This window comes from Sylvia atricapilla, chromosome Z, assembly GCF_009819655.1.
Source record: "Sylvia atricapilla isolate bSylAtr1 chromosome Z, bSylAtr1.pri, whole genome shotgun sequence".
Lineage (NCBI taxonomy): Eukaryota > Metazoa > Chordata > Aves > Passeriformes > Sylviidae > Sylvia > Sylvia atricapilla.
In genome coordinates this window covers 21,255,121-21,327,209 of record NC_089174.1, presented here as the reverse complement: position 1 = coordinate 21,327,209, position 72,089 = coordinate 21,255,121, and the positions used below count along the sequence as shown (strand labels likewise).

Genomic DNA, 72,089 nt, shown 5'->3' with positions numbered 1-72,089 from the left:
AACCACAAAGGAAAGCTGCACATACTGTCCTGGTTTGGAGTAAATTAGGGAAGAACCTCCAAAAGGAGTCCCCTAAACCAAACCTCCACCACCCCTTCCTCCCCCAGCCCTGGGTTCGGGAAGGAAAATACCTCGGAGAAAGTGGAAAAACCGGTTTATTGACAAAAATACACTCCCCAACACCGAATAGTGGGAAAAGACGGGTTACTGTGATGAGGAGGGTGTTGACGCATCTGTTGCAAGCCCCGGGACTTTTTCAACTTCTCAGGTCAGGTCAGGTCCGGAGCCCGTTCAAACCTTGGGGGGAGGGAGAGAAAGGAAGGAGGGGAAAAAAAAACCCAAAACAAACAGAAGCAGCGGGGGCGGGGGGGGGAAAGAAAAAACGGCGGCAGGGGCAGCCGGAGAGCAGAGCGAAGCAAAGCGAAGCGAAGAAGGCAAAAGCAGCCGAGCTAGCTGAAGCAAGAGCTGAAACAGCCAAGCAAGGAAAAAGAGAGGCAGGAACTGCAGGCTTCCACCCAAGAGGGCGGGATTCAGCTGCGAGATATAACAACATATCCAAGATATGGAATGGATATATGGGATAGGAGGCAGCTCAACCCAGAACATTCCACCCCTTACCCCATATATCCATCCAATTAAAACTTTCATCTCACTTACTCAGACCTTTAACACTTACACATTTCCGTCCATCTTACTTGCTCAGACCTTTGACACTTACACATTTCCTTCTGTTTCATGTCTAACTGATCTAACACGCAGACAATGGTAGTAACATTCAGCACATATCAATCTTACCCCATATTCAGATCTCCCTGAGGTACACATCGCATTGTTCCATCTTTCTGCATTATCCACCATGTACAACCCAGTCCTCGAGCAGAGACAACTCCACGGATGGGTTTGCCCGTACTCGAGTCAGAGTTGATCCATACTGTCTTTCCCAACAAACCTCTAACATGGGCCACTGGGACTTTATCTCCATCTACTACATTAAGGTGCTGGGACTGAGCAGGACCCGCTCGGTTGGTGGAACCTCGGGTGTTAACTAACCAGGTGGCTTTTGCTAAATGCTGCTCCCAGTTTTTTAAGGACCCTCCACCCAACGCCTTCAGGGTGGTTTTTAACAGCCCATTGTACCTCTCCACTTTACTCACGGCTGGTGCATGGTAGGGGATATGATATACCCATTTAATGCCATGTTCCCTAGCCCAGGTTTTAATAAGATTATTTTTGAAATGAGTCCCATTGTCTGACTCAATTCTCTCGGGAGTGCCGTGCCTCCAAAGGACCTGCTTTTCAAGGCCCAGGATGGTGTTGCGGGCTGTAGCATGAGACACAGGATAGGTTTCCAACCATCCTGTGGTGGCATCTACCATGGTCAGCACATGACGCTTGCCTTGGCGGGTTTGAGGCAGTGTGATGTAATCAATCTGCCAGGCCTCCCCATACTTGTATTTAGACCACCGTCCTCCATACCAGAGAGGTTTCATCCTCTTGGCTTGCTTAATGGCAGCGCATATTTCACAGTCACTGATAACTTGAGAAATGCTGTCCATGGTTAAATCCACCCTTCGGTCTCGTGCCCACTTATAGGTGGCATCTCTACCTTGGTGACCTGAGGCATCGTGCTAGAAATAACTCTCCCTTGTGCTCCCAGTCAAGATCTATCTTCAACTCCCCTATCTTTGCAGCTTGATCTACCCGCTGATTATTTTGCTGCTCCTCATTAGCTCTACTCTTGGGGACATGGGCGTCTACATGGCAAATCTTCACAGGTAGGGTTTCTAACCGGGCAGCGATATCTTTCCACTCTTCAGCAGCCCAAATTGGTTTACCTCTATGCTGCCAGTTCGCCTCTTTCCATTTCTTCAGCCATCCCCACAGAGCATTGGCTAGCATCCAAGAATCAGTGTATAGATAGAGCCTTGGCCACTTCTCTCTCTTTGCAATATCTAGGGCCAGTTGAATTGCTTTAAGTTCAGCAAATTTACTGGATCCACCCTCTCCCTCAACGACCCCTATGACCTGTCGTGTGGGGCTCCATAGAGTTGCCTTCCACCTCCGACCCATCCCTATGACACAGCAGGAACCGTCGGTGAATAAAGGGTAACATATTTCCTCTGCTGGCAACTGGTCGTATGGCGGAGCTTCCTCAACCCGGGTCACTGTTTCTTGTTCTTCATCTGCAACACTGAAACTTTCACCTTCGGGCCAGTTTGTAATTACTTCCAAAATTCCAGGGCGATTCAATTTCCCAACTTGAGCGTGTTGTACAATGAGGGCAATCCACTTGCTCCAGGTAGCACTGGTGGCATGGTGGGTGGAGGGAACCTTTCCTCTAAACATCCACCCTAGCACTGGTAGTCGGGGTACCAGGAGGAGTTGTGCTTCCATACCTATAACCTCTGAGGCAGCCCGAACCCCTTCATAGGCTGCTAGAATTTCCTTTTCTGTTGGAATATAGCTGGCTTCCGACCCTCGGTAACTTCGACTCCAAAATCCCAGTGGTCGGCCTCGAGTCTCCCCAGGCACCTTCTGCCAAAGGCTCCAGGACAGACCATGGCTCCCAGCTGCAGAATAGAGCACGTTCTTCACGTCCGGTCCCGTCCTGACTGGGCCAAGGGCTACCGCGTGAGCAATCTCCTGTTTAATCTGAGTAAAAGTGTGTTGCTGCTCAGGGCCCCACTGGAAGATGTTTTTCTTGCGAGTTACCAGGTGGAGAGGGCTTACAATCTGACTATATTCTGGAATATGCATCCTCCAAAAACCTATGACACCTAGGAAAGCTTGTGTCTCCTTCTTGTTAGTTGGTGGAGACATGGCTGTGATCTTATTGATGACATCAGTGGGAATCTGACGCTGTCCATCTTCCCACTTAATTCCCAGGAACTGAATTTCTCTAGCAGGTCCTTTAACTTTGCTCTTCTTGATGGCAAAACCAGCTTTCAGGAGAATCTGGATAATCTTCTCTCCTTTTTCAAACACTTCAGCTGCAGTGTTCCCCCACACAATGATGTCATCAATGTACTGCAGATGTTCTGGAGCCTCACCTTCTTCCAATACAGTTTGGATCAATCCATGACAAATGGTAGGACTGTGCTTCCACCTCTGGAGCAGTCAGTTCCAGGTGTACTGCACGCCCCTCCAGGTGAAAGCAAACTGAGGCCTGCATTCTGCAACCAGAGGAATGGAGAAAAAGGCATTGGCGATGTCAATAGTGGCATACCACCTTGCTGCCTTGGGCTCCAGCTCATACTGGAGTTCCAGCATGTCCGGCACGGCAGCACTCAGCGGTGGAGTCACTTCATTCAATGCCCTGTAGTCCACAGTCAACCTCCATTCTCCATCCGACTTGCGCACAGGCCAGATGGGGCTGTTAAAGGGTGAGTGGGTTTTACAGACCACCCCTTGGCTCTCCAACTCCCGAATCATTTTGTGGATGGGAATCACTGCATCTCGAACTGTTCTATACTGCCGCCGATGCACTATAGAAGTGGCAACTGGCACCTGCTGATCTTCCACCTTCAACAATCCCACAGCAGATGGGTCATCCGATAGTCCAGACAGGGTGTTCAGTTGCTTAACACCCTCTGTTTCTACAGATGCTATTCCAAATGCCCATCTGAATCCCTTTGGGTCTTTGAAATACCCATTCCGAAGAAAATCTATGCCCAGAATACACGGGGCCTCTGGGCCGGTCACAATCAGGTGTCTCTGCCAGTCCTTTCCAGTCAGGCTCACCTCAGCCTCCAACAAAGTCAACTCTTGTACTCCCCCTGTCACCCCGGCAATGGAAATTGGTTCTGCCCCCACATGTTCCAATGGCACCAAAGTACATTGCAATCCAGTGTCCACCAAAGCCTCATGTCTCTGTGGCGCCGATGTGCCAGGCCATCGAATCCACACAGTCCAAAACACATGATTCTCCCCAACCTCTACCTGGCTAGAGGCAGGGCCCCTCTAAGCCTGATTATCTTTCTTTCTTTGGACATATGTCCTAGAGGTTCCCTCCAGGGGATCAGACATATCATCATCGTCCTGGCTGCAGACAACTGGTGCTGCTCTCTGTTTAGTAGGACTTCCTCTTTGAATCCTACCTTCTTTCAATTTACGGACTCGTTGTGCCAGAGCAGCAGTGGGTTTTCCGTCCCACCTCCTCATGTCCTCCCCAGCTTCACGCAAGAAGACCCACAACTCGGTTCTCGGAGTGCGCCTTCTCTCCCCAACAGAGGTACGCCCGCGTTGAACACCAGGGTCTCTAATTTGAATGGCCGAAATTTGGAGGAAGTCCTCCCTAATCTCTTCCCTGAGTTTTTTGTGATTTTCCTCTAATTTATCTTCCAATTTCTGCAGTCGTGTTTCCACAGCTGCAATCCTGGCGTGAGTTGGGCTATGTACTGAATCAGCATATGCTCGAAGCTTCCTTGCCATATCAAGCACGATTTCGTGTGTCTCCTCCCGCTTCATTATTGCTAGAGCAGAAGCGTATTCAGATGGTCCAAGTCGTACAAGTTTTTGCCACATCACGGGTGTACATGGTACCAAATCTGGGTTCTTAGTGTTTAGGTCATCTGAGAAGATAATCTCTGCCACTGCCATTTCTCTCAAGCGTTGAATCCCTTGTTCTATGGTCTTCCACTGGGTCTGCTGCATGTAGAGATCGTCTGCACACAGGTATCTTTGTGCCACACTTCCCAGGACTCGTTCCCAGAGACTGCAAGGGGTAGCCACCCTCATCATTCCTTGGTCAATAACTGGATCATGTGACAGGGAGCCCAAATGCCTTGCTTCAGTGCCATCCAGAATTGTAGCTTCGCCTGCAGCATCCCGGAGACGGACTAACCAACTAATTATAGACTCATCTCTTTGTCGAGTGTAATCCTTTCTCAAACCTCGGAGGTCCTTCAGGGAAAAAGCATCAATAGTGGGTCCTGATCTTGTGCCAGCTGGTTGGACATTTGATCTTAGGCCAGTTGATCCGGCTCCCAATCAGGTGTCAGTTAGTTCGGCTTCTGATTTTACGTCAGTTTGTCCAGCTTCTGATTGGGTGTCCTCGGGAGGCCTTGAGGGCCCTTCACCTTCATCATCATCATCATCCTCTACTGGTTGATCAGTCTTTCATGCTCTCTTTGCCCCTGCGACTGCCAGTGTCTTAGACTCCCTGTCTGGTTTAGCTGTTGGCCTGGAGCCCAGGATATTAGCTGCAGCCTGAGTGACTGGGGTGGTAACTAGCTTATCTCCCTGTTCCCTTTCTTCTATCTGCTGTCCATCAGTATCTAGCAGAGTACGGTAAACATATGCCAGGGCCCAGCTCACTGCAACAATCCTTTTCTCCTTAGTATTACCACAGCACTTCTCTTTCAAATACTTTGCCACCTCAGCTGGGTTCTGAATTTGTTCAGATGGGAAGTCCCAGACTATAGGATCAGAAAATTCCTTTAAAATTTGGCCCATATCTTCCCATTTCCCCACTCCACTCAAGATTTCTCTTTGTTGGCTTTACCCCTAAATCAGGAGTCTCATTAGCTCTTTTAGAAATCTCAGCTTTCATTTTATATAAACTGCAGACAGTATAGAAAAGACTTACTAGATTAAATGCCAGAAAGATGGTCTCTTTAACACTCAGGGGAAACTGAACATTTTCTAATAGAGATGTAAAAAATTCAAAGGAGAAGAGGGAAGACAGAGGCTGAAAAAACTCTTCCCCTGCTTCTCCCCTAACAAACTGAATGCACCACCACAACAACGAACTATACACTTCTGGAACAGATTTAAGCATCTTAACAGCCCTTCTATAAAGCATCACAAGCAAGCCCAGCCCAATGAATATTCTGGTTAGTGCCCCACGGCCCCAAAAGCTACGTATTAGTAGCAATACCAGAGCTTTTTCTATGTAAGGGAATAACCCTAGGTACCACAGAGGTATTAAAACCTCAAAAATCCCTGGGGACCAGAAATATTGGCAGGCTTTCACCCCTGTCCTGGGTTGTAGTTTAGGATGTATTCTATCACCATCTTCAGTTAATGGCCCATCATGGCCTTTTGCATGACTCAGAGATAACTCCCTCTGGGAGTTATCTCTCTCTTTAATGGGCCATCAAGGCCCTCTTCCGTGACTCATCATCCCATTGTGAGATGCTCCGCCCATGGGGAAGAGCCAAGCATTCTCACCTGGATATAAGCTGGGATTTGGGACAGTAGAAGCAGCCCTCACCCACTGGATTCCCAGAGGACCGGAGCTACCAGACCTTTCTACAAGATTTCTGTTTCAGGAAGACCACCTCGTCCGGACTGTTTCCATCACCCTGATCAGGTTGTATTCTGACTCTGTCAGTGGTTTTTCTTTTTGTATTTATTTTATTTTATTTTATTCTATTTTATTTTCCTTTTCTTCTCATTAAATTTTATTTCTGACTTAGAGCCTCTCACTTGGTTTGCTTTCAAAACCACAACAACCCCGAATGACATTATGAATCCAGAAAAAAACATCCCAATACACCCACAAAACAACTAGAACCACCAATATTATTATTAAGGTTTTTCCACTTTCTCTGGCCCTTTCCCGGCCAACGCACCAAGAAATGGAGTAAATTAGGGAAGAACCTCCAAAAGGAGTCCCCTAAACCAAACCTCCACCACCCCTTCCTCCCCCCAGCCCTGGGTTCGGGAAGGAAAATACCTCGGAGAAAGTGGAAAAACTGGTTTATTGACAAAAATACACTCCCCAACACCGAATAGTGGGAAAAGACGGGTTACTGTGATGAGGAGGGTGTTGACGCATCTGTTGCAAGCCCCGGGACTTCTCCAGCTTCTCAGGTCAGGTCAGGTCTGGAGCCCGTTCAAACCTTGGCGGGGGGGGGGGAGAGAAAGGAAGGAGGGGAAAAATAACAACAAAAAAAAACCCAAACAGAAGCAGCGGGGGTGGGTGGGGGCGGGGGGGGGGAAGAAAAAACGGCGGCAGGGGCAGCCGGAGAGCAGAGCGAAGCAAAGCGAAGCGAAGAAGGCAAAAGCAGCCGAGCTAGCTGAAGCAAGAGCTGAAACAGCCAAGCAAGGAAAAAGAGAGGCAGGAACTGCAGGCTTCCACCCAAGAGGGCGGGATTCAGCTGCGAGACATAACAACATATCCAGGATATGGAATGGATATATGGGATAGGAGGCAGCTCAACCCAGAACAACATACAGAGCAAATTAAGGACACTAACAAGAATTCCAGGCAGGAACACTGGGGCAATTCTTCCTTGGCCATTCTTCACTCCTATACCGATAGCATAGTGCTCTCTGAAAGCACCACTTCCACAGCACTGGTTTACCACAACAGCTCTGTCACCCAGGACTGGGCTTACCTGCAAGGCTGTTGAGTGTCCCATCCTATTACTCACCTCTCTGCAGCCTGCAGGCTTTGCTTGTTGTTCATTCAATCAGAGTGGTATGTTGCTGAGGTCAGACTTATTATTGCACTGCACTCTGCAATGCAGGCACCCCCTGTAGCAGTTCCCACCACTTGCAACTCTCAGCACATACACATCTGCTTCTATGATTAGCAAAAAGAAACAGCAGAATTATCCCATGGCGAGATCTCCACAACAGGTTTGAAATGCTGCTGTCAGCCAAGGTATGTGGAGCATGAACTGAGGCCTATGCTGTACACTACAGACAGCCTCTGTTGTCATGTTGTAATTTACATCAGTTACCTCTGCCAGTTACAGCTTTATTTTTTCATCTGCCCAGATGTCCTTCATTTGAACAAAAATTACACCCCTAACAACAACATAGCAATATGTCAAAATGAGGGCCTCCTCTGTCTTATGAACTTCATAATGAGTTCCATCTCCACTGGTGAGGATGCACCAGCCTGGAAAACCATCACCTCCCAGGCAGAAATGCTAGTAGAAATGACCATGGTCTATCTATCCAGTTTAGCCTATCCTGTCTGAGTATTAAAAGCTGCTAGACAAGATGTCAGGCCTCATATGCTATCAGCTTCCGCTTAAAAGGAGCACTGAATTTCATTCTGGTGATTCTTGCCTATTATATCTAGTAGCACACACTTTTCTCTTCAGTGTTTTTAGCTAGAATTTGTTAAATTCCAGAGTTTTCAAATTTGGCACTTGCTAGGAACTCTGTAGATGTAAATCAGATTTTCCACTGCTTCTAGGACAACACAACATCTGAGGATCTCACCTTTTAGGCTGACCATATTTGCTCTTCTAGGTCCATCTGAACAAAAGCAGATAGTTTTTCTTTCCAGTTTGGAACTCTGTCCTCTCCAAACTGTTTCTGAAACAACTCCTGGGATGAACAAGACTATTTCAAATGGGTAAGATAAGACTTTTCTGCAATTGCCAAGTTAAGATGTGTTATCCAATGAAATACAAGGCCTGATGTTTGCTACCTGAGAACAATACCTATTTTAAATGTCAGTTCATATCTTTACTATAAATCACTTGAAAAACTGCAATTTCTTGGTTTTGTTCCTGTATAAATGTCAAAGTGTAGTTGTGAACAGAAGTTCTCTAGGACCTAACAGTCTGAATGACTAAATGTTTGACAGAGAAAACACATCAGTTATAGCAGAACTGGACAGAACAGCAGATTTGATAAAAGTCCTGGATCAGACTTTTTGATATGCCTGTCTGAAGGGCAGCAGAAGTGACACAAATGGCCTTTTGCCATCGTCTCTGTTGAGGGTTAGGTTTGTCCCTTTTTCACTCTAAAGAAATTTTTCCCCATAAGTTACCAAGGAGACCAAGTGTTGGATACTTAAGAGTACGAAATCTACCATCATCTGCTCGCCCTGGAATTCTGAGCTTCTGTGCTGCCCTGCTGGAGCTGAGCTGGGCCAGCCCTGCCCCACTGTCACAGCTTCTTTGGCACTGCTCCTTCTGCTATGGTGTCCCCCTGCCCCAGGACATCCTGCCATCCCAGCTACCAGCCTGGGACTTTTCCACTGTTTCAGCTTGGTGCTCTGAGGATCCTACAAAGACACCGAGACCAAACTGCCCTGGGTGTTTGTAAAGCAAAGCCCTCGAGGTTCTTAGTGTTATGTCTGATATGATATGATTTGTGCTTAATGTGATATATACGGTATAAAGTTATCATATGGTATAAGTATATGGTATCAAGTCATTCACACTTAAGAATTAAAAGTTTTCAGGAATTGTGCCACCTCTGCCAGTAACAGGGGAAGAGGCCTATTTGCAATAGAAAGAAGCGTGGCACCAAGAGGAGATGAGACTTCCGGAGGAGATAAGCCCCACAAGGACCTGGTGATCAGCACCTGGTATGTATCTTGTCTCCATCATCAAGGGCGTGCATACCAATACCAGGTTCTCATAAATCAAATCAAGCCCTCATTCCTTCCTGGGAAATCTTTCAGCAGACTGGCAGCAGTGAGGAAAAGAAGCTGCAAGAGGAATGCAGCAAGAATGAATATGCAAGAGGAACAAGAGAGACAAAGAGAATGAGGCAACCCCTGTCCAGCTGAAAACCTGTATAAAACTGGACCTTCTGAAGACAGTAATTGTGAACAGAGCGGGGTTTGGTGCGATAGAGGCTGGATCCAAAGTTCACCCAGTACTGACCCCAGGCTTGGCGCTGATCTTTGCTTGTGGCTTTCTTGGACTTTCATATTTCAATTTTTCAATAAATTTCTTTATTCATAAAATTGGCTAATCATTTATTACACTGGTACTGTTGTTGTTATTAATACTGTAGTTGTTGGTTTTTTTGCTTTGTTATACATACTATTAAAGAACTGCTATTTCTATCCCCAAATCTTTTGCCTAAAAGCCTCTAACTGCAAATTTATAATTGGAAAAACCAGGGGGGGTGTTTTATATTCTCCATTCCAAGGGAAACTCCAGCTTTCCCTGGCAGATACCTGTCTTCCCAAACCAAGACAATCTCACGCTGTATCTTCCCCACAGCTTTATCCCAGATCTCACCTAAAAAGCATGAGGGCTTACGATACCAAAAGCATGTGTGTTTGTATCTTAATGCAGTCTTGGACCTTAGAACATTTGCTGTTTTAGAAGGTCACAGAAATGATGAAACAAAACAAAATAAAAAGGTTCCGTTTTGGTCTCACATTTATTTTAATCTTCACAAAATTCACGGTTCAGAAGAGACATACAGGAAGCCTAACCAGGATTATTGGGGTGATTGTTGTTTTATGGCACTATTTGGAACAATTTTATCAGGAAGGCTGAACACCAAATTTTATTGCAGACAGCTTCCAAGAGCAACTTTTTGTTTTAAGACCATAAAAGGCAAAAATAAACTGTCTTTTTCTGTGCGATCAAAGACCCAGCATAAAAAGTGTCAGGAGGACCTTAAATGCCAGTTCCTGTACTCCCAATGTGTGTATCTTGGACTTCTTCCAGTGTGGGAGCAAGATGGACTTTTATTTTTATTTTCCTTTTAAATGGAAGAAAGCTGCCAAAATACATAAGGAGAAGGATTAGAGCCAGTTGCTTTTTGTTGGTTCTTCAGTGGAACACTGCCAGGCAAAGCCGTATGCTAAATTCCCAGGGAATTTCACTCTCAAAAGCCAGCTTCTGGATTTCCCTCATTTGGGAAGCTCTCCCTGAAAAGGATATTCATATTTAGGAATCAGCTCAATGCAGAATTGTATCACGGGCAAACTGGCTACTGTCTATTCAAATGCTGCTCTGCATAGCAGCCTTTGCTGTATTTTTGGGGTTGGGGTTTTTTGTTTGTTTGTTTTTTCCCCATTAAGTTGGGATAACTGGTGAGCTAGGCATGTTTCAAAAGCACGATTGCAGAGCACCCTGGGTAATCCAAAGTGTACTCTTACAAAAGCAGGAAGAGACCATTGCTCTTAGTATCAATAGCTGCTAACACTGACTCTCCAGGGTCACTTGGCAAGGCTGAACAATTGGCCACAAGCACATTATTTGTCTTCTTGGGGCCTGTGATGGTGTTGCAGCTGTTATCCTATAAAGGGACAGAGGGATGTCTCTTGCTACTCATCCACCTTGTGCCAAACATCCTCCCTGTCTTGCATCTCCCTTTTGCTCTGTTAGGTGGTCACATTGTTGGGGAGGAAAGGAATATTTCTAAAGGAAGTTGTAGCTTCCCAGAATTTCTTGCTTTCCTAAATAAGCAGAGGAAAAGGATGTGAAAATCAGACAAAAGATGCAATTCTGAGAAATGTTTTGACATGGCAATGGTTTTAGCAACTCGAAAAAAATAGTCTTGGCAGGAATCATACTTCTTATTTTTCATGTGTCAAGGAGAGATTTCCTTAAGGCTTTTCAATAAAATACTGTAGAAAGGCTAGACCCATGATTAAAGTATTAGGGCATCTGGATTTTTCTTCCTTGGAAGATAATTTTTATATGTCTATGTATCACTTCATGCCCTTATATTTAACTCTGTAAAATGGATACATTAACATTTATGTATTATGAATAAATTCTTGAGCTGTTTTGAGACATTCAGAGGCTGTAATGATAAGAACAACAACAAAAAGTGCTAAGAAATAGCAGTATATATTACAGATACTGCACAGAAAAACTATGCAACTTGTCAGACATTTCAGTTGGCTTCAGCAGATAGCAGAGAAAGAAAGCAAGAGCATACATCATTGGCCAAGCATGAAAACCACATAATCCACCTTTAACCTACAAACTTCACTGATTTTGAAATAGATTATTCTCCGTTCATTAGTACATGAGTAGAGGCATTATTTATCTTTGCAATAAAGTCCAAATGCCCTTATTACTGCTGAACCCTGATGCTGAAATGTAGCTCTTTTAAAGTTAGCAGTAATCATTTGCAATACAGTAAGCAGATGGAGACCCCATCAGAAATCAATGTCCCATTGTAATAGGTCCTGGGTGTCTAGACAGTCAGAGACAGTCCCAGCCTTTGAAAAGATTACAGGCTGAATAGACAAGAGAAACAAAAAATGTGGAGAAGAAGCCAGCAGACCACAAATGAAGTGTTGTGCTCAGGTTTCCAGTGCTGGTCCCTGGTGAAACGGAGATGAGGATTTGCCTGGGGGTGCTGTGGCTGAGTGCCTCACACCCCACCTCCCACTTCAGGCACAGAATAAGGACTGCTGAAGGGCTCCTGCTGCCAGTGAGAATAACAATGAAAGAAAGATAACAGGATCATCCAGGGATTCAGCAGCTAGGAGAGCTGACATGATATTTATCTGCTGTCTGCAGGAGAGAATCATATTTCTTTTGCACAGATGGATGTGTACACAATCAACTTCAGAAGATGCAAAACAAGGGTTTCTGATTTCCACCCAGGTCTACCTAGTAATTACATTAAAGCCAGAGATAGCTGTACCTGCATCTGAATAATTTTAATTAGCAAAAATTAATTAGTGCTCACACACAGCAGTACCTGCAGGTGTAGTGGACTTGCTTAAGGTTAATTAAGGTCTAGTTAGGATTTAGCTTCTGTGAAAACAGTTTGCATGACCTCCAAAATTGCTTATGAATTTAATCCAAATTTGGCAATTAGATTCCTCATAAGAACTGTGAAAATCTGTGGGTTGATAGTGAAGACAGAAACAGTGATAGTATCTCTCCAGCTGCATAACTTTATCCCACTGGATATTGGAGCTTCCCCACAGACAAACACAGTAGAAATTGGGGTTTCTTTTGCCCATTGCACAACTAGTTTGTAAATGCACTTGTCACATCTTTTTTTAACATTCATTTACGTATCTTTCTTCTCTTTAACAGCAGTAGGATTGAACAGTGGATAAATCAGATTTGGGTTTTTTTTAATTATATATGCTTTGACTGCGAGGAGTTCTTTTCGATAGATACTCTTTTTCTTCTCAGCAACTTATCCTGAAGTTTGATTAAAAGTCTGAAGTCCAGAAACAATCTTGTTGAAGTTACTTATGAACAAACAAAAATCAATATTAATCTGAAAATGCATGTTTTGGGCTTACCTCACTGGTCCTGGACTTTCACAGTTTAACCATCATGAATACACACTGAGAAATCTGTCCCTGGTGGGTTCCTGGGGCTGGGTTTTGCCCTCAGATTTTGTCATGGCCAACTCAGATGGTTGCTGGGACACGTTGCTCCTCCTGCATATCTTACCTGTCCCTGGTTCTTTTTCCAACCTGTCCCAAGCCTCCAGATAGCCAGAACATTGTTCTGAATTCAAAGACTCAACATTTCTGTGACTAAACGCCCCAGTCCCTAAGGATCCCTGCCTGCTGCTGGCCAGGCATGCACCCCACTGCCAGCCCATGCCTTGCACCCAAAGGCTCTCCCACTGCCCCTTATGCTCAGGGACTATTTCCCTGTGGTGATAAGAAGAGAGATGTGATACAGCCCAGGCAGACGCTCCTGGCAGAAGCACTAGCTTTTGCCCCAGGGCTGGAAGCATGGCTGGCTATACAGTAAGAAGTGCCCTCTTCCCTCACTGAACCAATGTGTGCCACCAGACTGTGCCAGCTGGCCTTGCCCAGGTCAGAGAGGCACTCAGCATTTGTCTTGGCGGGAAAAGAGGGGCTGAAGAAGAGATGTTCAGGAGGAAAGGCAGCCAAAGGTCCCCTGGGGATGCACACCTGCCAGCTCACTGCCTGTGATGGTGGTGGTAGTGCTGAGCAGCAGGAATATTCCAGGACAAGGAAAAGCCTATTGTATTTGAGGCACTAATTGCATATTGCATTTGACAGAAGAATGTGAATAAATCAGAGTATATTTTCTTTCACTGATATGAACACAGAAGGCCTTCAATGATTCAGTTTTCTCATCAAGAGGATGTTGATCTGATGAATGATTTCTTGGCTATTTGCAATATCAAGGGATGTAGGAGACACTGCTTTGCATGTACCTGATCAAATAGATAGATCAGATCAACCCATCTACATCCAACTACAAAAATCGCACCAGTGCTTTTGCTGATCACCCACAAACCCACATTTGCTGAAAGCTTTGCTTAACAGATTGTACTATAGGGACACTGTGATTTCTGAGCAAGACACAGAACTATCAACATCTTTTTGCTGATGTGCTCAAATGTGCTGATCTACACTGTAGATTAATTGCCAACAATGTTTCAGTCCAAGACTAAAACAAATTTCTTTCATTTTAATACATTCACAGTTTCAACAGCTGAGTTACATGACATTAATCAAAACTTGGCACAGACACATTAAAAACAGACAGTGCCTTTCTGTTTAGTGAGGTGGAAATTTACAACTAGACAACAAATATCTAAGTTCTGGAAGATGAATTTGGGGAAAAAACCCACTAATTTATTGAAAGAATCTTAGTCATAGATGAAGAATCTATTTTCTTGAGCATATAACTTCCTTTGACCCAGCTGGGTTGCATACTAAAGAAGACAGTTTTCTCAATTAGGAAAGAAGATATATCTCTTATACGTCCATTTTGCACTTTTCTTATTTGTGTCTGTCTCTGTGTGCATGCAAAACAACCTGTTACCCACTCTACTTATAAACTCTGTCTGATACTAAGGACCCTCTACGTTATTCTATTCTACACTGAAAATTCTGTTCTCATTGTTATGCATGCCTGTGACCTTTTGCCTTCAGATTCAGCTGAAGTCCTCTAGGGGGTGACAGAAAGAAAAAAAATACTCTTTAATTTGGCTAGATATAACAGTGGAGAGTCATTAAATCTTGGTGACCAGCTATTCAGTTACAGTCCATTTAATCATACAGCAGCAAAATAATTGGCAATGGCTCAAGGCAAACTAATTATTCCAATCTGAAACTCGGCAGGGTAACAAGTAAACTGTAGATGAGGTGGTGATAGATTTTGCACATCTGACAGGCCTGATCCATGAGGCTCCTGACAGGGAGACTAATGACAACCCAGGAAGTGTTCTCTCTTCAGTCATGTCAAAAAATGAGGAAAGACTGGGAGCACAAAAACACCTGCTAGTAGTAGAGGAAAAGACCACTTTCAGGAGGAAAAAGAGAGATGAAGAAGGCTGGGCTCTTTAAAAGCCTCTAATCTACACCTTCAGGCTGCATGGCCACAGGGGCACAGAGGCAGACTAATGTGTACAGTTTGCCCTTTCTTTTTTTTATGATAATTTTCTCCCCTCAATATGTCTTGCATCAGCCAAAAAGTAATTAGGCTTGCTGGCAGTCATAAATGTCCTGGGAAAACCATGTGGCAGGCTCAGAGAGCTTTTAGACTTGCAGCTTGGGGAAGCAATTAGCTGGAGCACTCTGGGTGTCAGCACCAGGTCTGGGAGGCTGGCCTGTGAAATCGCAGCCACAAAGGTTGTGGAGTGTCCAAGAGACAGAGCTCGGAATCGCAACAGTGTTAACTCAGCCCATTGGAACTCAAAAGACAATATCTGGGTTAGTATTGGGTTAATATGACAGGTTAGTGACAGCAAAACCTCTTCCTCTTTGGGAGGTAATCACACCACCGATGTCTGGTGAGGCCCTAAAACGCTCCAGGACACCTTAGGGAAGTAAACATTGTCCTGGAAAAACACAGTAGTCAGCTGGATATTGTTCTGGTGCAGGATGGAAGTTCAGATGTTCCTCACTAAGACCTCAAAAATCAGGAGATCTGCCAAAATGCTTGAGGGATAGTTTTGATGACAAAATTTCCTGGAATGGAAGTACAAAAGCATGCCTCCTTCTTTCTGTGTGGCAGCACAAAAGCTTTCCAAAAAGCAGAGAGGTGTATACCAAAACAACAGAGCAACAAAGTGGAAATTATTCGAGTGGGAGCTGTGAAGAAGCTATCACATCCTGCCCAGCAAGGCATAACCTGGTGAGTAGCTGCAAATACCAGAAATTACAACAAAATTCTGTCATTACAAAAATGTTTTCCCACTGACCCTAAAACAGAAGTTAAGAGCGAATGTCAGAAGTCAAAGCTCAAACATTATGAGCAAATAATTCAGAATAAAAATTTCAGTATTTTGAGGAATAAAACTTCTCTCTCTGAAGCTACTTCTGTGATCCTTATTGCAGGGGGGCAGGATTGTCAGACATGCAAGAAAAAAAGAAATTAAGTTTAAACTGAAGGATGAGCTATGTACAAGTGTTCATTAAAGTCAGCACTAGAAATGTATAACAGTTTTGTAATCAGACTACTTGTTTTTCATTCATTGTAATTCTGCAGAAATCAGAGGTGATCATAAAAATGACATAAAGGTCCAGATTTGAACCGGACTTCAAACTTCCATGGAAAGCAGTGCCTTAGATTAAGTTCTCCCTTCTCTGTAAAACTGTCTCTTGAATACTTTCATCAAGAAAAGTTCACGTCTTTCCTGGCTCCCATGGCTAATTACTCTCACAGTGATTATTTTCCCCCCTGAAACTGGGGAAGGTATCTACAGATGTTCAATTTGTGGAGGTGGTCCTTAAATAAACTTTCTTCCACATTTGTCATTGCTTCTCAGCATAGAGACCTAGGGGCTTATCTCTATCCAGAATGACTGATTTGAAGAGGGCACTGAGTACTTCTATCTTTTCTGTGGGCATTTTTAATTAACCTTTCCATCCCCATTCAGCAGCACACCTGCAGCTTCATCATGCTTCTACTCTGTAACAGAGCAATAACAGCCTTTTATTTGCTGTGTTTGATATCATTTGTCAATTTGACCTCTGGCTGAATTTTTCCTTTGCTAACTACATTACTGCATGTAGGAGCACTATTTCTATATTTCTTTGTGGTATTCTCACCTTCTTCATCTCTCTCCTGCTTCTCTTTTGCATTGGAGCTCCTTCAGTAACTCACTCTTTACAGGATATTTTCCTGTTATGACTGTTTCATTTTCTGGTGAAAAGTGTAGGCCATTTTATGCCTTGAAAATTAAAACACTCCAGTACCCCTGAGGTTCTTTGCCCTACAAGAGGCATAGAAATGTCAGTGGCTGGTGCAGCACTAAGCCTTTTTCCCACTAAATATTGAGTTAGCTGGAGGATGGACAGCTACTTGCCTGTGCCAATTGAGCCAGCTGCTGATCAGATGAAGCAGCTTTTGACAAAGAGGTGGTTTTCTTGCACAAAGGCATGAGAAGAGAGCCTGTTCTGCCTGTGTGGGATTTTCTGTAGGTCTCTGTTTCTCTAATAAGTTGAGACTGAGAAACAAAGAATCAGAGAAGCTCTTCTGAGAGGTGATCATTCATACCTAAGACAGGCCCATGGCAAATTTATGGCTGTGGGTGAGCACCTGAGACTTCAAAACATGCAGGAGAAAGAGAACCTTTCCTCAGAAAATTAAGAAGGAATAGAATTATGAAGCTGAGCTAACTGCTGAAGGAACAGAGAAGGCCTCTTGTCATTTACTCTGTGCAATGGGCATCGAGACAATAACAGCTGAGCCTCACCTCCTAGGCACATTTGGAGTCCTGCTGTACTGCCTTTACAACAAAGAAAGAAGTTGAGGACATCAGCTCAAGTGATCCTCACCTTTGTTTGATCATCCCCACCATTTCACTGATTTTGATGATGGCAGAGAAAGAGCCTGCAGATAAAATATGCTCACAAACCCAGTTTTTCTTCCTGCCAGCAGAACTGGCAATCTGGGTATTACCACCCTAAATTTCCTAAAATATTGAATCTCTGGGGAGATTCATTTGAGCAGGAATTCTGCTGGAACAATAGCAACTTTTTGTTATTTGTACTGCAGCAGCACTGGGGGTTTGGATGGAGCTCTCTGACCATTAGCTGGTGAAACCCATGTCCTGGAAAAGCAGTGAGTGGTAGGCTGAGGAACTGCCCAGGCAGGATCACACAGCACTAAGGTTTCACACATATCTCTGGCCACTGGTAGTGAATCCAAGCAGTGAGACCTTGCCCAGCAGCCTGAATCAAAACCTGGTTCAGATGGATTTTCCCTGCCTGCCATTGCTTCTTTTTCACACCTGCATTTTTTTCTGAGAGCAAACTTTGACTTCTGGTAGCAGAATACTGAGTCAGCTACATGATCACTTAACCTGGCAGTCTTCAGTACTTATTCAATATTTAACAAGTATAATTTTACATTATGTTTTCTACAGTTGTTATTTTTGTTTATTTCAATGGTACAGTATCAATTAAATTATTAAGTCTGTTAAGTGAATAATTAAATAAAATTAAATATTTTGAAGCATCATTCAAGAAGGAGTATTATTTATCTTCTTGGGAATGTTATGCAAGCATGCAGGGATGAAGATATGCATTAAATTAATCGTATTAACAACCAACATATTATTTATTTACTAAGAATGTGATAAATTCTGTCATATTACATATCTGAAACAAACCTGTTGTTAACCAGTATGGATAATCTCGGTGAAATAGAATTAAGAATAGAGAATTAGAATAGTTTGTATGAGTGGAGTCAATAACAATAGAATTAGAATTAACGTGACCTGTAATTTTTAATGGTATGGAAAACAGTCACAGAGGAAGACACTTGAATGTCCTGTATAACCTAAAAAACTACTACCCAAAACCTAAGTAACACTTCAAGAAATCCTTAGCAAATACCTTTATCACAGAATCCATGCCACTGAGAGATGTAAAAAGTTGTTGATCCAGATGTTGCTGCTTTCCCAACATCAGTAACTGAATTTACAATGGATAAACTGGGAACAGGCAAAAATTACTCGTCCAATGTCTAAGTACATCTTGCGCAATCTGTGATTATGAAAGTCAGGAGAAATTCCACCACCAGAAAAGGTTAGCTTCCTATCTTATTTAAGGCCAAATGGACTTCACGTTTTAAGTTTCTCTTAGGTATTTTGTTGTTCATATCAGGGAGACACAAAAAGATATTTGACTACCACAAATGATGAGCGAAGAGCTACAATTATTTCATCCATAAATATTTTAATCAGATAAATGGCTCAATATCTGGGTGTTTTTTTGGTGGGTATTTTTTTTGGTTATGTTGCTGTTGTTGGGTGGTGGTTTTTTTGGTTTTGGTTTTTTTGTTTGTTTGTTTGTTTTGTTTGTTTGTTTGTTTGGGGTTTTTTGTTTGTTTTTTTTCCCTAAAGGACTATTTTCTGGATATCTGAAGAAAAATATTCTACCATGCATAACTTCTATTGAACTAACAGAATTGTTTGGACTCCCCCCTCATGCATAATTTAATATTCCTGTTGCTGGCAGTGTTAAAATGGTTTTGTTACAAAGAAGAACAACAGGAAAAAATCCTTCAAATTTAATACTTTTTCTGGTTATGTTTGCATCTATAAAAAGTGCTTCCTAGGAAAGAAACTGGATCAAGACACTTTCTATGAAGACTAGTGTGTGTGGGATTAGACACAATCAGCCATCTTTTGCTATCCTGGAAATGAAAGAGCAAATGGGTTATACTTTACTCTTCATAAGAACTGAAGTGACAATTACAAATTCCTTTCTTCTTACAAATTATAGAAATCAGAGTCAATTTTGCAACAGAATTCATTAGATCTTATATATCCATAATGGGTTTTTTGTATTAGTTTTTTAAGAAGCAAGTAGCATTTTTTGACTGACTATTAGTAAATTATTGAATGCTATACATAAACTGAAGTCTAATGTCAGGAAGCAATATGATTTGGAAATAATATTACTTAAATACATTTGATTAACATCTGCTCTTCTACCCAAGTCAGCATTCATAATAACCAAACTTCTGGAGAACAGATATTATTCTAAAAATTGAACTTGAGAAATCAGACTTAAAAGGACAAATGAAATGAATCCTCACTTAAAAGCATTGTAGAGAAATTCTTAAATTTCCTCTAAGTATCCTTACGAGAAGGAGAAAAGTAAAATTCCCAGGATGCTAAGCTTCAGGAGAAAGAATTTAAAAATGTGTACATACACCACTATCATAAATTTTGGTGGGGAGGGTTGGTGGGTTTTTTGGGGGTTTTTTTGGGGTTTTTTGGTTTGGTTTTGTTTTGTTTTCTGGTTGTTTTGTTTTTGTTTTTGTTGTTGGGGGTTTTTTTGTTTGTTTTTAAGTTAACAGCAGGCTAAATGGAAGCCTACTAAAACAATCCTTTTTCCACCAAGATGTCGAAGCCAAAAAGAACCAGATCAGGGTCTGAGAGAGCCGTGACAGGCAGACGTTTCTGGAGCTTCGATGCCATCTGCTGTCCGGGTAAAAAGAGTGCAGTGATCCCAACATATCAACGCAGCACTTTTCCATTCCCACACGGAAAATTGTGCATGGGCTGTCCCCGCAGCTGCCGGTTCCTAACAAAGTAACGGCATAATTAGAAAAAAAAAAAAAAAAATCCCCAAAAGCTTCTTGGGACTGGTCAGCTCTCCAGGGAATGGGAAAAGAAGAGGCATAAAAGAAGGATGTAAACTGACACCTCGATTCCATGCAAAGGGGGAATATCTATTTCAAGAAAGAGGGAAGCGGGCATCAACTTCACAGCTTTGGAAAAAGTTTCTCCAGCAAGATTCCTTTCAAGACAGTAACCTCTCTGCTTGGGTCCTAAAGCTAGGACAGGAGTCTATCTTTAAACAAAAATGCTTACACTTCAGAGATGAGAGACATGAGAAGAAGCTACAACAAAACTGCAAGTACAGATGGTCTAAGATTAACATCTTAGCTGTAAACAGCAGGAGACATATAAAACTACAGAGATAAAAGATTCCAAAGGAATTTATGTCCTTTGAAGGCCCACAAAAGTGAGATTTCTAGTCTATTTTACCTGACTCCAGATTTCTGCTGTGCAAGTTTGGACTTTCACACTGACAAATTCTGTGACATTCACAACGCAGTGAGATTTCTGTGACAGTCTCATTTCAGAGAGCAAATGGCAACGTCACTCAGCAGAGAAAAATGAGGCAGTGAAGTAAGTGAGCAGTAAGATTTGGGAATCTCCTACCCGAAGCAGCAACCAGTTACTTGAGAAATGCATATTAAGGCATGAGCTACCTATTTTTCCCAACCTGATACAGTCAATATGTGCACATTGGAAAAAATAGCATGTATCATATTACAGTTAAATTCTTACTGTAGGGGTGAGCAGCATTGGCTTTAAAAATTGTTTTCCTTGGGGAATGCAGACATGAATCTTCCTGCTAAGCCAATTAATCTCCACTGCAGTCTTGGCTGTGGAGCTTTCTGCTCTTTTGCAGGGACCCTGTCTTTTTCCTCCAGTAGGATAGAAAGAGTGTCTTCTGCAATGCTGGAAATCTCTGATGAGAGATCCCAGAATTGCCTGAACGGTGGCAACCAGCTGCAGCAATCATGCATGGCTACTATGCTAAATAGCTGGGCTAATATCACTTGGGTTTCCATGCACAGGACATGTCCTCTGTCTTGTTCTCAACAGGTAGAAGAGGTTTAATGCATCTTGAGTGCATTGGATGGCATGTGTACATGGATAAGCATGCAATTCACATGAGCTGCCTGTCTCTTGTACTTCAGTTGGAAACGTGAAATCCCCATCCCTTATAGGAAGCAGCATACTGCTGAGGGTTGTGGTTATTTGGGTCTTTTGCCTCTCAATCTGAAGTGCTATTGAACATGTACTAGTATTGCTCCACTGCCAGGTTCTTTCTGTTTTCTCCATTACTTCTCTTCTGCTCGTTTTTGTAAGCGTGCACAACTATGGAAGCAGGTATCTTTCAGTCTTTTCTCTTACAGTAACCATGCAACAGCAATGATCAGGAAAAAGAATAATTTACAACTCCTGATAACTCCTTTAATTTCTCTCCTCAGTGCCTGTTAACTTGGGCAACATGACCTCTCCATTAGGTCTCACCGAAGCTTGGTTACAGCCAGCCCACTTTGCCTGATCTGATGTTTCCCCTTTGTGCTCAACTTGAATGACTTTATGCTCAGTTTTTTAAAAGTTCGTACCTCAAGTACATTGTTTGCTTTCAGGCCTCCTGCACTTCTAATAATCTTATTTGTATGTGACAATTGTAGCAGAAATGAAGTGCCACTGTAACTACCAATATTTCTAACCTGACGTGCAAATGAACGCTGCATAAATCCTGAAACAGATTTGCTGTTGTTTGGTCCTCTACTTGATCTCAGAAAACACCATTTAGCCAAGAGAGTATGAAGACAAACCCAGCAATTCTGGTCAAATTTGATTTTCCGCTTCACTGACCCTGTTTTCTGATAAACAATTTGTAAATGACTGTTATTTCTTATTCTCACTGGCAGTAATTTAATTTCCTCTTTCATTTTAATTAAAAAAATAAATTGTTAAGCTAATTTTCAAGTCATTGTCTTTTGCAGAATCTGCCTGATGGGAGAGTACTGAGCCACATACAGCTAAAATCAAAACCATTAGCTGATCATTTACTTTGGGCAGGATTAGCAGGCAGGACTCTAACCCCAGTCAGGAATCCTACCCACGCCTCTGAATCACTTCTTAAACTTGCAGTTCAAAACTGCAGAAAAAGAAAAGAAGAAAATATTTCAGTAAGTTGAGAGTTAAGAGGAAAAAAAAATGCTACTAAATCCCAAGGAAATCAGCTCTGTTTTATTCATATTTGATTTCAGTGGTTACCATGGGAAACCAGAGCCAAACCTTGTAGCCTCTTGTATACTGCAATACCTCACTATCGTGCAGACAGAGACAGAAGGGCTGCATTGGGCACTAGGAAAGGCTTCACCTGAGAGGTTCAGTAGAGATCCAACCCTAAATATAAAATGGCAGGTGGACTTGAGAGATTCTGCAGCACTGCTTGGTAACAGCATGCTTGGACATGACATTTTTTAGGGACCTGATTGCGTAGCCTGAGCACGTGAGTCCTGCTGATAAGCCAGGTATCAGAAACACACAGTAAACTAACTGAAGATGTGACACTGCAGTGTGCAATGCAATCTGTAGTATGATTGTGGGCTTTGAGAGAGAGGAAAGACCCCTCTGAGCTGAGAAACTGCTGCTACTTAGAAGCTGAACTTTTTCCCTCACCAAAGTTGGCAGGTAGAGGGAACAACTTGTTCATCTGTTTTACATTTCAACCTTTCACAACTCTGTAATTATTCTGTATGCCCTAGCTCAGTTGTTTGCTGAACCTTGAAATTTGGCTGGTAAGTAGTGCTCAACTAGAATATGTACTGCAGCCAAATAAGAACCTGTGCAGATCTCTCTTAAAGACAGCACCCAGCAAGCTTCTCAGCCATCTAATGAAGCAAGGCAATGCTTCCCTGTGAGCCTGCTGCCCCATTAGCATTCAAGCACTTGCTGTAGCAGTTGTGTGCAAATATCTGTGGATGCCTTCCTAAAAAATGACATTGACAATGTAAAAAGGAAGTATAGAAGAGGGATGTGTGTGTGTGTGTGTGTATCCACTGGAGTGTTAATAGTGTACTAGGCACAACAGCATCATTCAATTCAAGTCATCTGAAGCAATCCAAAACATAAAAATAGTCTTGAGTACCAAGAGCCATCAAAAAATGTTGGATATTCTGATGATGTCCTTTGCACAGACAAAACATTATCCACATAACTCAAGGTCATCTGAGAAACAATTAACATTACTGGCATGAATGGCAATCAGTGTTATCAAGGTACAGCAGGTAAGGAGCTCACTTCAGGAAGAATAGAAAGAGCAGGTGCAGAGAGAGGATCTTAGTCAGAGAGTAAGATCTTTAGGAAATTCTCTGAGGATTCACTGTTAGTTTCATTTAGTGACAGTGTTGCAAAACATGGAAACACCTTGCAGAAATCGAAGTATATTAGCTCAAAGTTTACAGGCATTGTCCGTGTGGAAAAAGATGTGCCTCTGAAAACTGGAGGAAAGTTTATAAATGTAAGCAACATAGACTACAAGCTGTTTGGCAACAATAATAAGAATTTCCATGAGATCAGCAATTGAAAGCTGCTAATAGAGACAGAAAAGCATGTGTAACTGTGTCCTAAATGTATCGACATGTCACTAAGAAGATAGAGCTGTGAGAAAGCCAAGTGGATCCACAGGGCAGGTGCAAAGCAAGATCCAGAAGCTCAAACCACACTAGTGAGATGCTGTGTAGGCTCCAGCTCAAGTTCAAGAAAGTTCAGAACAATTGCAGAGAATGACAACTAAAACATTTGTGAGAAAGAAGGCATTTGGCATATTTAGTCTCACAAAATGCAAGCCAAGAGTAGAACAATTACTGTACATGCAAATTAAATACCCTGAACAAAATAACACAAAGCCAACAACAAAATCCCGAATTTTATTATGTTTTAAGATATTTCTACGAAACAGGGACTCATAGTTGATATTCTGGCCCTGTCTCATATTCTGTTGCCTCAAGTTTGCCTGCTTTTCACTGTTTGCATTTTGTTCTCACGCAGCTTCAAGTAAACTATGCATGTTTTTAGAAAATGAAATTTTAGAAATCTCATGTTTACATTCCTCTCCTCTGGAAGGAGAAAGATGATTGATGGTGATGTTCAACAACGAGGTCAAAGAGGTGGCTACCTGTGTAGCCAATCTTGGCCTGTCTGTAAATTTGTATATATATGGAGTCAGAAAAATAAAGTAGAAGCTTTCCTGCTTGACCTCCTGCTGGCCTGCTTCATCCTTTCGTGCTCCTAACAACAGCCGCACGTGTGACCCTCCGTCACAATATTCCTGCATTCAACATTTGAGATAGAGCACAGTGGGCACAGAACCACAGTATTCCCGCCATGGTCGAGTTTCTGATCCCTGGAATTGGATCTCCTGGGGAAATTCATCCTCCCTGGCACCTGCAGCAAGGGAAAGGCCATTAGGGAGACTTCTGAAGGATGTCAGGGGCAACCTAGGTGTTAGATATACCAGCTGAGATTATGCTGGTCTGCACGTGCTACATAAAATTAAGGAAGAACTGGTCAGGGTATAACTGTAATGATCCAGACACAGGAGAGAGAACTCAAAATCCTAGGCCAGGGTGAAGAGTAGGAAGGCCAAGAACCCTGAACTTCATGACAGAAAGAGGAGGCTTGCTCAGGAAAGAGGTAGGTGTGAAGCAGCTCTTATGGGAGCCAGTTCTTGTGGGTTTGAAGGGCAAAGGAGTTCAAAAGAAAAGTCCATGCTGATGCTCAAGGATAAAAACCAACAGATATTTTAAGAGGAAGGCTTGGCTAAAAAGAGAATTCATGGCAGAGCAATGAAAAAAAAAAAACCACAAAAAACCAAAAAACAAGAAAACAAAAAACAAAAAAACAAAAAAAGAACAACAAAACAAACAACAACAAAAAAAAACAAACCCCAAAACAAACCAAAACGAAAACAGTATAAGCACAGTGGGAGTTAGCAGAGGTTATGACAGAGATTATGTTATTATTTCTGCTGAGGTGCGCAGAGGTGTGATCAGGAAAGCCAAAGCTAAGCCAAGGTTCAAGAAGTTCTTCTGCTGCTATGTAAGAAGTAAATCAGGTAAAGAAATTATGACAAATATGTTGAGTAGTACCTTGACAGTGAATGCAGGCAAAAAATTAGGTACTTGGTGCCTTCTTCATCTCAGCTTCCACTGACACTCTTCCTAGGTGTTTTAACCCAAGGCAGGGATGACGAATTGGAGGAATTCCAGGAGTAGAGGGTATTCAGCTGAGGTGGCTCCTAGAAAATTTTGTCTTATACACTTCTATTGACCTGAGTGGGATTTGTCTAAAAGGGTTGAGTGAGATGGCTGACGACAGTGTGAGGCTATTCTCTGCCATTTTTGAAAAGTTGGGGGAGGTCCCTCATGATTTTATGTGCACCTAGAAGGCACCTAATGAGTCTATGATTCCCAGAGCTCCATCAGGTCATTCTTGGATGGGGCAGACAATTCCAGGCACATGAGGTAAGAAGGTTCATTTGGTCTCCCTGGGAAGCTGCAGTGCAAAGTCCCACAGTCTTTCCCCACAACTCAGTACTTCTGGCCAGCCCTCTGGGCTCCCCTGATCCCTCCCACAAAGATATTGTCATAGAGTCTTGGAAAGGTTTGGGTTGGAAGAGACCTCTAAGGTAATCTAGTTCCATCCCTCCCCTCTATGCCCAAAAGCAGGGATGCTATCCACTAGATCATGTAACTCTGTACACTATATAGCCTGTCCTTGAATGCTTCCAGGTACAGGGAACTCACAGCTTCTCTGGTCAAGTCTGTGTGAGGGCCTTGCTACCATCTGAGTTAAGATTTTTCTCCAAACACCTGCCCTCTTTCAGCTTAAAGTTATTCCCCCTTGTTTCATCACTACATGCCCTTGTAAAAAAAATCTCTCATCAGGTCTCTTGTACCAAGATTTCCCTTTACTTCTCCAGGCTGAACAACCTCAACTCTTTCAGCCTGTCTCTCCTTAGCCGAGATGCTCCAGCCTTTTAAGAATCTTTGTGGCCTCCTCTGGACCAGCTCTAAGAGGTCCAAATCTTTCTTGTGCTGGGGAATCCAGAGCTGGATGCAGCCCTCCAGGTGGGGTCTCATGAGCACAGGGTAGAGGGGAAGAATGCCTCCCCTTTGACATGTTGCCTCCACTGCTTTTGGTGCAGCCTAGGGTGCAGTTGGCTCTCTGTGCTACTAGCCCACACCATTGGCTCATGTCCACCTTTATACCAATCAGAAAAACCTTGAAGTCCTTCTCCACAGGGCTGTTCGCAATGAATTCCTCTCCCAGTGTCATATCTGGAACTGCCCCAGGTGCAGCACCTAGCACTAGGACCTGTTGAACCTCATTGGGTTCTTTGGGCTCCATTCTTGAGCTTGTCGAGGTACCCCTGGCTAGCCTCATTCTTCAGGTGTGCCAGTGGCACTCTCAGCTTGGTGTCAGCGGCAAACCTGTGGCCCTGCTCTCCCTGTCCGTGTCACTTATGAAGGTATTGAAGAACCCCAGTACAGAACACAGCACTGAGGGAGACCTCTCATCACCAGCTTCCAGTTGGACATGGAACCATTGACCACAACTCTCTGGCTACATCCATCCACTGAATCCTACACCCTTCAAACCCAGGTCTCATCAAAGGCATTACAGAAATCCAGGTGGATGACACTGGTCAGTCTTCTGTTGCTGACCATTGCAGCCAATCCACCACAGAAGACCACCAGATGGGAAGGGATGATTTTCCTGCAGTGAAGCTGCAGTGAGGCTCCCTGTGTTTTCCTTTCTCCTGATTTTAAAAATAGGAGTGATGTTTCCTTTTTTTCAGCTATATGGGAATTCTCCTGACTACCATGACTTCTCAAATATGATGGAGAGCTGGCAACATCAGCCAACTCCCTCGGAACTCTGGAATCTACATCATCAGGCCCCATAGACTTGTGTCTCTTTTCTCCCCTATCCAGAGTGCAGGGAGGGGGGCAAGGGTGATCCCCTCTTCTCAGCACCCACCAGGCTACATTGGGGCTCTGTGTCCTCTTTCAGGTCCCAAGCAGAACTAAAAAAATAGAAGGGCTCATGAGAGGCCACTGGAACTATTGCACCGAAATAATCACCATGAGAGGAGGGTCTGTGGTCTGGGGCTGGTTCAGCATGGGACAGAGAACAGTTTGGGGCAGCTCACAGCACACCCTTGTACCTGTGGGGATGAGATCAAGTAGATGGGGCCAGAGTCTTCCCAGTGAAGCACACTCCCTGGCAGGAGGGCAAGAGACAGTGACATCAGCAGAAACCAGAGAAGTTCAGCATACAGTTAGAAGAGGAAAAAATTAGAATAATTATACACTATAGCAGGAACCAGAGGAGGCTGTGGAATCTTTGGAGGTTTTCAAAGTCTGGTGACAAAGCTCTGAGCATCAGGGTCTGAATTGATCCTGGAATCCATTCTTCTCCAAGTAAAAGTTTGGGGTAGAAGATACACATATCTGTGCCAACTACAATGCTTTTGTGGTCTGTGACATAGGAGTTGGTATTGTTTTACACAAGGTTTTATGTAGACAGAGTAACTACACATCCAAGTGAATTTCTGCTGAATCCAGAGGGCTCACACCCCCCAGCTGTCAGGTTACACATATGCTAGGAAAGCAATGTACTGTAGCAGCTACATTACTCCACAGCAGATGGCCTGTACAAGGTACGAACAGTGTGACAAAAGATTCAGAGCACAGCGTATTGTTCTCTTTCATCTGGCAATCAGTACAGAAAACAAAGTGTTGAAAAGTGCATGCTGAAAATCTAGTACTGCAAAAATCCATAGTCAGGTCTCTGTAGAAAGATCTGTTTTGCTGTTTAATTCCTCACACAACACTGGAAAAGATTGGTCTGTGTGTGTGGCTGTTCAGCTTAGGCCAAATTTGTTTATATGAGTTTTAACTGCACTTTGATTAAATTAAAATGTTTTCAGATAACCACAGTGATGACTGCAAAATTATTAATGATTCATACAAAAAAACTGATTTAATTTACTCATAGTAGGCCCAGTTAGACCTGCAGGATTTGATTCACTATTTTTCAGATAAATATTATTCTTGGAATCAATGTTTCAGATTACTGCAGATGGCTCCTGACATCATTTTCCTAGAAACTTTTCATAGAGCACTCAGCAATCCATTCTGCAACTGCTCAGTCCCCTGCTGAAGATGCGAAGACTCACCCTGTGACAACTGTCAGTAGCAATGGGCTGCCCTGGCTGGCTGCAGTATTTGCCATACTAATGGCTCATGCAATTATTCGCCTTGCTTTGGAATACTCAGATGTCTGGCATTTCCACAGCAGCTCTGCAGAACCACAATGTACAGCTTCCGGCTCCTGTTTGCCCTTGTTATTACAGGACAGGCAGGGACACAGACAGGAAAGAAGCTCAGACAAAGTCTACATATTAGAATAGTTGGCAGAGTCTGCACTCAGAAACATTGTAAAACTCCCCTAAAACCACAGCAGTTCTTTCTGCTGACAGACACAGACATCAGGTAACTGTCTTCAGAGCCTTTTGTCAAATCCCAATCATTTTTATTCCCTTCTGTTTTAGCTGTTTGACATTCTAAAGAAACCAGTGGTTAAATAAGGAAACTTTTAATGGGTAAAAATATTATTTCATTTCCAGAAAAACTCTCTTGAAGCATACAGAATTTGATACCTCCCTCTTCTAGGCGATGAGCTGTTTCTGCACACACAGATTTAAAGAGTTTGATTCCAGTGCAAATCAATAGTATGTTCAGGGCACTGTCACTGTTGGGATAAACTTCCAGAGTCACTAGCCATGGCTGTTACAAGCCTGGAAGATGATCTCTTCCCTGAAAGGCTTGAGGCACGGAGCACTATGCAGCCTGATACGCAATTTAAGTCCCATTTGGCCTTCCTTGGCAAACCTCCTTTCCTGCAGTTGTAAATGACACTGACATGACAGCAAGGAATCCTATAAACAAACAAACAAACAAAAATATACGTGAAGGGTTAGATGCAAGCTCAGTGCTGGTGTGAAGCTTGACTATGCTCTAGGAATAGCTCCTGGAGGCAGTATGCCTTGCAGACACTCTCCGGAATGATGCTCCCCTCAACATCCCTTGTCCCTTACTTCCTTAATAACTGATATAAAATAGATCAACAGTGATTTCAAATTAGTAAATTCATGTACTTACTATAGCTACTGCTCCTAAATCTCTAGAGGAAATAAATTGAAGGAAAACATTTTGCAATTGAATGAGAACACATTATATGTTTAGGAAAATTTGCAGATTAGAGTCAGCTGAGAAATCTTTTGTGGGTTCCCCATACTTGGTACTGATTTTACTGATGGAAAATATCTAGATATTCCTAATAAAATTACCACACCCACATAATTAGCATAATAAATATAAAAGCCTGTCATGATGATAGTCTAATGCATTTACCATGCTGTTATTTCATAGTAAATTCCAAGTATCCTTGGCAGCTGCTGACTGCCAATCAGCGTAAAAAATTAATAACAGAAAACCAATAGCTTTCAAAATAAAAGACCTCAAGTGTGAACCCTGCACAAAAGAAATTTTAATCTTTTTTATCAATAAAGACTGGGTTTCATTTTCATCTCATACTAAATTTCCATCAAGCATAAAACTGAACTGCAAGTTCTTCTCTGCAGACATCAGTGCAAAAAACCATGGTGTCCAATGGCTGATGGAAACCAATGGGAGTTTCCATGCTTCTCAGTATGCGCTGAAACTGCACCAGTGACTTCCCTCATCCAAGGCAATGGCACTGCTTCAGGGTGAGTTGTCTCTGAGTCTGAAGGATCCAGTCCCTTTAGATGATAACCCTTTTTTTTTCAGACTTGAGGCATGCAGACATGAGAGATAACAGATAAATCCAAAGAAAAGCAAGATCCAGACCCTCTTCTTCCTGCAACTGGTAGTGGCTGAAGTAGTTACAACCACCTTGCTGCATGTCACTGCCCAATACCTTACTGTCTTAATTAGCTGATTAACCTGCACAGCTGCTCTTTACTATAGTGACAAACAGCATGAACCTGTTTCAGTGTTAGTCCTGCACAATAAATGAAGATGATTGAGGATGTGTGGTAGAAGTTTCACAGTGCAAGTAAACCCCCAAATTATTTTTGTACCAAAAGAAACAATGCTGCCAACAGGAGGCAGATAAAGCTCCAGAGTGCATGAGGAATAAGATTAAGAGTGAATTAATGAGTTACTGAAGACTGGAATCCAAGTAGAGGTTCACCAGCTCCAGAGACATGATTGCAGTTTATTCAGCCCTCACAAAAGGTCCGCTGGTGTTCTCAACTAATTTGTGATACAGAGAAATCCAGTGGGAGATCTGCATGGAGACGTGTGGAACAGTAGTCAGCTGAATGGAAAATCTCACCCTAATGGCAAATAAACACTACAGCCTAGCACACCACACATTAATTCATTTTTATTTCATGCCCACAGCCAGTAGGAAAAGCCTGCTTTTGAAGCATTTTTCAGGGATAAGTCACTTATTGTGAAATAAGTGTGAAATGCTGCCTTTCATTAAGGGTCAGGTCATGCTACTGCCTGTCAGTGACAGTGTTAACTTCCCTCACCTTCCCATGACCAGCATGTGCTCTATTTGATCCCAAGCCCCTCCAGGCTATGCTGCCCCTCTGGAGCTCTTCTATACATTTACCTGTGAAACAATTCTTCCTAATCACTACCACAAGATCAAAATCTTGCCTCTTCCTGCCATTACCTGTTATCCAGACTTACAGGCATCTACCTGGAGTACTGCCCTCTACATGCCTCCTCCTCCCAGTTCAACACAGCCAAAACAAGTTGTTTTCTACAGCTTCAGGGCTTTGTTCAGGCCATTTCTGTCACTGCACTCTTGTTTTAAAAAGTGTGTACCCACCTGAAAATGCCTGAAACAGAATGTGCTGCTTTCTTGCAAGCACCATTTCACCTCTTGCTCCCCTAAACAGTTCTTTGGGGTGAGAGTCACCTTCATATCCTTTATCTGCCATCAGTCCTAGAATCTGGACAGGACTTGCAAAAATTACGGCAGTGATAGTAATGATGGACAGCCTCAATTGCATACAGGTATCTATGACAGTGGAATTATCCAGGCAATGAAGAAGATGTGTGTACTTACTGCATGTTAGTGCAGAGGTTGAACTAACTTACTAAGAGCACTGACTCCAGTCTCTGCCTCAGTGTTTGCCACTGAAAACCAGGAGTGTGCTCACAGCTGTGAACAGGTATGGGTAAAAAGCAGTTCCTGGGAAATCATGAACAACTACAAAGGGCTAAGGAGGGCAAAGCCATGGCAGTACAAAGGTACTAAAGGAGTAAGTACACCAGGGAGATCAAGGTTACTTGGAAGCAGGAATCCAAAAGTAATCATCGTATGCATTTGACATGAAAACATTTATCTAAGCCTTTGGCTTCCTTTCACATCTCTCTCAAATCAATGCAAGGTTGCTTTTTTTTTTTTTTTTTTTTCCCCCCTCTTTGCACAGGAGAGGTTTGTATGCTCACTGAGTCAGCATATAAGCTGTTGTAAATGAAGTTAGCTAACTGTGATGCTCCAGTCTGCCCACAGGGTGATTACCCAAAATACTTGGGTATTTTGGGTAAAAAAAACCAAACCAAACCAACCAACAAACAAAAAAACCCAAAACAAACAAACAAACAAAACCACTCCCCCCCCCCCAAAAAAAAAAAAACAAACCAAACCAAACCAAAACAAAAACAACCAAGAAAAAAAACACCCAAAAAAACCCACCTAGCACTGCCTGTCAAGGCGAAGCACTATGAAACTAAATTATGAGAATACTCTGGGGGAAAATTCAAACCTTCAATTCTGCAACTGCAAGAAAGAACTGCAGAGCCAAATCCTGCCAGATTTTATGGAGCTGAATGGGCTGAGCTAAGGGAAATACCGAGAATCTGTTTATTTATTATATTCCACATACAGTGAATTGTCATAAGTTCCTGAATCACTCAGAGGGAAAAAAAAATATCACAGCTTCTTTTTTTTCCTCATTCTATTTCAAAATTCAAATAGATGGTCAGAAAAAAACTTCATCCTTAGCTGTTCACAGCCTCTGGAGTTGTTTCCCAGTTATTCTGGGGCTTTTACAAGCAGAGCTAAACAGCCACTGCACAAATGAAATCTTAGCCCTGAGCAGAACTGCTTCACACGCTAACCAGCAAACACAGAAGTCAGAATGAGTAGTTTAAAATAATCTGAGCAGAAAAGAGTAGTGAAACTGACACAACCCTTCAGCATGAGATACTTTAGTTTGCATGTGAAGCTCAACACTTATATATCTGGACTGCTGAATGAAAATTGAAAAAAAATTCCCTTTTATCTTCAAAGTATAGACTTAGGTTTGGTATCAGCAAACAGTGAAAGTGAATAAGCAGCATATTTTAAGTTGTAACCATACAAGAAAAAATAGCAAGTGATATTTTCTCTCTCTCTCTCTCTCTTTTTTTTTTTTTTTTTTTTTTTTTTTTAATTGCTCTCCTTGCAGAGCAAGCAACTTATTCTGTGCTGTCAAGAATACTGGATTCCTACTAGCAGCAGTCAGTGGTTTCTTTTTAGTTGTGAAAGCTGCAGGAGGCTCTGGCTGTCTGGCAGCTGTGTCTCAGAGTTTGAGCAGGACGCTGACAGAAGCAGCACCTCCAGCCTTGTGTGTATGTGTAGCATGTCCCCATTCCCTCACTTCCACAGGGAAACAGGTGTCCCGCTTTTTCTCTGCCTGGCAATGCCGTCTGCTGGCTGTGTTACTGGGAGGAAATGGCAAGGAAGCCAAGACCACTGTAAAAAATTAGTTAGAAGATGGTTCTTGTTACAAGCATTGAGCTGACAATGTAGCAGGCTAGAAATTCTCCTGCTATTACACAATACTAGGAAATTTGGAGTTTAACTGCAATTAAGTCAGTCTGACATCAGCATCCCCTTTTGCAGAAAGACAGCCTTTATACAAAGAAATGCCCTGGGAGATTCCACATATACAGATGGAAGAGGATACAAGGAGATTCCACACCTGATCATGGAAGAGGTTACAAAGTGCAGGGGAAGGAGTCTTTTTTACCAATACACCTAGCTCAACTTTTTGTTCATTTGTAGCAGCCCTCGTCCTATATTATCTAAGGAGCACCAGGGCAAACACAGGTTAATAACCAATCAAATGTACTCATCAACTATGCAAACACTACAATTACAAACTACTAAACTCACCATGAGCCAGCAGCATGCACTCACAGCCCAGAAAGCCAAATGAATCCTGGGCTGCATCCAAAGCAGTGCAGGCAGCAGGTCAAAGGAGGCAAATCTGCCTCTCTTCTCTTGTGAGACCCTTGCCTGCAGAGCTGCATCCAGCTCTGGGGTCCTCAATGTGAGAAGGACATGGAACTGCTGCAGCAAGTGCAGGGGAGGCCACCAAGTTTATCAGGAGCATCTTCTCTGTGAAGTCAGGTGGAGAAAGTTTGGGCTTGCTCACCCTGGAGAAATGAAGGTTTCAGTACCTGAAGGAGCCTACAGGGAAGCCAGAGAAGGACACTTTGTTGGGAACTGTAGTGATAAGACAAGGAGGGATAGGTACAAACTGAAAGATGGTAGATTTAGGTTGGATATACGTAAGAAATTCGCTACTGTGAGGTTGGTGAGACACTGGAACAGGTTTGTCTGGGGAGACTGTGGATGCCCCAACCCTGTTGGTGTTGAAGGACAGGTTGGATAAAGCAACCTTGAGCAACCTGGTTTAATGGGAGGTTGCCCATGGCAGAGGGGTTGGGACTAAGCGGTCTTTTCCATTCTATGGAAAATGGTCTATTCCATTCTATTGAGGGGCTGGAACGTGTCCAGAGAAGGGAACAGAGTTGGGGAAGGGTCTGGAGCTCCAGGAATGGCTGAGGGAGCTGGGAACGGAGCTCAGCCTGGAGAAAAGGAGGTGCGGGGGAACCTTCGGGCTCTGCACAATTCCTTGACAGAAGGGGTCAGCCAGGGGGGCAGGGCTCCCAAGGAACAGGGACAGGAGGAGAGGGAATGGACTCCAGCAGTCCCAGCAGAGATTTAGTTGGGTATTAGGAAGAATTCCTTCACAGAAAGGGTGACTGGACATTGGAACGGGATGCCTAAGGCGGCTGAAGAGCCATTGCCCCTGGAGGTGCTCAAGCAACGACTGGACGCATCAGTGTCACGGCCTCGCTGACACGGCGCTGTCCGGTCACAGGACGCACTCCATGAGCCTGCAGACCTTCCACCGCCCAATCGGTTCGGTCCGGTCCGGTCCTTTCCTCCGCGCTCTCTCTCTCTCTATACATATATACATATATATATACATATATATATATATATATATTCGTATTTCTGTGCCCGCCCGCGCCCCGCCTCCCGCTCTCCCCGCCCTCAGGCGCGCACGCCTGCGCCGTGCCGGCCACCTCAGGCGGCGCATGCGCGTCCCGCCCCCCCGCCGAGCCCGACGCCGCCTCCCTCCTCCTCCTCCCCTTCCCGGCCTCTTCCCCGCCACCTCTTCCCGGGGCAGGGGCGAGGGCGGCCGGAGCGCTGCACGTACCCGCCGCCATGCAGATCACCCTGAAGACGCTGCAGCAGCAGACTTTCCGCATTGACATCGACCCCGAGGAGACGGTGCGGCCATTCCCGGGCTCCCTCCCTCACCGCCCCCCCACCCCCTGGACGCGGCCGCGGGAATCTGTGCCCTCGCCCCCGGGGAAAGGGAGGGACGGATCCCCCCAGTGGAGGTGGCCAGAGATTCAGTGAGCGGCTGGGGCCGCGGGTGTTATGTGGTTTCCGCCGGGACGATTTTGGGGGATTTGGGGTCGGGGGCAGGGGGCCAGCTCAACCGAGGGTGATGAGGGATCCCCTTTCCTCGGGATGCTGATGGGTAAGAGTGACTTCCCATCGCCGAAGGAAAGGGGCTGCTGTGGCCAAAGCTCCGGCGGAAGGACTTTTCCCCTCTTGTTTTTGAGGAGAACGCCCCGGAGGTGGGAGGGGGAATAGCTCTGAGGTGGAAATGGGAAATAGCCCGGGAGGTGGGAGAGCGAATAAATATCTCATGTAGTCCTGGGGAGGAGAGGGGCACTATAGGAAGCGAAAGTTTTTCCTTTCGGGGAGCAGGGTGCCGTGGGTTAGCAGTCAGTGGGGCACAGATTGCTGCTGGTTTATAATGGGCCCACTGGGAGAGGGGATATTGCGAGAGCATCTCTCTCTCCTGGGGTGGGGCTGGGGGTGCAGCAGAAGGAACACGTGGTGATCCTTCCAATCCTTTCCTAGAGGCCCACAAGAGAAACGCTGGGCAGTGTGGGGCTTTTCTGCTGGGGCAGGGGTGTGATCTGGAGAGGCGCTGGTGTTTGCTCCCAGGTGCATCGCTGTGTGTTCAGGCAGGTGTGTGCTGTGGAGGTGGGAGAGTTCGGGGAGGGTTTAGTGTTTGTCCTCACGGGGCGAGCTGCAGTGATTAATCAATCTGCACTTAGGAGGGGAGGGAGTGCAGGAGAGACTCTGCTGAGCTCGGTGGAGCTGGTGTCGAGGTGTGTGATGGGGCTCACGGCAGCCTCATTCCCCCTCCCGGTGCCTTTGGATGTGTCTGATGATGTTTTGAATTTGGAGGAGACATTTTTTACTTCTCGGTGAATATTTTCTTCTGGCACACGGGAGCCTGCTGGGAAATCTTTGGGGAAATGCAGCGTTCTTAGATGAGAGGAAAGGCCTTAAGCTGGCAGGGTTGGAAGTTGCCTTGTCACTTACCTGAGCAGAAATGGTCGCTCTGATAGCCAAGTCCAGACACACTTGTGGCCTTGGTTTGAAAGATCCGGGGAGGCTGGCAGTTTCCCTTTCCAGCAACCTTTCCTGTGCCAGGTGGGCAGTGAAGCTTTAGAAACTATGGAACATTGTATCTGCTTTTTTAGTCTGTTGGTTTACTCTCTTCCATCATTAGAAAAACGAAAGATGACAGTTGAAAGTTGGACTAAGAGCTCATTTTGGTTTCCATTGTGATTGAGGGACATGGCAAATGCCTAGGAGAAGCATGAGTCAAAAACCTTCAAATATTTAAAACACAAGTCTTTGCTGTTAATGAGAATTTTTTTTGTTCTCTTGCATTCAGTACGGTCCTGGGAAGTAAATTCAAGGAGAGGACTAAAGGAATATTGCCAGTCAAAGCCCTCACCAGTTTATGAGACAGCAGAATGCAATGACTACAAGTTGGATTGTGGGAAAAGAGAATGCACCCTCTGTTTATAAATGTAGCTGCTACAGTAGCTCAAAATAAAAATATTTCTTATGAACATAACTTCACGTTTTGACCAGGAATGGGTGGTAAGGCAGGCAATCTGGTAGAATTTGAGGAGAACTTTGTTTTAAAAAGAGCAGGGTAAAGACTTGATTTTGTTATTAGCTGTAGAGATGTAAAATGTGTTTAAGTTTCTGTGGCACGCTTTGCAGAAAATTATGAAGAAACTACTGTTGGAAATGTTAAAAACCAGAGAACTTAGTAAAGAGAAGTTCAGCTTGGAGCCTTCAGTTACAAACTGAGTCCTAAAATCAGAAAATGCTTTGAAATATGCTATGTTGAGGAAGTGTGTGCTTTGGAGTTCTCAGTCAGATTTTTTTGAATACGCAAATTTTAGCTAAGTGCGCTAGTTTCTTAGATTAATTTCCCGAGACCTTTCATGTAGTTTGGGAAACATTGCTTTTAGTCCTTGGACCATGTGTATGTTTCTCAGAGGTAGGCTTATTTACTTGGATTTCTGCCCTATGCTGTGACAAGGCCAAAAATCATGCTGTTGTGATGAGCACAGGAAACTTGTTGCTCTGAAGTTGTGTTTTGGTTCTGTAGAATTGCTTTTGTGTTCCTAGCAATTTCTTCCCTTACTCTCAGTACCAGATCTGGGGAGATTTGATGTTACTGTGCGAGGTAGCATTCTGACAAGATTTGATGCTTGTAGCTGAGAGCTGTTGTTGATAGAAATATTTAAACCAACCTCCACTAAGAATTTGAAACAACGAAGTTCCTAATAACTAATTAGCCTTGCTAATTAGCTTTTTGCACAAGCAGCTGGTCTCTTTTTTCTCCTACTAAAGCACACAGTTGAGTTTTGAACTTGCCTTCAGTAGCGTGACTCTAGTTTTGGTTTTGTTGTGTTTTAAAACATTGGCCAACTGAGTATTTTGAGTGAGTAAAAACGATACTTGAAGCTATCTTGCTCGCCAAAGCACTGGGTGAAGACTGTCAGGTACTCTGACTGACTAAAGATGAAAAGATTTAGCCTCAGGCCCTATTATCGGGCAAAGCGTGCTATCAAATGAAATTTTTGCAGCCCTGGCTGTTTCTCCTTAAGTTTTGTGATACACCCATCAAGCTCCCCACAGGGGTCGATTTACCCTTTGTGGTCATTCTGGTGTTCAGAGTGGGACCACTCAGGGCTTGTGCCTTCAGACTTAATCAGGGTAGATGAAAGTGTGTATCCATCTGCACAAGCTGCTGCTGCTTCTTTTTGTTGGCTCTCTGTGAGAAGGTAAATATGTGAAACATTGTGTTAGGAGCAAATAATAAGTACTGTCTGACACTGATGCAGACATGTGTAGCCACATGTCTTGTCTGAGGTGACAGTGCTGACACTGTAGTCTTCTAAATGTAGCACTTCTGTTGTAGTTATCACTATGTAGACACCAAAGCAGAGTTTTAAAAATCTTCAACATTCTTAACTTTGAAAGTGAAACACCAGGCTAAAGTTAAGTCTGTCCTGTTTCATTTTCAGCTTCTCCTGCACTGTTAACCTAAAAACCTGGTTGTCAAAATGCAGAGAAGTGCAAGGAATATTCAGGATGTCAGCAATCTTTTGGCCTCAGTCTCTGTGTCATATACTATGGGCTTTCACATTTCAGTGTTTTACCACAGCACTTGAACACCCAGGAAAAAGCCAGTTTGATTAACACTATGTCAGCAGAACACTTAGTTTTGGATGATTGAGCTTCTGCTGTGTTCTGGTGCGTCCTTAGTATATGTGTGCTTTATTTAAACGTGTTTACGGGGATTTCTGGATGCTAACGTTACTGTGTCAGAAGAATTAACTTTATAACAGTTCTGGAAGAATCAGGGACTATTGCTGAGTGAAATAGTGAAAGCTGACTCCAGCTTGTAACTTGTGAATGAATATGAATATACACTTGAAAACCTCCTTCCTACATGTATTTCAATGCAGCTTAATCCTACAGCAGTTGTGGGTAAGAGGATTGTTTTTGTATTTCTCTGGGAATTTATCATTTTAGTGGTTAGAGGGAAAGTGCTCAGTTCAAAATTCAGAAGTACCCTTCTAGGTTAAAGATGTTTTTCTGTTTCAGATCTTGGTATTTTTCTCTAATTGCTCTTTGGGTTGTGCAGTAGGTATTTTTGTCTTCTAGAGGATTGTTTTGTTGTTCTTGCTTCTCTTTAGGGTTTTATTATTTGGGGGGTGTATGTGCTTGCACAGGCAGAGAAGGTGTGAATTTGAAGGTCTTGTACTTGTTGGTTGTGGTGTGATACATGACTCTGCAAAATTGTAACTTCAGAGATCACTGGAGTAAGAGTAGCTACATTTTTTTAATGGTTTTCACACTTTCTTGGCAGACTGTAGCATTTTTGGAGTTGTGGTCTGTTATAATTCATATTTGTTTAATTAACTCTGTAGGGGCTTTTTGCTACTGTTTTTCTTTGGTGGGTAGGCCTTTTCTGTGTCCTGGTTAGAGTCAGGATTTTCAAGCAACGAAGTTATTTCTGATTCTTGGTTGAAGAGGGCCAGGCTTTCACATGTTCAGGAATATTTTTCTGAAATTCTAGTGAGTGTTTTAAATATAATTTCCAAAAAACTTTGGGCAGAATGACATATTTTTTAAAAAAAAAAGGTAAATGAAAAGATACAATAGCATAAATTACTTAACACAACTAAAATTATTTTATTCATATTGGAATATGTCTTTGTATGTTACCCATTTTTCAAATGCCATGGGTCTTCCCATGATTTTTCAACTATTTTATTAGGAATTTTCTTATCCAGTTTAGCTGTCAGCAAAGAAAGGTTAGCTTTATACTATTAATAATTTGGCAGTATAATGTGCTGTATTTCTCAAAATCTAAACTTGCATGGGTCACCATTCCCAAGGTGGCCAGTACACTGAGAAGTTAAATATAGAGCTTGTATACCTTTAAGGGTGGTTCTATATATGTAAGGTCTATTTTGCAGGTATGACTGGAAAGCAAGGGTATCTGTCCTTGATATGGATAACAACAGGCTAGAAGGTGTGCCCTTTGAAAGTTGGTGAACGTGGAGAGTACATTTCAATTAAAAAGGATTGATATAAGCAGATGGTCCTGCTACTGTCTGGAGTTGCATTGCTGTCCTTGTGCATAAATATCTGTGTTTACTCAGAAACATTTCAAAAATATTTTCTTTGAATTCCTGAAACATAGACAAGGATATCTGCAGGTGTGAGAAGGGAGTTGCAAATTTACAACACTGAAGAGCACAGCTGACAATGTTTTCTCCCACCAAAGCGTGTGTTTTTGGACACAGTTCCTGTGGGTGGAGTGGATTCAGTGAAACAAATCTCTCTTTATTTTACAGGACATGGTGATGTGCAGCATGTCTTACCTAGAGCCTGTAAGGATGGCTGTCCCTGCCCTGCAGGGAGCACCAAAGGAACGGGAAAAGGAAAGGGAAGGGCTTGCTGTAACTGTGAGCACACAGAGTGTTGTCTACACACTGACTCTGGTTCTCCCTCTCTTTGTCTTTCCCTGTGTTCTTGTGTCAGAGGCACCCGTCCAACTGGTTGGTCAACATGCAGTGTTAGAAAAGGGTTTTTAAAGTGTCTTTTTAGAATTGATCGAAATGGCTTGTCAGTTTTCTTCACACTCAAACAGCTGTGTCACTTTTATACTTGTAAATTGGTTTGTGTGGAATATGCCTCTTGTAAAAACTGCCCAAAGCTACAGGAGGATCAAGAAGACCATCCAAGAGTCACCACTCAGAATATAAGCTTCCTTCCTAAATCAAGGTTTTGTCGCTTCAGAGGGCTGTCCATCTTACTTGTTTGCTTCAAGCTGCAGATTCCTGAAAGCTCTTTTCTTCCAGCTGCAGATTCCTGAAAGCTCTGCTTTAGGTTGAAATTTGTGTTCCTGTGTTAGTACAAAGCTGCATGAATTCAGCTCTTTTAGTTACCTTTATGCATCAGAAAACTGGCCCCAGTGAATCCTCTTTCAGGCAAGGCTTAGATCAATTTTGAAATGCAGGGAAGATGTGTGTGGAGGCCTGGAGGCCAGCTTTGAGATCAGAAATTATTTTTGTTGGTCTCTAGTCAGTGCATAACAACTGCTAGACTTATGAATTTCACTTGTGTGTAGATGAGCTCAATTTTGTAGAGGAAATTAGAAAGGTAGAGGTAATGGCAGAGAAAATAAATGTCAGGGCTAAATTTGGATTTTTGCCTTGACCATTCCAGACTTTTTCTTCAGAGAATGCTGCTTCTTTCTTTGTATGCAAACTTCAGCAACAGTAAACAAAGCAAGTAAATAAAGCAGCTTATGAATGCTTTATCCTATCCGTTTTTAAATGCTGGAGTAATTTTAGATGCCTTGTTTATTTGAGTTCAACTTTTTTTTTTTAGGCACTTACTAAGCTCATAAACCTGACTAGATTCACAAGGCTCTTCCTCTCCTGTGGTTCTTCCCAATTACTGTAGCTGTTATGCCTTTGAGGCCTGAAGTAGGGCAGTGATCTGTTCATGTAACCACCATGATCGCCTTCTGGCTAAATATGAGTGTCCTGTTTAGAAGGACAATGTAAGAGAACACTGTAAATTGAGTTTTGTGCCAGAAAAACCTGTTTTTATAATTTGTAGAAAGAAGTAGTTGGAACCAAAAGCATTCTTACCAGTAAAAGTACTGTAAAGCATTGATTTATGAGCTTAGTAGTTTCTTATCCTCTGTGTGTTTTCAGTAGTAGGCACAATATTTGTCATTAATCAGTTGCTGATCATGGAGTTTGATTAAGGGTAGTAAAACCTGTTGCACTGGTCAGTTTGTTGCTTCATTAGCAGGTTTATTGTCTATAGAGCTGCATTGTCCTCACCTGACTTTGAGTAGTTTCTATATAGCAGTATAATGTGGTAAATACTTTTGCAAAGACAGTGGGAGGAGAAAACTCAGTAATATTAAGCCTAAATTCTAAACAAGTTTTCAGCCTATGATGACCTCCCTCAGGGAGGTGGAAAAGAGCAAAGCCCTTTGGAGTAAAAGCTTTTGTCCTTGTCTTACTAAAACTTTTCCCAAAGTCTGGGAGAAACAGAAAAATATGAAGAGTGGTAGAGAATTACAAGGTAGGTTAAAAGAAACCCTCTGTGCAGCATTTATTCTCAAAGAGAAGCAGTTCAGCAGTAGGCAGGTTGGTTGAGAGGGTCTTTCAGAGTTGGTCTTGGGACCCATCTCTTCACAGTCCTTTAATTAATTTGATTAAAATTTGAGTACAAATCAACAGAAACACAATTACATTGACAAACACAAAGTTTACCATTAGTACCTGGCTGCCTAGTTGAGGGGCAGACTTTGGTAAATGGTTCTCAAATGAGCAGCATGAATTAATTGGAATTGGGTTCAATAAAAGGTGAAGCCCTGAAGATCATAGATCCTGAAATGTCCAGGGAGAGTAGTGATGCTGTTCTGCTTCAAGTGTGCTGGCCACCAAGGCAATGAATTTTAACCTTTGGAAAGAGGTGCCTGGAGCCTGTGAAAAACTGTGACTGACATGAAAGGAAACTAAAGGAGACCCTTAGTTAACTAAACTAAAGGAGACGCTTAGCTTAGCTCACAAGTTTGGGTGAAATTGCATAAATGTTTTATACTGGCAAGCACTGAGGGATGTGGGAAGGCTACTTATGCTTGAATCATAACATCAGCATAAGAACAAATCAATATTAATAGTCTGTGAATTAACTTGGGCTGGAAACTAGGAGAAGATTTCCAGCATCAGAGTAAACTTTGTAGCAGCCTCATGATAGAAGTGGCAAAGAACCGTGTCTGTGGGTGCATCAGATTTCTGATGAAGATTGTGGTGTGGAAGATGGGTTTGTGGCTTAATGTCAGAAGAAATCCTTACCAGTTTTCTACTCAGTTTCTCCCAACATCTCAAGAAATTAAGCTATTTGTCTTGCCTATGTAATTACACATTAAAAATTATACAAAAACTGATGGAAGTACACTGTTCACTTTTTCATTAGGCTTTATGAAATGAGTCTCTGAATAAAATGGTGATTTTTGCCTCTTCTGGGTTATCATTTATATGCAGTAGAAGAAATGAAAATTGGTATGTGAGAGGGAAGGGTAAGAGTGTGTGATCAATGGGAGGTGCTTTCCTGGATGGTACCCAACGTGCTCTGCTTGCGTAGCTGGCAAAAAGTGACTGCAAGGAACAACTGGGAAACTCAGCACTGGTGATTTAATGAAGCCCATTTTCATATGCCTCTCTGGGATGCAGTTAATGACTGGTGTTTCTTTGGAAGACCTCAGTTTTTCAGTTAGGAGTCGATCAAGCTCTATCTCTTTATTAAACAGATTGCATAGCATATATTCTAGAGGACACTGCGTTCAGTTCTGAGTAGTAGGAAGAGTTTCATGTCTAAATTCACAGGGGGGAGAAGAAAGTCATCTTACTTGTGAGTGTGCTGTTTCTGAATCCTTAATGTAAAGTGTTTGTAGATGAATTGATGCTCTTTCTTAAAGATATTGCCATAAAGTACAGGCTCTGTTTATTGTGCTGTGCTATTGTGAAATTTTATTAAGTGCAGAGGAAAAATGGGATTTGGTGGGGACTGAAATACATTTTGAATCCTTATTGGGTTGAATAAAGTTAGGAAGCCTGAAGGTTTGGTTTATGGATCTGTATTTATGAGAAAAATAAATCATAATCTATGGATGATTTCTCTCTTTGACAGATCAATGTGCTGGGTGTGCTCCCCCAAAATTAATTTTCATTTAATAACCGATGGCAACGCTGAACTCTAGGTTCTCAGCAACATACTTTGCTACAGGCAAAGTTTAAGATGTTGCTTTTTTCAGCTGTTCAATGTACCAGCAGCTAGAGGATGCAGCTGTCTTTTCCGAAAAGCATTGAGAGATCTTCTCCTTCTCTCTCTCCTTGTTTTTTAAATTCCTCCTTGTAAATGGAACATCTATGGTTTAACTCTAAATGAAGATGGATCAGACTACTGTGTGACATACAGGTTGTTGCATGGTCATGCATTTTCTTCTCTTAGCAGAATTAATGACATAGTTATTTCTCACTATACCTTCAGTCATTCCAGTTAGAGCTACAAGAGGAAGTTCTATGCCACTGGAATGTTACTGCTAAAATTGATGTATCTGATCTTTTCCTTTTCTTGTTCTGAGAATTAGTATTGTATCCTCTACAAATGATGTGTTTCTGGCCTCCTAGGTTAGGTAGAGATGAAAGCCAGAAGAATAGGTAAGAACTTTTTATTTTAACCTGGGTGTTTCTTGTACTTCTGTCTCTAATAGGAGAATGATGAAATCTGCAGCTGCAGACTGCGTTTTCTTGCAGGTTCAAGCTCTAGTAGTTAAGAGTTGGTTTAAGTCCTTTTGTTTGTTCCTTTGAATAGGTATGATGCTATCAGTTCATTGTATTAATTTGAGATATGACAGATTTCTTTATCAAAATTACTATTCTTTATAAAGCAGTTAAACAATGCTCTGAAATGTTCTTGAATGTAATCTGGAAATTACTTGACTGTTCGGTGTATTTTCAGTTTTAAAGGAGCAACTTGAATGACATTACAGAATTCTTAATTTGTAATTTGGAGCCCATGGTGTGTTACTGTCAGTAACCATGATATACTGGGTATCAAAAATTCACAGTGGAGTGAATGTCCATTTAAACAAGAGACCTATGTAAATGATCTTCCCCTTTGCAAGTAGCAGAGTGTCCCTTGGCATGGATAGCAAAATACTGTAAATAGGCTCAGTTGTGTTAAGAACGAATTTATTTTAGATTTTTGTTATCTGTCAGCCAGAGAACTGAAGTAATTTGTGTTCCAATGTAGGATATAAAATGTTCTTAAACTGATGGATGTAAATGGCAGGAATACAGGCAGAGAATAAAGACCAGCAATGAAAACTGTAATGGCCTTTTTTTTTCTCCTCTGGATTTCCATTCTTTTCAAGAATTAAGAAGTTAATGGTGGCCCCTGTATTGGCAAGCTGTAGCCAAAGATTGTCTCTGTTCTTTAGGAGCAAGCCTGTAGTTGGTTTTTATGTTCAGAATCGCCATGAGTCTGTAACCTTATGGTGTTGTTTGCATTGATAACTACTTCACTGAGGCAATAAATACCAAACTCCTTCACGTGGATGCAGTTACTGCATAGTAATTAGTGTATGTCTTTAGTCTGTCCTGACCTAGACCACCACAATAATGAAAATTATGTCAGTATTTGTATGCAGAGGGGTTTTTGGACTGTGGAACGGGACAATATAGTTGAACCACAGCCATCTGAATGTCCAGCAAGGCTGAAGTGGCCTGTGTCTGCTGAGTTAGTTTTCCTAGGTGTAATCCTGTGGAATATGGTTCTGCATGCTCTTGGTGGTCCTCAGCATGTGAAAGATGTGGACCTGTTTTAGTCCAGATGAAGCCATGAAGATCTTTAGAGGGTGGAGCACCTCTCCTATGGAGACAAGTTGAGAAAGCTGGGGTCGTTGTGGCTGGAGAAGAGAAGGCTTTGGGGAGACCCTAGGGAGCCTTCCAGTGCCAAATGGGGGCTGATAAGAAAGACGAGAACAGATTTTTTTAGCAGGCCTGTTAAGAGTAGATATAAGGAAGGGATTTGTTACAGTGAGAATGGTGAAACACTGCAACAGATTCCCAGAAAAGTTTTTCTCATTTTCCTTTGGCCCCATGGTGTAAATCGAAGTTTGCTTACATCTAAAGGTTAATGCCACCTGCCAAAAGGATGAAAACATAGTCCTGTTTGTCACAGGCTTATGGAGGGGGAACATTTGGGGAGGTTTTAGAAGAAGGCAGTGCCTCAGGTCACTTGCAGGACATCAGTCGCAGCACAGTAATAATAAGGGGAAACGGTACACACAGGTGGTTAGCAAAGGCAAATGAATCATTGGATCCTCCTACAGTAAATACTTTTAACTCCTTTTCATAGATCAAATTAATTGTGTAGTAAATCAACATATGTGTTCAGTGTGTCCTGACTAAACTTCTAGCTGTTCAAACGTTTGTGTTTGAGACAACACATCTTTGTTTTGATCCTTGTGGGAAAAAGACTGTTGTCTGGAATAAAATAATAGAAAATGGAGAAGATAAAGTAGAAATTTGAAGCCACTAGCTTTATTGATGCAGTTGACATGAAACAAACTTTAATTTTCTCTCTCAAAATAGATCATACATGTTAGTCACATTGCAATATTTGTCACAAATCTATGACAAGCATTGTAATTGGGTACAAAAGAAGTAGCCTCAAGTCATTGTCTTTGAGCGATAGGTACAAGTGCATGAGAATAAATTAAGGAGAGTGTTAAAAAGTAGACATTTGGAAACATAGCAGGCTTTTAACATGGTTCAAGGGATTAATTTGCCCTAGTGCATGTAGGACTTCAGGTGAAGTTGTGTGAAATGTTAGACCGTATTATTATTGAAGTTTAGGACAAAAAAAATCCTTGATCTGTAGTGAAAGAGATTGTTCAGTAGCAATGTGAGTGACTTCCATCCTTAAAATTAGGGAGGAATTAACAAGTTATATTTTTAATTTTCAAGAAAATAGAAATAAACGTAAATCCAAGGGTGGAACAGATTGTTGTAAAATAAGTGCATAAGAATGATGATACTTTCAGCAAATTGTCAAATTTACTGTCTGCAGGACTTTGGGGTGGTGGTGAGCTGCTCTTAGTTTTGCTGTGGGAAAGTAACTGCCTGGCTGGAGACTAATTCCAAAGTATTTGGCAGATGTGTGAATGTTGAAAAAATACCAAAAACATCCTTCTTTATCTGCTGGGGAAAAAAAGAAGCTGGCTCCCTATTTTTGTTTAGTTCTGTAGAGGGAAGCAATGTGTTGTGTTCTGTATCCTTGCAGAGTTTTATGAAAAAGGGTTTTTGAATATTCAGAAAAAAACCAACCTAGCATTTAGAAGGTGGTGTTAGCTTGTAGTAATAAGCTCATAACAGATTGTTTGTCTTTGTTCTGTGTATACTGAGAGTGCCTGCAGGAAAGCAAGAAGAATTGACTATGTGTGCAGGCAGTTTGTCTTAAAACATGTCTGCAGATCTGTCAGTAGAGGAATACTTTTACAGGAGCTTGCTTTACCTCCTCTGGGCAGCATTATGGAGCCTTTCTGGAGAATTGAGAGCATTCTTATACATGACAACTAGCAGTGCCACTTGAGCTATTTGTGCTGTGAAACTGTGGATGATACTTCAGTGGTCCATGCAAGCAAGTAAATGTGTAGGCTTGGAATTGCTGTGTGACGCAGCTGTGGTGGAGGAGGAGGAGTTGAAAAAAAGTTATGTAAGATAAGCGTCTGAACATTCTGCTCAAGTCTTTGCATATGGGGACTTCAAGGTTGAATGTCACTGTGATCTTACCAAAACAAACCCAGGCATTCCCTGACAAGTGTTATGAGGATGAAAACCTTCAACTCTGTTTTTCGCTGATGTACCCTCTGCATTCAGGGAAAGAGCAGGGCAAATGGGTCAAGAGATGAAAACATTTTTGTTCCCCAAATGTCTTTATTTACTTTTTCACTGTGTTGTACACTCATGCTAATGACTTCTCATGAAAAAATTAATTACCTGGTTTGATTCAGCACAGGAGACTGTTTGGGAAAGGGACACGTTGCTCTGCAAAGTGGTTACAGTGACATATTCAGAAGACCGATAAACTTGACATAATCAAGACCTGATTGAAACTGCTCATTGGTATTTAGAAGTATAATTAATTTGGTTTGTACTGTGAACTTTATTTTCATTAAGACTGTTTTTGTGCTTTAGGTGAAGGCACTGAAAGAGAAGATTGAATCAGAAAGGGGGAAAGATGCCTTTCCAGTAGCTGGCCAAAAACTAATTTATGCAGGTAATGGATATTCTGAAGATAACTTATCTGAACCTGCCTTTTTTTAATGTTATTGTTTGACTTAGATGTGAATGTTAAGTTTTCTAAGAATTCTAAGAACTGAAGTACAGACAGGATAAAAAACCCCACAAACACAATAACAAACTCTGTGTCAAAGGAAACTCTTAATTTTGAGTTAGAATTTCTGAGGATTTAATGCATGTGTGTCTGTCACCCTTGCTCTTGTAACATCATGTCCTGGGGATATGCTGGGTGAAGAAGAAATAGCTTTTGTTACAAGAATTCAAGATTTAAGCAGGTCAAAGCTGCTGTTCTGGCTTAATTCTTTTCTTGTTCAATTTATGCTGTGTATAGCTAAAGCACTGCTGTATATACCTCAGAGAATTTCTTTTTGATCAACAAAAGAAACCCACCACTAAATCCTTGCCACACGAGGTACTTTCAGTACTTTTAAGCTCTGTCCTTAGAAATGTGTATTATGTATTGGCAAAAAGCAGGCTAATGTCAGTCAAAAACATGAAATTAACTTTATTTGAGCTTTATTTTACTTGCCTTGTTCATTTTGGTGCTAATACAGAAATCCATGGTTTTGTTCTCACTTCATGGCGGAACTTTGGTGCTATTCCAGTGCTCCCTCTAGTGGTTTCTTTCCTCTAAAACTGAGCTTGAAAGAAACTTCGGTGGACTTTTCTCTTTTGTTATGTACTGCTTTGTAACAAGTATTGTCATTTTCACTTGTAATAAGCTAAAGCGACTGTTAACAGTGGAGAGATGCTAATAGGAGAGACGTTGTGAGTCTCTGTGTTTGTACAGCTCCTCTGGACTATGTCTCATAGTAAGTTTTATGTCTCTGGTATTTTGGTGGGGGAAGTGCATGTCAAGAATATGAAGGTGGAAGTCTCATGCATAACCAAGAAACATGAACTATGCAGAATGCAATGTGTGTAACTGCATGGCACTTTTAAAATTGTGTTTTTGTGGTAGCAAACAATCAAAGATTGTGTAAGATCCTGTGACATGACTTGAGTGTTTTCTGAAGCCAGAATGTATCTGCAGTATTGAATAATCCTTACAAGCAGTAGGAAATATAGGAAGTAAGATTGAGAATATAGTATTATCCAAAGATGAATTCTCTTTTAAATCTTTTTCTTGGACAAGAGATACAAGGTTATATTGATGATGTTTTTACTTTTATTAAAATGAGCTGTAGAATTTTCGTAGTTTGGTAAAGCAAAGTGATACCCCCAGCTGACTTTGATTAGAGAGTCAGTTCCATTGTGTTGACACAATGTATTACGGCAAAGTCTAGAAACCCTGAGTGGTGTGTTCTGAGAAGACAGAATGTCTATACATATATATACTTGCATAAAGTATATGTATATTGTATTACATACACATTCATTAAAGCCTTCTCCAAAACACCTATAAAAATGTAAGTAAACCCATGTAGGTTCTGAGTCAGGTGCTATAGGTATTAGCATGCTATTACTGTGCTACATGTAATACTTCCTTGAATATTTGACCTGCAAGATTAGTGGAACCAGTCATTTGTGTTCTGAGTCCCAAAAAGTGTATATGTTGCTTATTTTCCTTGCAATCATCAGGATAAGGATGTGTCCTTCTAGTTGCAGTCCACTAGAGAGGTTTTGAAATGTAAGAAGTCTGTGGCACATCTTCAGAAAATTCATAATTCGTCAGTTTGATTTGTAAAATATTCCCTGATGGTTCTGTATTAGAAATCAGTGCTGTAAAACTGACTGAAATACAGACTTGATTTTCTGATTTGTGGTGCTATCTCTAAGTCATATTGTTCTAAGAAAAGGCAAAAAGTATGTGGCTTACTGTGTTCCTAATTTCTTGTAGAAGTGATGCAAGTCTATTTTGTCACAGTACCATCTCTACTTAGGAAAAAATAGAAGTTGTAGTATAACAAATGTTTCTGGGTTTGCCTGATAGCTTGTTATATCCTTATGTCAAGGTGGCAAGTTATGGAATGGTTCTAGCTTTTTCTAAGATTTTAGCTTTGCAAATTGTTAAAGTTGCAAGGTCACACACTTGTTATTGCAAGTAATGCTCTTATCTGAAGAACAAATGGAAGATAAGTAGAAAGGAATTTCCCTTACTGTGTAAGCAGACATAAGTTACTTGATTAAACTTTTTGTGTGTTAACGACTTTCCTCTGTATTACATGTAACTTTGTTAAGGATCCAGTGAATCTTTCCAGGTTTAATGCTTTTATTTTAAATGATTTTAAAGCATCTTCAGCACTTGGGGCAGCAGCCCTTAAGCTGTCCACTACTCTGTACATCAGACATGGAAAATCGCAGCTCTACTGCCAAAGCTTAATGGCCAAGCTTCTTTTTGCTAGGTTAACAGCTATAAATCTGCATAAAACATGTTTGTGTGAGGAAATTCCAAGATCATCTATTGATTTACTGAACAACTTCTTAATTTCTGCCTGTTTAATTTCCCAGGTAAAATCCTTAACGATGAAACTGCTCTTAAAGAATACAAGATAGATGAGAAGAACTTTGTGGTGGTTATGGTGACAAAAGTGAGTAATCATTTCTTTTGAATAGGAAGCTTCATTAATTTAATTCTGTTTTTTCTTGTGATGAATATATGCCCATCCTTAAAACCAGTAGAATTTCATCATACGCAAGTTCAGGTCAACAATAAAAAGCTTGTGTGAATAGATTAAAAATATTGCTTCACAGTTTTGGTTTGCCTAGGCTGATTTTTTGCTGCTGCTCTGTGCTGAATGCTTGTATCATAGAAAAAAATAAGTAATGGCTGATCTTACCTTTTATTCTTTCTTGTCTCTGTTTTTTTTTTCCTTTTTATTATTAAAAGGAAGAAGGCAACATAGGTAGTTTGTGGTTAAATCATCTGTATGGAACTCTTCCAGCCTTGCCATGCTGCTTTTCTTAGTTCATGGCTTTTTTTTCTGTCAAACTCCACAATGCAGACCAGTAGAGACAGGATACATCTGGCAGTAAACAAACCTGTGGGTTTTGAAAGACTACAAGTACAATTTATAGGGAATGACTGTGACATGTGTTTGAAGTATTTCTTCTCTGAGCCAGTTGTCAGGCTGCTTCCAGGAATCAAGCCACTGAATTTCCAGGCATTCCAGACCATTGCAATCTGAATAAAATTTGCTTCATCTGTGTTTTGGAATATGAAATTAATTTTGAAGCTAGAGTTCCTCCTTCTGACAAAGAAAACATGTATTATGTTGCACTTTATTTCTATCTGATAGTATTAAACATAATTAAACATGTCGCCTTGTTAAAGATAACTGTTGTTATTGCCTTCCTGAATGAACAGCTTTCTAGTCTGTACAGCTGTCTAGAGGTATTTATCTGTGCAAGAAAACACCTGCAGATGAGATGTCAGAGTCGTTTTTCATTTTGTTGATAGCAGAAGACTCCAGAGAAGTTGTGCAATGGCACTCCTGGAAGTGTTCATGAAATGTGTGGCTGTAGCAATTAGGGACACTGTTTAGTGGTGGATGTGGCAATGCTGGGTTAGATTCAATCATTTCAGAGGTCTCCCTAACAATTCTGTTATTCTAAATGCAGGTCTCCATGAAGAACTGCAAAATTTAGTATATTCTGACAATAAAGGCCTGTAGTTTTGGCATTTCTTCAGTCTTACAATCTTTTTGCTAGTCTTGGAGCTCAATTGCCCTTTTCTGATTCTCTTGGGGATAAGACATGCCCAGTCATGTAGGCACAGACTGCTAACTTTGATGCTCAGACATTGCATTAAGGGTTTAGGAATCCAGCAGAAAATAACACCCCTTGCATTCCAACTGTGTCAGTGTTTTTCTCTGAGTGTTTATTAAAATGTTATTTACTCTGCCTGTCATGTTGGAAGCTATTCATTCTTAACCTTACCTCTCCTTGCGGACAAAAGGAGGAAGTAAACGCTTTCTTCTTCAAGCGGGCAATGTCTGAAAGTGGTGCACCTTGAATAAGTAGTTTTGTTAAAGTTAGCTATTTCTCTTGGAAAGACAAAGATTGGAGTCAGCTTTGTCAGCCCTTGGGGCTATTTCTGTATAGTGGGATTAATACCGCATCCAAGAAAAATTCAGGTATCCATTAGAGATGTGAAGATTATTACACAATTGGATACAAGTATTATCTGCTCTAAATATTCTGCTGTCAATTTGGTAGTCTTTGCTGTAAATTTTTTTATATCCTTGGCGCTTACTTCAGAACTGACGTATTTGAGATGTTATTGTAGTGGTCTGAATGCAAAGGTTGCATAACTGAAACATGACATTGCAGGTGAAGTTTAATTTTTTTTTTGCATCTTGTTTTCCAGCAAACAGCATTCACAATGAAATGTGATTTCATTATGAAAAGCTTATGCTTGTTCTGTAGTTGTTTTTTGCAACTTGCTTGGTTTCTTCTGGAAGATGTGCTTTTGTAAAACACAGGATTGTTTTCATTTTTAGAATATCATGGTCTGTAAATATTTAGATCTTTGCATTTCACTTTATGCTCAGAGTGTGAGCACTCAGGTGTGTAAGTACTTCAGTGACTCTCAGTTGCTTGTTTGAATACAGCAAAGGGTGTTAGAGATTTAATATCTTGCAACGTTTTAATGGTGAGCTTGATGTTGAGGCAGCAATATCAAACACAAATGATCTTAACAGAACTTAGTGGATTGCCTCTAGAGAGCCATGGATTTATGAGCTTTGTGCTGTGCCTGAACTCTGTTGTCCTCCCACAGCCCAAAGCTGCAGCTGGAGCGACTCAGCCAACAAATGCCACTTCCATTGTTGGCTCAACAACTGCAGCTCCCACAGCAGTTGCTGCACCAATCCCTGTTCCTGCCCCTGTGCCAGCTCCTCTCCCTCCACCACCAGCACCAGATACAGTGGCTTGTGAATCTGCATCTGTGAGTGCTGTGAAAGAGGAGAAGGCAGAAGAAAAACCACCTGAGGGACCAGCTGCTGTCAGTCCATCATCAATGGACAGGTATGAATAAACCTCCAAAAATGGGTTCCCATTTCTGTTGCTTCTAGTTTTGATTTTAAGTTTTCATTACACTGTTAGTCCAATCACTCTGTCTATTCTATATAATTTTTCTTCTTTATTAACTGTAAATTTCAGTCTCTGACTCAAGTATAACATTATTGATTATAAGAAGCACCTCTCCTTGCTTATGCCTTCTTGTGAGATGTGTGGTCTTGGGAAAGAACCTGTAGAGGGGAGAGTTAAATGACATAAGACTTGAGCTCCTGTTAGGCATTTCAGAGTTGCTATCTTGCAAGTTTCTTTTTAGACTGAGAATATTCTGCAGTGGGGATCTACTGCTCACAAAGCTCTTGAAGTCTTAAAAAATGTGTCCTGTCCTGCTCATAAACCGTCTGTGCTTTGGATCATGTTGGTCAAATTAAAATCATAAATTCCTTATTGCTGTATGAGTCCCTTAATTTCTGGAAAGAGTTTTTTCTTCCAAAATGTAGGGTATGGTAGTGCTCTTAATCATGTAAATTCTTAAAGCTACAAGTTTGGGGTTTTTTCTGAATGTTCTTTTGGCCAATCTGCAGGTAATTGTGGGACTTGGGAAAACTTTTCACCTCAGTTTTCTACAATTGAGAAAATCAGGTGGAAGTTAGAGGTTTTATCTCTGTTCTATGTTGTTGCTTTTTTTTGCTTAAGTTGCTTAAGTATTGCATAGGATTAAAATGGCGTTAACTGGAATTTAATGGTCCCTGAAGTGCTGCATTGCATAAAATCTTCATTTTTCATACTCTGGGTTTTAATTATTTGTGTGTTATTTCTGGGAATACCAGTGTTTAAATACAATCACTTAAAAAATACTGTCTTGTACTGCATTTTAAACACCATCAACTACTGATTTGATGATAACGAAGCAAAACTTGTAATTGCCTAATGTCTTGAAGAACTCATCACAAATTTCTTGTACTAAATATACAAATTAATGATTTAATTTTGCAATTCTGAGAAATTAGTATCTCTTAGAAATGGAATGCAAGTGAAGTTTCATTTATTGGTCAAATTAACTTAGTTGTTAAAAAACTGGGTTTTTTTCCTTTTTTCCCTGCTCAGTTTGTCCAGTAGGTTCAACAATCAATCATTTATACTTAAATAGTGTTTTTCATGTACAGATTGCAGTTTTGTAAAATTGCAGTAAGGGAGCCTCAGTGTACACACTTAACAGGGAGGAACAGAATAAGTTAATATATACATTAAGGTTATTACTTGCCTTGATTTCGGTGAGTACTGCTTTGGAAGTTAAGTTACTAAGGCAAGATTTATTGACCCAAGGCCAGGCCAGCTGGCATCCTGATATGCTTTGATATTTTTTTGATTGTAAATCTTAACTACTGACTGATAATAGTAAGGCATTCTCGTTGGAACAAATTATTTCTTGCATAGATCTTTACAGAGATCTGTGTAAGTGCATTGTTGGATTTTTAGTGGCATCTTCTGAAAACATTCAGATCAATCTGATGATCGTGCACTTTCTGGTAGGAGTTGCCAACTCTGGTAGCCTGATAAACGTGAGGCTCCTGCAGCTCCGTATCTTCAGGTCTATCATGTTATCAAGACTGAACATGTATTCCCAAAATATACGCACAATATGTATATACCTATAGATATATGTTTGGCTGCTTAGGTCAGCTCAGGCAGGGAAAATCCCAGCACGCATGTAAGACACTTCAGCCACATCAAGTTCCCCTCTGCCTATTTAGGGCAAACCCCACTACTGCAAAATGAATATGCGCAAAACACAAATGAAAAATATGAATTTCGGTTTTGGTAGCTGGTCCCTTAGAGTTTGCCTAGCTTTTGGTACCAGGACACTCAGGGGACTGCCTGAGCCTTGCAACCCTGTTCTAGGCCCTAATACTCAGATTCCCACTGCCTACACATGCACACACACATACAGAAGGCTCATCCAGGAACTGACTGCAGTCCTTGGCCGTCAGACTTCAGTGTCTAGTCTCAGCAGTTGCTGGCTCCAGAGATGTCTGGATCCCCCTAGCTCACAGTTCTCTGTCCCTGTGAACACTTGGAATTCCACATACACACGTGTGTGTAGAATAGATACACATTATGAAAAATTTTTAGAAGTATAATTTAATAAAAGGACAGGATCGATGGGTGGTGAGGGGCAGAGCATGGCCAGGCAAGTGTTTCTTACATATCAATGGCCTTTTTTCTCCCTGTTCTTGCTCTCTTGCTTTTCTTCTGTGGTGCCTTAAGCTTTTCCCTGCCTTAGGTTCTTCCTCTAGATTTCCCCCCAAAACTTTTTGCTGGCACCCCACAGTGAGTTGCACCACCCTGTAGGCTATAATGCCCTTGAAGGGGTTCTTTTAACCCACCATGCGTGTCACTCTAGGACCAAGGGGCTGATGTTTTAGTTTTGCAACCCTGGGAATGGGGCACCCTTGTCTGTGGCGGATTAAAACTGGTATTCCTCTGCCTAGTGTTGTGCCTCTGTGTTCCTTGCTGTTCATGGAGGTGGGCCTTTAATCCTGTAATTTAAGAACTTTGATAACTTGAGATGAAGTAATTGCAAATGTTAGCAGTTTATATTCCTGGGAAAGTAGTATACTGAGATTTTAATAAATGCTTGCCACCCACCTCCTTGGGTCCTCATTGAGATCAAACTGGTGACTGTGGGGAAGCAGTTAGTGAGACTGCTGTGTGCTTTTGAAAACCCACCTTGTTCTCCCACCCTTTAAAGCATTCAAGCAAGCAGATGGCTAATCCCTGAGCAGATGGGCAAGAGCCAAACTTCTGGGGGGTAGCGGGGGAAGGTTGGCCTTGTGTTAAAAATGCTAGCATTGTAAGTTTGTAAAATCTATTCTCACTATAGGACCAAAAGAGAGCTCTTTGGAAAGCTTTGTTGTTTTGTTGTTTTTTTAGAAACAAAAGGGGCTATTAGAGTTACACCTGCTGCTGCTTTTTTTTTTTCTCTTTTTTTTTTTTTCTTTTCTTTTTTTTTTTTTTTAACAGGAAGTTTTCCAAAGTTTTGTAATTACCATTGCACTTGTCTTCATCTTACAGTACAACAGGTGATACATCTCGATCAAATCTTTTTGCGGATGCTATAAGTGCACTTGGTAAGTGGTGAATTTTTTAATGTAGACATTATTTTGGTGCAGCAGAAACATGACGGATTAGCAGATGTTGACATTTTCTTCTGTATCTGTCATTGTTAAAGTTATAGTCAAAGTGCTTTTCTCTAAAACCTGAAGTTGATATCTTGGAACCAGTTTCAAGAACTACTTTACTGAAGAATATTTCCCTTAATATATTTTTATTGTGTAAAAGGAAGATCCTTGTGTTCCTGCTTTTTTTCCCCAGTTGCTTTAATTTCTCTTCTAGCTATTCTCTTTGAAGTATCTTGAATAGAAGACTAGATGTAAATATGTTTGCTTTTCACTTTTGCACCTCTGAGTGCATGGCTGATAAAATGGCTGCCTTTATTATTCACTTGTTCCAGCTTTGAAAGTACTTTGCTTTTTTGAGACACGTTGAGATTAAATAAATTCATCAGATCTGCTGCTATCTGGGCTGAGAAAGGAATGCTTCCATGTATTTACAGTCAACTTACTTTTATTTTGGCAGCTTAAATAATCTTTGTTTCTTAGTGGATAGACAGAATAAAGACAACAGGAGGGTCTGCCCCTTATGCTGATAAAACCCACAACCCACAAACCCACAACTCCTTACTCCTGCTGAAATATTTGGGTTGTTTTGGAGTCTTAACAAATTCAGGCACAGAAATAAGGAGGAGGTGTGGGTTTTATTCTGTCTTTTGTCTTTAAATATGAAGCTGCGATTTGGTACAAAGAGTGAAACCAAGTAAAGAGTTTCACTTACATTTTTGTGTGGCTATATTGGAGGCAGGTGCTGTGCTTAAGCAGCCCTGGATGATTTAGAAGCAGCAGTAACATTTTACATGAGTTAGTGGTAACTACTAGATTTAGTCTGTCCAGCTGCAACATAGATCTTAGGTGTGACATACTGTTTTAAATTGAATGATCCAAAGTAGCTGATAGATACTGATAGCAGGAGACAAAAATGTAACAGAACTAAACTGGCTGAAGTGATTGCTGCTACCAAAGATGCTTTCTTAACCGTTCATAATATCTTTGTGGCCAAGATGAAGTCATAACCAACACTTGTGTTAACAGTGTTGATCAGCAAGTTAAATGAAGCTGGTGGTCTTGATTCAGATCTCTTCAAAATTGGGAAAAAAGGCAAAATATTTCAAGAGCATCACTTCGTGATCCATTTTATATGGAAGTTCTTTGGTTGGTGTCCAGTGGAGTAAACCCTTGTGTCCTTAGCATGTTTGGAAATAAGAAGTATTGAGTGTGATTTTCTGTGTAAGCATACTGTAAGTGTTGTCAGCAAAAAAAATTTCAAGGACAATAGGCATGAACTCTGTGATTCTTCTTCTTCTTTAGAAGTGTTGTGAAGGGAATTTGCTTGCAAAGATGGATGGATTATATTTTCATATCCTAAACTGGATTCTACATGTATTCTAACTGTAGCTTCTCAATTACGTTATCTAAAATGAATTGACTTTGCTTTGAAAACAGGGATTGGTTTCTGTGATTGAAACGGAAAACTGTTGTTTGCAGTTGAATGCTGAAAAGTGATGTGGCTTTGTGTGCTCCTTGAAGATCTGCATGTCTTGCAGTCCTTGTGCAAGAACCACATCTTTCACAGGAGTAGCCTAAGATTTCTTTAGGGCATAGGATGAGAATTATGGTGAGGAGTGTGATGAACTGGATTTGAGAGTTAATCCAGCTTTAAAATGTTGTTTAAAAGACAAAAGCAAAGACCAGAATCAATTCAGCATTGACCACAAACATTTCCACTAGCACTAGGGACAGATCGGCCTGACTCTGTATCATGACATTGCTAGTATGCTGCTTCTGAATTATCGTTCTTGATCTCACTCATGTCAACTTGTGAAGTAGGCTGTAGGGAGTACATGCACCTACATTTCCGGTAATTCTGTTTTCCCCTTCGGCTTTTCATTACACCTTAGGTAGCAGCCTGTGTGGAGCAAGCTGGCCTTTTTTCATCATTTCCTTTTATCAAATCTCTCATGTTGTTGTAGTCTCTACCTTGCTTATATTGAAAAAGCAATACAGAAGTGTTCAAGTAGGAACTAAATTCATCAACAGGTGTTCAGTCTGCTTGGTTAGTTTCTTAGGAGTAGTAAGGATAAGTGAGTGCTGTGTAAGGAAGAATGTGAGCAGAAGTAGCAAAATCGTTGTGTTGGGACAATTATTGGCTTGGCTTTTTTGCTTCCCTGAAGATATGTATAGAAGTATGTATCTTTAGAGTAAAGTTTAGGTGATTTTTTTATTTCATATCTGGAAAAAAATGCAGATAGAGGTGAAAGGAATAATCTTGTAGTTTTGTATGAAGACATGAGGAACTTACAATTCCTTAAACTCAGGTTTACACTATTACTTTGAAGCCCAAATAATAAATACTCAAATTAGTGAAGGCTTTTAAATCCTTTATTTGTGGGTAATGTGCAAGTACCATTGGCTGTTTTATTGTTTGTTATTGAGTATACTGCCCTAAGTCATACACCCACTGATTCTTTAGAAGCACATGTTAAGAAGCAGGCAGTGGGGTTGTATTAATATTGGCTTGAGTTAGACATCTCCCTAAGGGAATAAAACATCATGTTTTCTTTGGTTCTTTTAATTATGACTTACTTGCCTTAACGGAGTAGCTCTTGTATTTGTTTCCTTTTGTTAAAAAAAAAAAAAAATTACTATTAATCACTGGGGTTTTTAGGATGGCTGTTAATTATTTAACTTCCCTGTCACTAACTTGCTAGTTGCAGAGTCAGTCAGTCAGTAGGATTTCACTGAGATCAGGAATACATTTGTCCAAGAAAGGAGATGTATTTCAATGTCTGTGTTTGTCTGTACTTTTTATCCCCCAGGAAGATAACCTTGAAGATTTGACCAATTACAATGTATAATAGGATAGTTAGCTTTTTTTTAAATTGTTATACTTGCTTTCTGTTTTTGAGGAAGGAAAATTAAATGGATTATGAAGAGAGATAATAATTTTCCTTGCAGTGACATCAGTGTAGTGAACAGTTGCCCTTAAATTGCTCCATATATAGTGTGTGTACCTTTTGTCTTGATTGCTGCAGGTGTGGGACAAATTTTGTCTATTTTTGCTGTAAGAGGTAGGGGATTTGATGTGATGGATGTCTAGTAAAACGTTAAATTGAGTGAGATAAGAATTAAATGAGAACTTGGTGTTCTGAACCTGCATTGAAGTCTTGAGTGACTTTCCTAGATACAACTTTTAAGTCTTCTGCGTGATTTGGGTTGGTTCACGTTAAGTTGGTTAAATTACTTAGACCATAGCAGATAGCAATATATAACAATATAATGGTCATCACTAATTGTCATCTATCTAACAACAGCAGAAACTCTTAATTTGGAAATCCTCAATGGCTAATAATTTAACAGGGAGATTTCAAATTAATACATTTCCAAATGTAAGCAGCAGGAGACTTCTTCTGATTACATCAGAAATTGAATATTACTTGTGAGAATGCCCTTGACCTTAAATGAAAACATTGAAGAGAGAACATATGTCAATTACATATAAAGAAGTATCACAAGTTCCACTTTTGTCAGTAGAAGTTTATATTTTCTTCATTACCCTCCACTATTTCCAATCTAATTCGTAATGAAAGCACTGAATATGTTTGGAATTAGGGCCACAGAACCACAACATATTCAATATTAAGTACTCTTTCCAATGAACAGCTGAAATTCAGATAGAAATTACACTTACCCATTGAAAATTTTTGTGTGTGCGTGTGTGTGTGATTATTTTCATCTCATTCCCTTAAAATCGTGATCCTGTCACTTCTAGTGACTGGTCAGTCCTATGAGAACATGGTGACTGAGATCATGTCCATGGGCTACGAGCGGGAGCAGGTGATTGCAGCACTGAGGGCCAGCTTCAACAATCCTGACAGAGCTGTGGAATACCTTCTGATGGTGAGCACTTACCTTTCCTGCACCTTGTTTTTTGGAGTTTTGTTTTCCATGTAATACCTTTCACTTTGAATTTGGTGTTATTTTGAACATTACTCAGTCACTGAGAGTGGCGTTTGCCATCTGGAAAGATGAGATCAAATTTTTGACAATGACAGACAAAACATGGTGTGTTCTAGAAAACACTGCAGTAATCCCTAACCACCTCTACTTCTTTGCTTTCATTTTTGTTGATTGATATGGATATGTAAAGTATGTCCAGTTACAGTGATAGCATTAACTGCCGATGGTTGGCTCAGTGCTTTTGTGTCACTTCTTAGTGACAGCATTAGTTGTTGCTAAGAATGCATGGTGTTCTTAATATACTTTCCAAACAGAAAGGCTTGAGAGAGGTTTTTTTTTAATTGAACTTAATTTAATGTTTTTATTTCAGCAGTGTTTTAGAGAAGGAACAATTTTCATATAATAAATAAAGGTTTAAGGGTTAAACAAACTTCACTGACATGAGAGGAAATAGAAGAGTAATTTCACTTTAATAAAAACCCTATGAGTTGTTTTAGGGGCTTTTTGGATTATTTCTTATACGTATACCTTAATCTTACAAGTAAATTGTAACCACCATAGAATCTGTCTGATTTTGTTGCTTAATCAGTATTTTCAGTACATTTAATTTTCATTCTGGCATACCATTTTTCCCCTGATCAGGTTTTTCCTTTTAGCAGATCTGATCTTTATTGAAATCTGGCAACCAGATATCTCCATCTAATCCTTGCAAAGTACATGTGGATTGAACTTCTGATTGATTGATAAGAAATCTGGCATCTTTACCCTCCTGTTATAAAACTTTAATTTTGTTAATGAAATTTTCCTTCAGTAGTTACGACTGCAAGTCCCTGGCATACTTCCTATTTACATTAATGTTCCCAAGACTTTGTAATCTTCAGATTTTAAACTAACAATAAATGTTTTGAGTACAAGAATATGAGAAGTTTGATTCCCAACTAGCATTAGGCCAAGCAAGGGTGAATGCAGTAGCTCGCAATTTTCTGTCATAAGTCTGCAAGTTCAAATATTTGTTTGTCATGTTGTAAAAATGTTGAGTTTACTGTTCATTTAGTCTGTAAATACACCATGAATTTAGTGCCTCCCATATGTGTTAGGCCTGCTCTGTGTGTGGTAGTTCCATACCATGTGCAATTCTTGTGCACTCAGTTTCTGGCATTTCCCTCCTCTAGCTTATTTCTGGTCAGAAACTCCAGAATAGAGATAGAATGAATAACCCTGTGATGGAACTATGTGTCACATCTGCCAAATGTATTGACGGTTGTGAGCAGTTCATTTCTAGTACTTCAGTAGGTCCTGTATATAAAATGGGTCCTTCTGTTATATAAGATGTCCCTTTATGTTTCATGTTATCCTTCACTGGAAATACATTTTCATTCTTCTTCCTCTTTTTCCTGCTGGAAAATGGAGTAGCGAGGAATGGTCTTGTTCTTGGGAGACCATATTAGATGGCAGAATTTTTGCTGTCCTTCTAGAAGAATCTTTTTGCTGTAAATGGTCTTTATAACTGTTCCAGATTTGCTGGGGTCTGAAGATACTCCTTACTCTCCTGCTGCATGAAAACAAAGTTCTTTTTAGTTACTATTGACCTGATCTGTTGATGACACTGTTCTTTGACCTTCTCTCTACATTACTACCTTCCAAACTATCATCAGCACTATCTTTTATATAATCTGCAGATTAGGATTAAGACGTTGAGATCTTTAATTGTAATAACACTGTCCAGGTTTAATGAATCTGGGTACAGCAAGGGCAAGATGTTGAAAAGGACTTAAACTGCAATTAAAGCACAGCTGTTCCTCAGATGAGCTCTGAAAATTCTATTTGTTGTCCATGGTTCAGATGGCAAGCGCTTCTGTTTTCATGGCTTGATCATTGAGGATTATAGATGTAATCCCGTGACTGTGACCTGCAGTTGTAGAAGGAGTTGCAGAAGATGATCTTTATTTTTCTATGCCCCAGACTTATCTTCAGAGGTATTTACATCCAGATTTCTCTTTCAGCCAAGGATTTCCTAACCTCTGGTTAAGAAGGAGTTTATGACCTCTTCAGTAACCAGCCTCTTAGTTTAGATATTTTTAAAGAACATTTCTTTAGTGTGATTACAGTCAAACACTGAATAACTCCTGGAGAGGTGGTCAACCTTCTGTGCCTGTAGCCTCTGTGTTTCAGAGGCATTTGGACAATGCCCTTTACAGGCTTTAACTTTTGGTCAGCCATGAGTTGGTCAGTAAGTAGGACTAGATGATAATTTTAAGTACTTCCCAACTGAAACTATTTTGTTCTCTATTCTGTGCAGAAGCTGGACCTGATGTGATTTTTTGCCCTGCAGAGAGCACTGTCAGCTAAAAACCACTGTACTGCTCAGTTAAACAGTAAACAACTGTTTCATCCACCATAAGGCAACAGTGGCCTTTTTTGCTGTCCAAGCAGTGCTTGCATTCAGAGTGGCTTGTGTGTGGTTTAATACCATGCTTTATTCTGTTGTGTGGCTGTGTGAACAAGATGCATGTGCCTCACTGGCGTTGTCTGATTACAGCTGTACAGTCTGTTACTTGGAGATACTTCAAGCTTGTGTTCAAGATTTAAGATGATGTTCAAGATGACAAATAATTTCTATGTAAATATGTTTGAACTAGTTTACACAGTCCTTCCACTCAAGAGCAAACTTAAAAGTTTAAACAAGCACATGTTGTTTGATCTGGACATAGATTGCAGTGATGACATATGCCTGTGAATAGGTGAAATCAACTAATAATTTCATAAGAATAACCCAAGTTGTTACATTATACTTGGATTGCCAGAAATGGCTGATTTGATGGAAAAGGTATTTAATCAGTGCTCTGGTAAGCCACTGATAAGGGAGCGTTACCTCAGAATTATACCATGAATGGAATCCTCCTCCCACTCTGTGGAGGGAGGAACGTGTAGCAAGCTTACTGAGCCATGTGAAGGTAATGAAGCGTGCAACAGGGAAATCTTGCATTTATTCCCCTGACTGAGTAAAATGTGCACTGGCTGGATATTTATACCTTGATGTGCTTCTTAATAAACAGGTAAGGCTTTGCTTGGAGCACTGTCCAGTTCTCTCCTCTAGATGTGCCCTCTATATTAGCCGTATATTTGTCCATTTTGTTCAGGTATAATGATGAACATACCATGTGAAGATCATGGATTGGAGCAGGACTTTTAATCTGCATTACCTACCAGTGATTTTTATGGTAGGCTTGACAAACCTCTTCATTGTCTGGTTACCCTGTAGTTATGTAATATTTCCACCCACCCAGTTCCTTACATTTTGTGGCTCCTCAACACAAAGGTGACCCTCATTTGAGTAGCTTTCTGGGCTGTTCCAACAGAGCTTATTGTAATATCTTTGTGTCTCTCCCATGAGTAAGATTCCAGGCTTCAGAAAGGTAGATTGAAAGGAAGACTTGGTGCAAGGGTTCAGTGACAGCGACAGGTAGGGTTAGGGTAGGGAGCTTGAAGGATTTCCATGCAGCAGAAAGGTAGTAGAGTGGGGTTTCTATAAGCTACTGTCTTGGTTTAGATAGACAGGTATCTGCCAGAGAAGATTGGAATTTCTCTTGGAATGTAAGCTCCCTTCCTCCCCTTTTCCAAATTATTATAAATTTGCAATTAAAAGGCTGTCAGGCACAGATTTGTGAATAGGTATAGCGGTTCTTTACTAGGGATATTAAGAATACAAATGTTGTAGTGTAGAAGAATAAGCAAGCAAACAAACAAACAAGAAATCTTAGAAAAACTCTTAAAGTCAGAAATGCAACTTGACTCCCTGTTGGTCAGGGTGTTGGAAACAGTCCAAAAAGTAAGCCCTCCTGGAGTGGCAGATGTGGTCCTGTTTGAAGCAGCGATGGGCTTATGGAGCCAAGGGTCCAGAGATGGGTCCAGTCTTCCTTTAGGGGTCCCATGGGAGCACTGGATGTCTGGTGACACTTTTCACTCCTTTTATCTAGGTGAAGATGGTTTGGTTCCTCCTCCCTGGGTAGAGCATCTTACCCAGTATGATGTAATGTGTCATATCATTGCTGAGCTTTAATTGTCCATTAACAGAAGATATTCCCATGCGGATAGTGGAAGAATGAACAGGGATAAGCAACACTGCACCACCTGATTTTTTAACAACTGGCTTCTCAGCAGAGAAGGCAGTTATCCCCTCCCTAACAGATAAAAAAGTCTTCCACACTGGGTTTTAGCCAATTCTTTGTTTAAGTATCTAAAGCTTGGTCTTTGGCAACTTACGGAGAAAAAATTCTTTAGAGTGAAAAAAGGGACAAACCTAACCCCTAACAGCTGCATTCTAGTTTATTATAATATTGTGTTTTGACTTTGTTCATTTCAGCCCTCTGAGCAGTCAGTTCCTATATAAAGTTGCTTGTACATAGAAAATAAACAAAAGGCAAGTTAATTTTTTTTAAATGCTAAAGCTGGGTGACAAACAGACCTTTTTACCATTAAGATACAGTAAATGACAGCTTTTCATTGAGGAAAGAGGTTCCAAGAGCTGTGTTATTGTATCTCTTCTCAGTTTCTTGCCAGTTGTATGGAATTGTTAATCTTAGTTAGGATTTTGTTCTGCAATTTGTTGCTGTAATGGCACTTTTGGACAACAGTATAACATAGTGTAACAGTATATTTAGTCTAACTTTCTCAGTCTTATCAAATATTTCTAAACAGGATTCAAAGCAAGTATTTTTTATCTAGCAAAGTGTGTTTCAAAGTGATGTAGAGCATGCTTTTCTGCCTTTTTATACAAACCGCACATTTTATCTGCCAAAAAAGAAAATTGATCTTTTCACGGTGTTTTCTGTCAGTTATAAATGCATAACTGACAGGATCCTGCCTTGTATTTACAGTGAAAGCATTAAGGGCTGTTTTTTTCTTTTTTTTCCCCTTCATTCTGAAACCCAAATACCGCATGCAGTTGAAACATACCGGTTTGCATTCTGTGAGTAACAATGTGAACTGTGGCTTTAGGGTATTCCAGGAGATAATCAGGCTGTGGCTGACCCCCCTCAACCACCAAGCACTGGTGCATCTCAGTCTTCAGCAGTGGCAGCAGCAGTAGCAACTATACCCACGACTACAAGTTCACTAGGAGGTAAGAAAGGCTGTATTTAAGATGTGATAAACAATGTCCACTTAATCAATCTCCTTTTCAGTGAGTTTAAAGTTCCAGGTGTTTGTGAGCTGTACAGAGGGAATTGGATAGGAGCTGTTAAAGTGGGAATTCCAGGTGTCGTACTTTCTTGGGACAAGTGGCTTGTTGTATGTCATGTGCAAAGTTTTCAAAAAATGCAGTGAACTTGCACAATTTCCTTAATTCATTGTACTGGATTCTTAAGTGCAAGACCACGGATGTGGGGGGGTGGGGTGTGTTTTCTCTCTCTTAACCTCTGGTTTTCTACTCTGTGTCTGTCTGCTATGACTATATTAATGTGTTTACCACACAGAAGCTGGGATATCAAGAGAGAAACCCTGAAATTAGGCATGACGTATAGCACTGAAGAGACCTATAAATGACCTAGGACTACCCACTCAGCCGTGCAGCACTTTGACAGTGGTTGGTTCCTGCTGAAGAGAAGAGTGTTTATCTTGTATTTAGCTCCCTCTTAAAGGGAGATAGATAAATACATGAAAGGAGCCTAGTGAAGGGGCAGGAAAGGTCTGTCTTATGCTGTAGTAGAAATGGTGCCCAGGATATAAGAGACAAGACAGTAGATTGGGTAGATATGTCTAAGATTAACCAGAGATGAGACATCCAGAGGAAAGTGTTGGAGATAAGGACAAGGCTGTTGGATCTTAAGAGAAGACTGGGTGAAAAGGAAATGTAATCTTTAACCTTAGAATACAGAAGCTTCGCTAAAGCTGGAGTGAGGAAGCAAATTCTTCTGTTCTTCAGTGAATGGTGTATTATCCACTTTCATGTCCTGTTTCTATCTACAATTACAGTGGAGGTATGCATTTTATTAAGATTCTCAGTAACTCTTTAAAAAAACGTGTTATTTCACTGATCTTTTTTTCAGGACATCCACTTGAGTTTTTACGAAATCAGCCTCAGTTCCAGCAGATGAGACAAATTATTCAGCAAAATCCTTCTCTGCTGCCGGCATTGCTACAGCAAATTGGACGGGAAAACCCCCAGCTACTGCAGGTGGATCTTAAAACAAGGAAATAATGCTTACTAATTCTGATTTAGCTTTAGAAGAGAGTTATATGTTGATGTTGTCTGGGATAATATGTTACTAGCAGTTACAGCATTCTATTGTTGGCTTTTCAGCAGTTATTGCTGTACAAAACATATTTTCTATGGCATTGGATACAAATTTGAGACTTCATAAGAGGGGGTGAGGAAGAGGGAAGAATCACTGCAATTGAATTGAAATATAAAAATTGCATTTGTTGCAATTAGATTTAACAATTTTTTTCTGTCCACTTCTTACACATCCCTTTGATTTTTTAATTCTCTGAAAATAAATATTTTTACTTGTTTCTTGGCATGCTTAAACATCAGTTATTTAAATATATGTTTCTTTTACTGTTCTGTGCACCACAGCAAATAAGCCAGCACCAGGAACATTTTATTCATATGCTGAATGAGCCAGTTCTAGAGTCTCGCCAAGGTTTAAGTGGCAGTGATGATGGTGCCAGCACTGGTGGAATAGGAGATGCTGGGAATGTTCATATGAACTACATTCAAGTAACACCTCAGGAAAAAGAAGCTATAGAAAGGGTGAGCCTTTCTTTTAAATTGCCTTTGTTTTAAATTCTTGTTGCTGTCGGGTGTTGACTCCAGTGCATGCTTAAGACATACTGAACTTAGACTTTGTTTAGCTCAGTAGTTCTGCATCATGTTTTGTAATTTTATACTTGTCATTTCATAGCTGTTGTAGCCTTGTTTCAAATCATATCTCTTCTTGTTTTATAGCAGTTGAGTCTAAAATACCTTAAATCTGTCTTAAGAAGGAAATCTTGTGTCAGAGACAGGATGGTCTCTGATCACTTGAAATGCTCTGCCTCTGAGAAGAAGCAGAGCATTTTAGGTGATCAGAGACCATCCTGTAATAATTGATGTTGGAGTGGGTTTCCCTCAGTAATTATTATGGAAGTAATTCCTCTTGAAGAAGCTTCAGTCCGTACTATTCTAGATCATGCCATGACAGGTTTCCAAGTATAAATATCTGGTTGCTTGAGCGCTGTTTGCAAACTACTTGGAAAGTAAGAACACTCATAGTTAAGTTGATTAGTTGAAGTCAAAATTTTACCCAATTGTCTGTCCATGACAGTTAGTTAATTGTAGTGTTCTAAAACTACTGGTAAGCATGCAAATACACTCTGCATATATTGCATTCATAAATACTCTGTAACTGACTTAATATGGATTTGCATAGATGGCAATGCCTCTGAGATCTTTCTCAGGACAAATTGCAAGACTTTTGTCATACTGTGGTAGCAGTTTGGTAGCCTAGAGACAATGTTTTTTCATCTGTCAAAACAAGAGTTGATGTAAGAATCATTAGAAGATACCTATTTGAATATAGGTGTCAGTTCTCTAGATCTCAAGAAAATTGGCAATTAATAAATTAGTCTAATAAAATTATTTGTCCATGTACGTCTTCACAAGTCATCTTTTCTAGTCTATTGCATTTCCTTTTAAAGCTATTTTATGGAGTAGAATTTACTCCCTCTACAACCTGTTCTAAAATCCAGCAGAGATCCATACACTTCTTTCTTTTTGTGAAAGACAAATCTCAAAATTTAAGGGTCTTAGTATTGCAGCTGATGCCTTCATGCTGTTTGTGAGCCTGAAATAAAATCTAAGAATGGCTGGTGAGGGATAATAGATAATAGGACACAGTTTTTGTCACAGTCATTTAATCTGCCGCATACATGAAGTGCCTTGCAGGTGCTGGGAGGATTTTAAGAAAATCTCCAAATAGTGGACTGTACTTGTCTTTGGCTAAAACAAGAATTCATTTGCTGAGTGCCTCTAAGTGCTGGCTAAACCCTTGGCACAGTAATAAGTTCTCTGGTCTTCTAATGCCCTGTTGTCACTGTGTTCCAGAAATTAATTAATTCCTTGACTTCTGAAAATCAGATTGCTCTCAGCTTACTTGTCTTGGCTGCAGTGTGTAGCTAATTTTTTTAAGATAAATAATTGAAAATATGGCTTACTGTAATGTGCTGGACAACCTACTAAACATCACAGGCTTAGAGCTTTTGTTCCAGGCAAATTTTTTTGTTAAAAGTGCTTTGGAGCTTTGTATAATTGTTTAAAATGAGCATTGTTTGAAGTTGGGTTTTTTTCCTGCAGCCATGTGATGTACCCTTACTACTTGACAGTAATGTGACCCAAGTCTGTTTTAGACTTATTATGTCATTTGTCACAAGAAGTGACAAGTTTCTATGGTGCTACATTAGACTTAATCCAATTACTTTTTCAAGCGAGGATCCTCTTTACTAAAGGCAGAGGCAGCACCTTATTTTTTACTTGTTAAATCTGCATTGAGCTAGACAGCAGTGTTATTTTCAAGAAGACATAATTACTTAAGTGACATCTCAAGACACTAGACAGACATACAGTGAAGCCTAACATGCAAAATGTACTTCCTAAATATGTTTCTTTTCTTCAGTTAAAGGCATTAGGATTTCCTGAAGGACTTGTGATACAGGCATATTTCGCTTGTGAGAAGAATGAAAACCTGGCTGCCAACTTTCTTCTACAGCAGAACTTCGATGAAGACTGAGAGAAATTTTTTTCTATTTCACATCTCACACCAGTGCATTACACTAACTCTGTTCACTGGATTGTCTACGATATTTGGGCTTATATTCACAATGCTTGGTGTATGGCATATAGGGGGTGGGTGGAAGGGAGAGCACAGGAGACAAAGCAAAGAAAGCAACAAGTTCTAAATGGCTGTTTAAAATTAGCAGATGCAGAAAGTCGCACAGTGTAAAAAAAAATATATATATACAACCAAAAAATCGGCTTCTGCAGATAATTAGTTCCTTCTATAAACTGTAGGTTGACTTTTTCTAGGTTTTCTCTCTTAATATTCTAGTTCCAGAAATGTAGTGTAATGCACTGCTTCATGTTCCTTTCCACTTAGTATTGGAAGTAGCCTGTGCTACGTAGATTTTACAGTCTGTATTTCATGGCAACACTGGATAGCAGCTTTGTGAAATCTAAAAGATCTGAGCAAATGTAACCCTGAATGCCAAAATAGGAGTATTCAGGTTTTTTCTTCAGCTGTGTTAAAGTAGTGCAAGAAACACAGTATTTTTGTCTGATGCTGAATTAGAACAGTGTTGGCTTTTTTTTTTTCCCAATGAAAACCCAATGCAGTTAAAAGTGTCCTGATTACTGGGAAACACCACCCCCTTCTTTGTCCCCCTGAAATGATCTGAGAAATTATATACACACAAAAAGAAAAAATTATCCTGTTTACATATTTTCTCTTTGGGAAAAAATGATAGATATCCAATTACTGTTCTCTTAATGTTATCTTGCAGTAAAAGTTTTAAAAGCAATAGATTGCATGTTTGGTTTTGTTATATGCACTCTAGTGAATATTCTTTTTCTGCCAGCAAACAAAATGGAAGCTTTATTTTTGTCTGCTGCAATGAGACTTTATCAAATCAAATTTTACCTTTCCAACTTTGTTGAACCAGCTTTTGTAGTACAGCTATAAGTGTTCTGTTGCTCTTGAGTAGATTGTAGTGTTCAAGCTATTTCTGTTAAGTAAGGACTTTTGGGGATTTATTCACTTTATAAGGAAGAGAAGTTCAAAACTTGAGATATCAAGCAAACTATCAATTTATTCCAATGTAAAAAAATTGACACTCATAACTATTGAAAATAAACTCTGGTTAGAGAGTTTTGAATCTTCTTATCATTTATTTTGTTTAGTGATCATAAAATGTTAACAAGGTTGTTGGGGTTTTTTTAATACGTTTACTTTTAGAAGTCATTTTGCCCATCATTGCAATACTATGACTAAAAACAAATGTAAATTTATTCTAAAGCTGTTCTGTGCAACATTACCTGAACACAATATGGGGATAGTTGATTTTTCTACTGTTGTAGTCCAATTACCTGGATTACAAATTTACCTCTACAGTAACCAGGAAAAAATATTATAAGTGGTACAGCACTGAACTCATATACAACTAATGATATTAATGATTTTAATAATTTAGTGGTACAACTAAAAAATTATTTTCTGCTGAGTTTATCAGTGGGTAAACTACTTAACTATACATAAGCTCAAAGTGCAAGTCAAGTGTCTTGGAAAAAACACCTAAAAAGACTGAAACATTTGTATCTCATTTCTTCATTAATTGGCCATAGTCTGTAAAAATATTATCTGCACAAAACAATGAAATGTATTAAAGCCTTTTACTTTTTTTTTCTATTCTTATACATCTGTGATATTTTTCCAGATAGTGTGTAGTTTAATTATTCAGCTTTTATTATTTTAAAATTTCTTAGGTATATGTTTTCTAAGTGATCCAGTAGCACAACCCAAATCTACCAGTAGGTGAGGTGATACTGCTAAATCGGAAATGTCTTTCATAATGTTTTCATTTTACAGAAGTTAACATTAATACCTGAGTCAGCTAGCAGACTTCATCTAAAAAGGATTCTCAGTTTGCCTGTGAACTGGGAGAGATGGATTTTGATTTAACACTGCATGCCAAAAGGGGCTGTTTGTTATCTGTAAGCAGACCAGCTGTCAGGTACTTGAAAAACACCAAATTAATACAAGGACTTCTTGAATGTAATTTTACTACATAGCTAATACCTAATTAAGACAAAAGCTTTTAGTTTGTGGGAGTCTTCTGTGCTGATCAAACTGCTATGAAAAATAACCATTCCTTCTCTAGGAGGGTGGAGAGTAAAGCAAGAATGTCTGGGTGTTTTAGTCCACTCCCTCCAATTTTGATTTTGAAATGTTTACTTATTATAAATGTATTTGAATTAAAGTCTGTTGAGCTTGTTCTTTGTTTAAAAAAAAAAAAAAAAAGCTAGTAGCTTTGTTCATTTGTAACTTTGTATGCTGAGTGACTGAGGGATTTATGGCTGCTGTGTTTGAAGCCTTACTAGTCATGCTGTTCCTGTTTTTTCCAGCAGTGAAAGTGTTTTTGTGACTTCTGTTGAACAACAGGTGTCTGACCTTACATGCTAGCAAAAACTGTTACCTGTCCAATAGTGAGATACTTGCCAGGGAGAATCGTGTCTCTCTTTGTAGTAGCTGCCAAAAGGGAAGAATACATGGAATTCGTGTGGTGTTGAGGAGATGTGACCTGAGCAAGCTCCCTAGGTGTGTTGTGCCTCGTTTTCTATCAAGTACTACTGGGAGTTGTCTGCACAGAGTGCTTCTCAGCTTCTCTTCTGCAGATCTCTTAGGGATTTGGGGATCAGTTTCCTCAGGGCTTTCTGAACAGTAGCTAAGAAAATAAAGTATTTCTTCCTAAGTTTCGGTACTGTAGTCCTTACCTTTGTTGTAAAACTTCTGAATATCTGACTAGACAAAATCTATTTATGATGCACTTTTAATTGGGATTAAAAAGTTACTCTGAAGTCATATTAATTCTGTAGTTGTCTGTTCTTAAGTCCTCTCTACAACTGCTTTTTAATGCTGTGGTTCATTTACCTCATCCAGAGCTTCTTGATGAACCCAAGCAATTTGACTGATTAAATACCCTGTTCTTACCCCACACTAACAGAACTTTGTAGGAATGTGAAATAATCATTCCTGAAGTCAAATTGTGACTCTGATTTTGGAGTGTTGGGTTGAGCTTCACTTCAAGAACATGCATGAATGAATCAGAGACACAATGCCAAGTCCTCAAATAATGTATGCAGATCTGTCACCCGTGGTTTCATTAGATATTTAATTTGGTTTTACAGAGTTTTGGAGGCAGACGCATCTTTCTTTTTTTTCTGATTTCTCATAAAGCTAGCTCTAAATTCTAGCTAGCTTTGTGCACAAAACTAACCTATTTAATTGCAGAATATCTGCACTTGAAAATACTCTAGTTCAATGAAAACTATAAGATGGGAGTGGGTAGAACATCTTTGTCAGTAACTTTTTTAGTTCTCTGCATGGTTTGGGATGCCAACGGCGTTCAACACACTATCCTTTCAAAACATAATTTAGACACAGCTATAACCACAACTATGTGGTATGATGCCACAATTTACAAAATTTTGTGACTTCACTAAACCATGCAGAAAAGCAGGCTTATTCCACCTGTGATTAAGTGATGTATGAAAAAAAATTAAAGTGTTCAGTTACCACAAAATACATGACTGATCAGTGCTGCTGATACCTGTATCTGCAGACTGTGGCTGATGTTGCTGACTCCAGTTGTCAAGTGCCAGTTCTGTGGTGATATATTTCTTCATAGAATATAGGAGGTGTGACGGGGGGAAAAAAAGGTCATGAAACTTCTTGGTTTCTGTCAGGACTCAACTTTGCTCCCATGCAAGAGAAATGGATGTTAAAACACACACAGCTTACACCAGTTCTAATCAAAGCACATTTTCATGAAGATACCAGCATCTCTGGAATTT

The 72,089-nt window shown here is 40.7% G+C and overlaps 1 protein-coding gene across 1 annotated transcript; it reads left to right on the top strand.

Annotated features, from left to right (window-relative positions):
* Positions 1-34,702: 34,702 nt before the first annotated feature.
* Positions 34,703-71,097, top strand: RAD23B (RAD23 homolog B, nucleotide excision repair protein). The gene is made up of 10 exons (XM_066339121.1): positions 34,703-34,884; positions 47,289-47,370; positions 49,845-49,924; positions 52,114-52,361; positions 55,428-55,483; positions 59,298-59,425; positions 64,484-64,607; positions 65,533-65,660; positions 66,063-66,239; positions 68,140-71,097. The coding sequence occupies exons 1-10, from the start codon at positions 34,819-34,821 to the stop codon at positions 68,251-68,253; spliced, it is 1,203 nt and encodes a 400-aa protein (XP_066195218.1). The 5' UTR covers positions 34,703-34,818; the 3' UTR covers positions 68,254-71,097.
* The last annotated feature ends 992 nt before the right edge of the window (positions 71,098-72,089 follow it).

What these genes read in the sequence shown, in the direction of transcription:
- RAD23B (XM_066339121.1), top strand. Translation starts at nt 34,819, where the DNA reads ATGCAGATCACCCTGAAGACGCTGCAGCAGCAGACTTTCCGCATTGAC. An exon ending in AGTCCATCATCAATGGACAG is followed by an intron (nt 52,362 to 55,427) that starts GTATGAATAAAC and finishes TTCATCTTACAG; the next exon opens with TACAACAGGTGATACATCTC. An exon ending in AAAAAGAAGCTATAGAAAGG is followed by an intron (nt 66,240 to 68,139) that starts GTGAGCCTTTCT and finishes TCTTTTCTTCAG; the next exon opens with TTAAAGGCATTAGGATTTCC.